Raw genomic sequence first — 72089 nt, forward strand, 5'->3', positions numbered from 1 at the left:
TTTAGGGGCTGGCATGTTCACCTGTGTCACCAGCTACATTGACAGGACAGCCAGGGGGACAGCCTGTTGAGCTGTTCACAGCCTTGGGGCAGGGGAGTTGCAGTAATCCTGGGTAGCATGTGTGGGGCAGTTACTACTGTTGCCCCAAGATCCATTTTATACACAGGGTTGATGGATGAGCTTAGATCACCACCATTATTCTGGTGCTTGACATATCCATGCATTACTGGACAATTCTTTTGGACTCTGATTCATGGCCACTCAATGAGTTTGGACATCAAAAGGACCTGGGAGTCAACGAGCCCACTGGCCAGAACCAGGCCCCTTGAAGCAGCGATGCAGTCAGGTTAATAACTCTGGCTGACTGCACACAGCAGACATGCAGAGTGAAATCAGGTTCAGAAGATCACTTTAAAAAACAGGAGCCTCTAAGAATCTGCCAAAGGATGCCTGTAAATTAGTCTCTGCACTTCTGGAATTATTGACCCACTTCTGTTCATGGCTTAATGGATGAAAAAGTGAGCACAACCTCATACAAAGCAATGACGATGGCCTCTAACAATCTGTCCGACTTGGCCAAAGGAAGCCAACCCATCAGGCTCTGGCTCGTCTGGAATGATGAACCCATTTCATCTCACAGCTTAGCGAATAAAGAAGTGAGAATAACTTCACAAAAGCAATGGAAATGTTCACGTACAAAAATGCTGTGGAAATTCACTTCCATGTGTTAGAAAATAATAGAAAACTAAAACTGAAACACACTACTGTAACCTCAAAAAGTCTGCACTTGGCACCAGTGACTTCCAGGCAGCTACAGGCAAAGACTTTCTTAAAAAGATGCACAACAGACAGCTGCCATGCTTCCCCACTTTCTACTGGGAAATCTCCCTCTCAGTCAAGTATTTCCATTCCTGTTTCAAGATCAAACAACAACCATCCTTTTACTTTTTGAGAAAACCAGAGTTCAGCAACACAAAAAGATATAAACAAAATCTAAGCAAAAAGAACTAAAAGGGAAGAACGCACGCTGGCAGGGATGTTCCTCACCAAGAGAGCAGAACCTTAACAAAGTGCAGACTCCTCCGCGCATCACCATTTTACATTTAATCAAATCTCCTCCTTAAACAAATGTATTAGCACCAATGGAAGGCCAGTACCTCTTGTCATAAATAGCAGACAAATGAAAAAACAAAGCCATTGAAAACATTACCTTATTAAATTCCAGCTCTGCTGCCTGCCAAAGCCTCTCAACTTGAAACTTTTTTAAGGGAGAGGGATAGGGAGAGATAGGGAGGGATAGGGAGAGCCATAAGCTAGAGGTGTTGAAAACCGGCTAACCTTAGGACAGAATGAGAATGGTAGAGGCATTTATTTTCTCCTTTTGGGAATCATTCTGTTTCGTACCATATCCATGTCCCAACTAAAAACATCCCTTCTACTATCTCAAACCACCTTCCCCTTCTGCATTTCCCTAGTGCACCTCTGACCACTGGCTGTCAACATCTCTCTCTCAACACACCTGCAGCTACACCAGTGAATGGCAAAGGAGCACCCAGGGCCACAGTTCCTGCTGTTGAGTAGCCACAGGCACAAGGATTGCATCACCAGGCGCTACCTTCCTTGAATCTGTAGCTGCTGCCAGATCCTGGACTTATTAAGGTGGTTACTGTAAAAAAAAAAAAAAAATCAGAACAGCAAATCCACCTGGCACTGGAAACAGTTGCAACATTTTACCAATTAGGTCCAACACCATAAAAGGGCCCACCTGTTGGGTCTGAAACGGGTCGTTTCACGGTGTTCAACGCACGGCATCAACTTGGGAGCCAGAAACCACATGCAAGACCGACACAGAAAGGCTGAGTGACTCGCCCAGGGTCATACCGCGGGTTAGTGGCAGTGCCAGCATCTGAAACCAGGCTCAACACTCCCACCCTGACCCCCACAAGAATGCAAGTTCTATGAGGGCAGGCGGTCTTGTCCACGGCAATATCCCTTCTCCACGCCCATCACAGGGACTGATGTGCTGGATACATACATGATGAATGAATGCCCCTAACCACCGACGGACCCGGTCTGTGTCTCAAGGCAGTTCTCTAAGGGCAAGCAGGGAAGTGGGCCCTTCCCGGAGGACTGACTAGGCGACGCCTCCACCACCACCATGGGGACTCAGTCACCGCGCCCCCACCCCCCAACCGGGGACCCGGCGCCGCACGCGCTCACCTTGAAGCCGCAGCTGTGCTGTGAGGTGTACTCCAGGGTCCTGAGGGCTTGCATCACCGCTTTTCCCGGTGACCTCGTCCTGGCCCTTTGCACTGCGGCCCGCCGGCTGCTCGGGGTCCGGCTAGGTCTCTGGCAGGTCCGCCTGGAACTGGCCCAGGGCCAGGAACTCAGCCAGCAGCTCGGTGTTGCTCAGGCACTGCCGCGTGGCACTCATGAAGCACGTGTTGCCGTGGCTGCAGAACCCCGCCGCGCCAGCACCGGCTCGGAGGCGCAGGAGGGCTGCTCGGCAGGCCCACGGCGGGAAGCAGCTATGGAGTCCGCCGCGATCCAGCGCGGGTCCCTCGGAGCTAAGGTGCGAAAGCGCGGCTAGCGTCTTGAGGACGCGGCTCAGGAAGCTGCCCACCGAGCGCGCAGAGGAGCGCGCGGCGGAACAAGGGCCCGCAGCGCTGACGCCGCCCGCGCTGCCGCTCCGGAACAGCTGCTTGCTTGAAGGAGCGCTTCTCCTCCCCGCCCGCCGCAGCCGGCGTTCTGGCCCGGGCGCCTTTACCCTGGACACGGCGGTGCCTGCCCACACTCATCCCCGCGTCTGTCTGCCCGGCCTGCGGCCCCGCCACGGCCGCCGCTACACCCCGCTGCGCCGCGCCTCACCTATCCGAGGTGGGGGAGGTGCTCGAAGCCCCACACACCTCACAGCACAGCTGAGCCAGCGAGGGAGCCAGCTGCAGCCTGTGGGCGGGCCCGCGTGTTCAGCACAGCTGGGCCGCTCAGGTGACCGCCTCCTGTCCCCGCCTGGTGGGCGCTGAATCCGCCCTGGCCGGCATTGTTGACTGTGGGAACAAGAGCTTTTCTCCAGCTGGACGCCATGATGCAAGGCTCCAGGTATGGTCCCACTGCGTGAAACCAGAGGGGGGCCATGTCTAGAGTGGGCACGGTCCCGGCTTGAAAGAGAGCAGTGGGCTTGCGCAGGTGTTGGGCTCCCAGGCTGGGTCTCCGTATTTGCAGATCAGATGGCCACCATCTAGGGAACCTGCAGGAATCAGGATGCCGTCACTTACCAGACCTAGAAAGACCTGGTGGACATGGCCCTGACCGGTGCTGCACAAGTCAGCCCTGCCTGGCTCCCTAGGGTATTGCAGACACCTTACTACACGGTGCCACCCCAACACCTTAGCAGAGCCAGACAGTCCAGAGGTCCAGAGTGGGGGGTGGGGAGGGGAGGTGGTTTCTTCTAGACTGCACCTTAATGTCTCCGCAAAATGGTGTTAATCAGAATTACCATTCTTAAACGACCAACTTTTAAAATCTCAAGGAGTTCTCACTTCATTCATTCAATCAGAAATTAACTTGAGCATCCGCTGGGTGCCAGGCACTGTGACAGACGCTGGGGATACATGAAAGAATGAAACTGGAGTTGGTTTCTCTGTTCCTGCAGGTTAAATTCTTAGTGGCTGCTTATAGTAGCTTTCATGTTCCACCTTATGCCAAGCATGAAATATCTTCTTTCATCTTCAATGCCTTTGGGACTGGTGAAGCTCCGGTCTGATCAGAAGTTCTATTTAAAGCCCCCAGACTTGATCTCTAAGCCAAAGGTCACAGATATTATAGGAACCAGATAGGTCATAGCCACGTGTGAAGAATCCTGGTGTTTCAAGCATCATATTGATCTACTAACACTTCAAGTAACCTGGCTCTTGGTGTTGGAGAAATTAAGGAATGATAGGGTCCGTGGTAAGCTGCGAGTTAACATCCTTCTAAAGAGGCGGCTGCCACTCAGCTTCAGTCGGATGTTCCCATGCAGGAATGAGGGCTCAGCATTTCCTGATCATCTGACTTTTTAAAAAGAAGGTGAAATCCTATTTTTAAATGTTGGTTCCATTAAGAAAGAAAAATAGTCTGGGGGTAAGTGCATCTGTGGGCTGCTTTCAGCCCCCAGCCATGGGTGTGTGATTTTTCTGTGTGCTCTCTTGGCTGGCAGGGCTAACCTGGGCCCTGGCTACTGCAGAAGGCAGATGAGGGAAGGAAGTCCTTTGACTTCTCATAACATGAAGGCTTACAACCACATTTCCAAGTCAAAGGATTTTGCCTCTGGCCTCCCACTGCATAGTAAATGGGGCCTTTAGGGTGTCACCACCAGGGCGCTCTGCATGAGCCCAAACCACTTGCCTTCCCGAGTCCCATTTGTCACTGCACCTTGAGGTCCTCTGGACATCAGGAAGGGATTCATACTGAAGTGTGAATGCAGTGGCTCTCAGACTTTGCAGACGTGCTTGCTGCTGCAGGTGGCCTGATCCAGACACAGGGCCTTTGCCGTGAACACCTTTCCTTGAACTTCTTCCCTTAGCTAACTTCTCATCCTTCCATGTCTGTCACCTGAGGACAGCTGCAGGTTGTCTGGCACCTCCTGGTCATATGGCTGACAGCATATTGGAATTCAGCTTATGTCTGTCACCTTGACTACCATGTAGGTTTCAACTCAGCCCAGACCCATCTTACTCAGCATCGTATCCCCAGTAAGGTACCCACCATATTGCAGATTGACTATTTGGCACCTGTATAGCATCATCTGAATTCTTTGGTAGGACATAAAAGAACCCCCTGTCAGAAGTCTAGCTCTTTCTGTTGGGGTTGTTCATCCCCATGGGACCCCAAAGCCATCCAATCCCAGTCTGCCCAAAAAAGGCTTGCAAGAGTCCAATCATATAGAGAATTTTAATTACTTCACACATTCCAATGGATATTTTTTCATAACGGTTTATGTAAAGGAAGACAGCCTTCCCCACTCCAAAATCAGAAGAATCCACAACTGTCTGTATAGTGCTGTTGAGGGAGTTTTCTTTACTTTTCATGTTGTCTCCTTCTGAAATTTACTTTTGTAAGAAAAAGGAGGGAGGGGGCTGGCACCACGGCTCACTAGGCTAATCCTCTGCCTGCAGCGCTGGCACCCCAGTTTCTAGTCCCAGTTGGGGCACCGGATTCTGTCCCCATTGCCCCTCTACCAGTCCAGCTCTCTGTTGTGGCCCAGGAAGGCAGTGGAGGATGGCCCACGTCCTTGGGCCCTGAATCTGCATGGGAGACCAGGAGGAAGCACCTGGCTCCTGGCTTCGGATCAGAGCAGTGCGCCAGTGTAGCGGCCATTTGGGGGGTGAACCAATGGAATGAAGACCTTTCTCTCTGTCTCCCTCTCTCTCACTGTCTAACTCTGCTTGTCAAAAAACAAAGAAAAAGGAGGAAGGGATCTACTGTAATTTAGTACCATTCACCTTGGCAAAAACTCAGGTGTGGCTTGTTCCCCATGAGGCAGGGTTAGGAGATGAGATCAGATGGCAGGTGTTTGGATCATGGGGCAGAGCCTGATTGTGGGCTAATGCCTTTCTCCTGTGAATGCTCACTCTCACAGTGCTGGATTACTTCCCTGGAAGGCAGGTTGTTATAAAGCAAGTTGAGCTTCCTCATCTTGCACTTCCTGTTTCCCTTTCCACTTTCTTTCATCAGTTGAAGGAGTGTGAAGCCGGTTCTGGTTCTCCCTCTCACTGTTTGTAACCCTACCTCTCAAATAAATAAATACAATCTTCTAAAAAAAGTTTATTTGAAAGGCAGAAAGAGAGTGGGAGATGGAGACAGAAATGAGATTTTTGATTTATTGATTTAGTCTCCAAATGACCACAACAGCAGGGAAGCCAGTACATGAACCAGCTCTCAGATATGGGACTGGCACAATGCTGGACCCCCAAATTGATTATCTTTAAAAATTATTGAGGGGCTGGTGCCATGGTGCAATAGGTTAATCTTCTGCCTGTGGTGCCGTCATCCCATATGGGCACCAGTTCTAGTCCCGGCTGCTCCTCTTCCAATCCAGCTCTCTCCTATGTCCTGAGAAAGCAGAAGATGGCCCAAGTCCTTGGGTCCCTGCACCCATGTGAGAGACTGGGAAGAAGCACCTGGCTCCTGGCCTCAGATCAGCGCAGCTCCGGCCATTGTGGCCATTTGGGGAGTGAACTAACTAAAGGAAGACCTTTCTCTTTCTCTCACTGTCTGTAACTCTACCTCTCAAATAAATAAATAAAATTATTGAGTATTAGCAGAATTCTCAGATAATTTTGTAAGAGTCGCTTTAATGCAATATTTAGTAATGTTCATCTTACATAGATGTATTTCTTTGTTTTCTCCATTCATTTCTGGCACACTGTACTTGATTTGTCTTAAGTGTGTAAAATAAATCATTATTTGTCTAAAATAATTTTTAAAGGACATTACATTACATTTGAGATTTGTAACTAAAGACATAAATATGTAGGTTGAAAGTGAACTATATTACAGCATAATAAAATCTAGGTGGGTAGGGTGTTGGATGTAGTGGTTAAGATGCCCATTAGGGGTACTTGCATCTCGAATCAGAGTTCCTGGAGTCAAGTTGCAACTCTGCTCCCAGTTCTAGCATACCTTACGTAGCAGCAGGTACTCATTCAAGTGATTCTGTCCTTACTACCCGTGTGGGAGACCTATATTGAGCTCCTGGCTCCTGGCTTTGGCCTCGCCCAGCCCTGGACATTGCTGGCATTGGGTTGTAAACCAGTGGATGGGAGACCTCCCTTTGTGTATCTGTTTCTGTGTCTCTGTCTCTGACCTCTCTCCTTCCCCATTTCCTTATTCCTTCTCTACTTTCCAATAAAATTTTTTAAAAAATATTTAGTTTGAAGTTATAAATATTACTTCATTGAATCATACCATAAACATAATATATGTGGAAGCTAAAAGAAAAACTTCAATCTGAATATAGAACAGCAATTACCAGAAGCTTGGAGGGGTGGTGGGATTAGAAGGAGGTGGGCTGGGGCTGGCACTGTGGCATAGCAGGTAAGGCTTCTGCCTGCAGTGATGGCATCCCATATGGGCACCGGTTCAAGTCCCAGTTGCTCCACTTCTGATCCAGCTCTCTGCCATGGCCTGAGAAAGCAGTACAAAACTGCCCAAGTCCTTGGGCCTCTGCACCCATGTGGGAGACACAGAAGCTCCTGGCTTCAGATCAGCACAGCTGATTGTCACCATCTGGGGAGTGAACCAGCAGATGGAAGATTCTCTCTCTCTCTCTCTCTCTCTCTCTCTCTCTTTCTCTCTCTCTTTCTGCCTCTGCCTCTGCCTCTTCTGTAACTCTGCCTTTCAAATAAATAAATAAATAAAAAAAATAAGGAGGTGGGCTAATGGCTTCCAAATCAGTATTAGACAGTTCCTAGAGTTACACAGCTGAATGGGGTGATTTTTGTTTACAATAAATATTACATATTTTCTGAGAAAATAGAAGAGGTGCTCCAAGGCTCCAATCATAAAGTAATGATAAAGAACAGGAATCTTAATTACATTGATTTGATCAGCACACATTGTGTACATGTCTTAAAATTTTGCACTGCACTCCATACAATTATTAATGCATTTATCAACATTTCTAAGTAGACACATTTTCTAAAAAGAAAATGACTGAATAAAATTCTATGAAATGGCATGTGGTTAATCATATAGTTGCTTAGGCTATTCCCAGGCACAAGAGGGGAACCTAGAAAACTTTGAGACAGGCACTGTGGAGTGTAAGATTCACACTGCATAGGACTGGGTGAGGGTTTTTTTTTTTTTTCCTCAGATGGATGATATTAATGGTAAGTGCACTAATGAATGAAAGCCATTTAAAAGCAGCACAATGGGGGCCTGGACGGTGGTGTAGTGGTAAAGCTGCCACCTGCAGCGCCAGCATCCCATATGGGTGCCGGTTCAAGCCCCTGGTGCTCCACTTCAGATCCAGCTCTGTGCTATGGCCTGGAAAAGCAGTGGAGGATGGCCCAAGTCCTTGGGCCCTTTCACCCGCATGGGAGACCCAGAGGAGTCTCCTGGCTCCTGGCTTCAGATCATCACAGCTCTGGCAATTCGCAGCCAAATGGGGAGTGAACCTGTGGATGCAAGACCTCTCTTCCTCTCTCTCTCTCTCTCTCTCTGTGTGTGTAACACTTTCAAATAAATATTTAAAAAAATAAAAGTAGCACCATGAATTAAGATTTAATTATAAGAAAAGTTAACCAGTTCATTAATTCACATATTAAATAAACATGAATGACTATTATGTGCCAGATAGTGTTCTGAGAATTTTGGGGAAGGGTATAATAATGCAAGCCTACCCTCTGGGGCTCTGTCACACACTGTGTGCATGTCATGGTTGTATCTGGATAGACATGATTAGAACTTGAGTTATTTAAATTACTGTAGTATTGATATGAACCAGGTTCAATTTGAATCATATTGTTGCTGACTTTGGGTAAATAACTTCATTCTCGGATTCTTAGTTTTGTCATTTGTAAAATGAGCACACCAATCTTACAAGATTTTTAGAATTATTAATTCTGTATGTTTATCATAATTGCATTACATAGAATAGATGCTAAAAATAAAAATGGTAGTTACTGCATTGTTACTGAAATATCTGCTGCTGATAATATCACAAATCCCAAACCCTCCCCCTTCATAATTCTAAAATCCATCACTTTTTAAAATAATTTTTATTAACGGATTTTGGGGAAAGTTTGACAGAATTCATATGAGGATTTATGGAATTTTGGTCCAACCCTGTGTGAATATTCCTATAAAAAGCTACATAAATAGTAATGTATTTATTCATGGTTATTAGCCCTAGTCCCTGTTCTGTTCTGTCATGTGATACATAGGAAGTACATATTTTTTTTAATTCACAAACAAAAAAAAAAAAACAAAAAAAAACAATAAATTGAATTCTGAAACACAACTGGTTCAAAGTTTCTTAAAGAGAAACTATGGTCTAGTCTCTACCCAACTATCTGATTTATACCAAAGCTGTGAGGAAACTTTAAGAAGTTCATTTAAAATTGTGTTAAAAGATCATGTAATATTTTAAAATCCACACATAGTTTTTTCATACTATACACTTTTCATGAGTTTTTGAAGACCACTGTATTGTCTATCTTCTCTGTCACCCAGTATTGAATGCTCAATTAGGATGTGTTGACTTTTGATGAATGTTCAGTTTCTTAAAAATAGACAGTGTAAGTTGTCTATGTAATGGAGAGCAATTATCTCTCCAGAAATATATTGGTGCAAAAGCTTATTCTGTTAGATTTCATTTGCAATTTTGCACACTATGGTTGCTAAATATACATTACAAAATGGAATCTTAGCAAGTTGATATCCTCTGCTCATGTTTTGTTGACTATGACACAGATTTCTTGTGCTGCAAGATATTGGTTGAGAAAGATGACCGTTTTCCTTGTAGTCACTACACTAACATGAGCAGAAATGCAACAGAGAGTGGTGTGAGATCTTGTAAGTAGAAATACCAAAAGTATATTATTGCTCCAGTTTTACAGTTTCAGGCTGTCTATTCAGTATTGGAGGAAAAAAAATCATACATATAATTGGTTGTATTACATCCTGACATGTTATTGTTCTAGAAACAACTGCAACTACCAAGAGTTATAGTCAAGTCATAAATGTAAAGTATCTTCTAAGACCTGAGTTCCTAGGTGGCAAGAGCTATATGGTTTCTTCTTTGATTTCTATCCCTTAGAGACCCTTATGTAATTATACAAGTTATTGATAAGTACACCTTGGTTCAGTCAGTTAATCATTCAGTGCCCTAATTTTTTAGCATATCCTTGTAACCAGAATTTCCAGGGAGATGCAGGCTGCTTACAGTGAGAAAACCCTGCACTTGATGAGAGGCCCAACATGGGATCAATTGCCAGGGCTAGGCCCTCTATTTAGGGGATGGTTGTTGTTTGTAGGTTAGGTAGAATTATATGATGCCAATTTGGGGTGGGGGCAGTGATTCTTGAGAAAACTCAATATGATCTCTGGACAGTAAGATTTCTCCACAGCAACTGTGGAGAAAGCTGTGCAAAAATACAAGAGGCATAATATTCACATTGAGCTCTGCACTGGATGACCTCATTGGAAATGGTGAAGTCTTATAGGGAGTTTCTCTGTCTATTTTGTAGAAGTTAATTTGCATTCCCCCAGTAGGGACTATGTATATCTGAGTTTAGATACTTGTCTAACACCTGCAAATCAGGTTTGTTTTTATATCATTTGTTTTATTCTACTTGTGTTCCACATTGGATTTTTTTTTTTTTTAGAAATTATTTATTTGAAGGGCAGAGTCACAGAGAGGAAGAGAGAGAGATGGTAGGGGGTCTTCCATCCACTGACTTACTCCTCAGATGGCTGAAATACCTGGAGCTGCACCAGTCTGAAGCCAGCATCCAGGAGCTTCCTCCGGGTCTCCCACATGGTTGCAGGGGCCCAAGGACTTGGGCCATCAAGATTCATTTTTAATTATCTTTATATACAGAAGATCAATTTAGCATATATTAAGTAAAGATTTCAACAGTTTGCACCCACACAGAAACACAAAGTATAAAGTACTAATTGAGTAGTAGTTTTACCATTAATTCACATAGTACAACACATTAAGGACAGAGATCCTACATGAGGAGTAAGTGCACAGTGACTCCTGTTGTTGAATGAACAAATTGACACTCTTGTTTATGGCATCAGTAATCACCCTAGGCTCTTTAGAAGCCTTTTGAGTTCATCGACTCCGATCTTATTTAGACAAGGTTATAGTCAAAGTGGAAGTTCTCTCCTCCCTTCAGAGAAAGGTACCTCCTTCTTTGATGGCCCATTCTTTCTACTGGGATCTCACTCGCAGAGATCTTTTATTTAGGTCTTTTCTTTTTTGCCAGAGTGTCTTGGCTTTCCATGCCTAAAATACTCTCATGGGCTCTTCAGCCTGATCTGAATGCCTTAAGGGCTGATTCTGAGGCCAGAGTGCTGTTTAGGACATCTGCCCTTCTATGAGTCTGCTGTGTATCCCTCTTCCCATGTTGGATCATTCTCTCCCTTTTTAATTCTATCAGTTAGTATTAGCAGACACTAGTCTTGTTTATGTGATCCCTTTGGTTCTTAGTCCTATCATTATGATCAATTGTGAACTGAAATTGATTCTTTTGAGGTTTGTGTTCAGGTTGTGTTTCTCAGACTGTCCAAAGGTCTTTAGGAACAAAACAATGATCATGTAGAATATTTTTTGAAGTATGAAAATATATATCAAATGGAAGTAGGTGGTTTTACTTAGTAAGTGGTTATCTTGTTTACTTTCTACACAAGGTACCAGTATGGGCTCTAAACATGTACAAGCAAGACATGTTTCTTTTCCCAAATTGTTCAAAGAATTTTCTGTGTGACAGATATGCCCCTCATTCATTTTTCTCTTTAACATATTTCATTACTTCTAAACTGCTTACTGTTTGGTGCTTGACAATACAAATGACAGAGGTAGTCATTATCTGATGCAACTGGAAACCATTAAACTTAATGAAATAATCTAGTCCCTAAAAGACAAATATAGTAAGTTTTCCCTGATCTGTAGTAACTTACAGAATACAAAAATTTTTAAATATATAAGTGAAATTTAAGTTTTGAGATTTGATTATTGTTTACAGCCTTTGTATCTGCTGTTGTGGAACAGTGTGTTTTTCTTCTTACTTTTTGTTGGATTATTTAATAGTGGAGGGTTAAGATTATGGTTATAAAATATATCATTGTAAAAATTAAAAAGAAGAAAAAGAAAGGAGGAGAGAGAGTAGGAATATGGGCTGGAGGGGAGGATAGGGAAGGAAGTATCACTGTGCTGCTAAATCTGTATATATCAAATACATGGATTTGTTCACCTTATATAAATAAAAAATTACAGAGAAAGATTCAGTTTTTGCATAGACCCTGTCTTAAGAATTGCATATTATTTCTGTAGGCACCCCTCGTAATCTTGAGAAGGAATATTTAAATATTTATTTACTTATTTATTTGAATGGCAGAGAGACAAAGATAGTGAACTCTTCCATCTGTTGGTTCACACCCCAAATGGCCAGTATGCAAAGCCAGTATGCAGGATATTCTTCCAGGTCTCCACCATGACTTTTTTTGACAGGCAGAGTTAGACAGTAAGAGAGAGACAGAGAAAAAGGTCTTCTTTTTCTGTTGGTTCACCCCATAAAGGGCCACCATGGCTGGCGTGCTGTGCCGATCTGAAGCCAGGAGCCAGGTGCTTCCTCCTGGTCTCCCATGCAGGTGCAGGGCCCAAGCACTTGGGCCATCCTCCATTGCACTGCTGGGCCATAGCAGAGAGCTGGACTGGAAGAGGAGCAACCGGGACAGAATCTGGTGCCCCAACCGGAACTAGAAACCAGGGTGCTGGTGCCACAGGTGGAGGATTAGCCTAGTGAGCTACAGTACTGGCCAACAGGTCTCCCACATGAGTGCAGGGGTCTAAGTACTTGGGGTGTCTCCTGCTCCTTTCCCAGGCATATTAGTAGGGAGTTGGATTGGAAGTGGAGGATCTAGGACCAATTTGGCACCCATATGGGATCCCGGCACCACAGGTGGTGGCTTTACCTCCTAAACTACAGCATCAGCCTCAACTTACTTTCTTTTTTTCCCCAGGCAAGAGTTAGAGAGAGAGAGAGAATAAGTTTCATGGACTGAAACAGATTATTTATTCTCTCTCTCTCTCTCCCTCTTTTTCTCTCTCCCTCCCTCTTCTCTCTTTTACATTAATGAATGTTACTTTATTGCCTAACTAGCTAACAAAAAGTTATACAAATGATTCAAAAGACCACAGTCCTTTCCATCTGAAGACATGTTTCTTGGCTCCACCTAAGCCTTGAATGTTAGTAGATTTTTATGTTGAGTGCCTCTGGAGAAATGGGGTTTAACTGGCAAATATCCATAAGTTGAACTAACAGTGTCTGGTATTTGATGCCCCATAATCCCTTCCAGAAAGTATATGAGCAGTACTCTATTCAATAAAGAGTAGATTGTGACCTATGTATCCATAGACAAATGAATGCATTATTCATATGCTCAGAAGTTCATGTAAAGCTAAGAAAGGTTAATGAAGATTTCTATCAGGATCTATCTCCTGACAAACATATGATTGCTTGGATTTAACCTGCAAGGGAAGTGGTAGAAACCTCATCATCTGAGCTATCAAGACTTCATGAACAGCAGGTTAAAAGGCACTCTACGGATCCATTTTTCATGGATCAATTGGGGTAGTGGTTATGGATTTCATGATATAAAATCAGTCATCCAAATCCCTATTTTTTGTTTGCCAGAGGGCAAGACAAGAAAGTGCAGCCAAAGGAAAAACTTTAATCATTTCGACTGGTCTTGTTACATAAATATTCATATGATATGGAATGGGATTAGTAGCCTATGTCAACCTTGATCTTTTGTATCCTACAAAATTTCTGAAAACCTTTGTTACAAAAAAAAAAAAAAACCCTTTGTTACAAAGTGTCACTATGTATGTTTTCCAATTTGGAAATCAGTGGAAAGGAAATAACTTTTAATTATCTTTGAACTGGGCAGCTTAAAAGTTAAACCTAGTATACAGAAAATCCTTTTTTAGTTTTTTGAAAAACTAGGCAGCCCTTTTCCAAGCCAATATAAAACCTTTTTCATTGGAAATTCCTTTCAAATTCAGTGGCGTATGAAGCCTGGGCTCTCCAGAAATGGATGTCAAGCTGAGGTTGTTTTTTTTTTTTTTTTTTTTTTTTTTTTTTTTTTTTTTTAGGATCAACAGGTTAGTTTATCACTGGCTACTGCATAGGTCCCCTAGTGTGCCAAGGTCAACATCTATGCAATATAGTTGTACTGGTTTGGATTTTCTTTATCTCTTTCCATGTAGTCCCAGTCAATTAAGGATTCTATTATTTTCTTAAGATCAACAGGCTTTACTGGGAATTTCAATTGGTTGTACACTTTTGAAACAAGCAAATTGTGACTAAATGTCTTTCTCATCTTCATAATTTGAACAATTGCAGCATCAGTTTGATATTGTCTGTCTTGAAATACTCTTTCTGTAGTACTTGCTTGTTCCTCAACCGTCTCTTTCATCTGGATTTGATTGATCTTTATCCTGAAAAGTTTGTGTTTGAAATCATCATTACAAATGAACTTGTCACCATCTTCTATATCTTTGTCCTTTGGAATTTTTGCCAGGCTTCTCCACAGGCTAATGTCTGCAATGTTCTCCTTAACTCTCCATCCTCGACTCCAGTAGCCTGTTTGATCTTTTCTAAACTGAACTCATCTCCCTCATTAAACATTAGCAGCACCAGTGTTTGAAAGAGAGAGACCTGGAGTTCTTTTTTGCCCTCTTTAAACTCTGCTTTTAGTACACAGTGTCCTAGGGTTGACTGCCACTGAAGTTTCCTGCCACTGTGTTTACCTAAGTAAAATGTCTTAAAAATCTTCTGAAGCTTTACCATCTCTGGTGGTAAATGGACTTCCATAGGTACATATTTTGGCCAATAACCCATTGTCAGAATATTCACAGTTAATTCAATATTTCCAGGTACATTCTGGTTCTGCATATACTGTTTGAACTGAATCATGATGTCTTTAGAAAGCTCCATGTATTTAAACATCCCTTCAAGCTTGCTGGTGAAAGCAGCTCCACATTCACGTTTGTGTTTGGACAGCATTGATTTTTCAGCATCTACAGATGCACTCTTCCCAACTAACAGACGCTTGGCTAAATCTTTCTTATAGAAGGCCTCAAAAACATCCTTGCCATAGATAAATCTGAATGTGATCATAATTTTATCCAACATGTTCTCAAGTTCTTCATCTGTAGCTTCTTTGTTGCCTGCATGAAGCTTTGAATCTACATACTTGGCTATAAGTTCAGCAGGTTTATTTGGTCTCTTGTTAAAGAATGTTTCAAATGCTTTTTTTCATGGCATTGATAAACTTTTCATTCTTCAGAAAGCAGATATTGATTATATGATCAACCTTATCTTTAAAATCTAGCAATTCTTGAACCATGGTTTTATCTTTTTCAGGATTAATCACAATAGTGCTGCCAAATGCCTTGATGTACTCAATCCACTGTTGCAAGAGAACCTGAACCCCACCTCGAACTCTACTGAAGAGCTGGTACAGGAGAGACAAATCTTGAATTCAGTTTTCATCAAGAAGGTTATTAAACCTTTCTGAAGAATTGCTGTTAAGTGTTCCCCTAGAACCAGAGGCATCACAATACCAGATTTCAGGACATACTACAGGGCAGTTGTAATCAAAACAGCATGGTACTGGTACAGAAACAGATGGATAGACCAATGGAACAGAATTGAAACACCAGAAATCAATCCAAACATCTACAGCCAACTTACATTTGATCAAGGATCTAAAACCAATTCCTGGAGAAAAGACAGTCTATTCAAAAATGGTGCTGGGAAAACTGGATTTCCACATGCAGAAGCATGAAGCAAGACCCCTACCTTACACCTTATACAAGAATCCCCTCAACATAGATTAAAAATCTAAATCTACAACCCGATACCATCAAATTATTAGAGAGCATCGGAGAAACCCTACAAGATATAGGCAGAGGCAAAGACTTCTTGGAAAAGACCCCAGAGGTACAGGCAGTCAAAGCCAAAATTAACAGTTTGGATTACATCCAATATAGAAGTTTCTGTATTGCAAAAGAAACAGTCAGGAAAGTGAAGAGGCAACCAACAGAATCAGGAAAAATATTTGCAAACTATGCAACAGATAAAGGGTTAATAACCAGAATCTACAAAGAGATCAGGAAACTCCACAACAACAAAACAAACAACCCACTTAAGTGATGGGCCAAGGACCTCAATAGACATTGTTCAAAAGAGGAAATCCAAATGGCCAACAGGCACATGAAAAAATGTTCAGGATCACTAGCAATCAGGGAAATGCAAATCAAAACCACAATGAGGTTTCACCTCACCCCAGTTAGAATGGCTCACATACATAAATCTACCAACAATAGATGCTGGAAAGGATGTGGGGAAAAAGGGACACTAACCCACTGTTGGTGGGAATGCAAACTGGTAAAGCCACTATGGAAGTCAGTCTGGAGATTCCTCAGAAACCTGAATATAACCCTACCATACAACCCAGCCATCCCACTCCTTAGAATTTACCCAAAGGAAATGAAATTGGCAAATAAGAGAGCAGTCTACACCTCAATGTTTATTGCAGCTCAATTTACAATAGCTAAGACCTAGAATCAACCTAAATGCCCATCAACAGTAGACAGATAAAGAAATTATGGGATATGTACTCTATAGAATACTATACAATCCAGTGCCATGGCTCACTAGGCTAATCCTCTGCCTGCAGCACTGGTACACTGGGTTTTAGTCCCGTTTGGGGTGCCGGGTCTGTCCAGGTTGCTCCTCTTCCACTCCAGCTCTCTGCTGTGGCCTGGGAAGGCAGTGGAGGATGGCCCAAGTGCTTGGGCCCTGCACCTGCATGGGAGACCAGGAAGAAGCACCTGGCTCCTGGCTTCATATAGGCACAGCGTGTCAGCCGTAGCGGCCGTTTGGGGAGTGAGCCAGAGAAGAAAGACCTTTCTCTCTGTCTCTCACTGTCTAAATCCACCTGTCAAAAAAATAATATTATACTGCAGTAAAAAAAAAATCTGGTAATTTGCAACAAAATGGAGGAATATGGAAAACATCATGCTGAGTGAATTAAGCCAGACCCAAAGGGACAAATAGTATATTCTCTCTGATTGGTGACATTAACTGAGCACCTAAAATAAAACTTGAAGTGAAAAGGACACTATGAGAAACAATGACTTGATCAGCCCTTGTCCTGACTGTCGAAGGAGAACTTACTACTTTATTCTTTTAGTATTTTTTGTTCTACTTAATACCATTGGTTGAACTCTTTAATTAACACACAATTGAATTTAACTGAAAAGTGATCCCTGTTAAATATAAGAGTGGGAATAAGAGAGGGAGGAGATGTACAGTTCAGCACATGCTCAATCGGACTTACCCCTAATGGGAGAGTTAGAAACGTGCCAGGGAATTCCAATTCAATTCCATCATGGTGGCATGTACCAATGCCATCTCACTAGTCCAAGTGATCAGTTTCAGTTCAAAATTGATCATAATGATAGTATTAAGAATCAAAGGGATCACATAAATGAGACTAGTGTCTGCTAACATTAACTGAAAGAATTAAAAAGGGGAGAATCATCCAACATGGGAAGTGGGATACACAGCAGACTCAAAGAATGGCAGATGTCCTAAACAGCATTCTAGCCTCAAAATCTGCCCTTAAGGCATTTGGCTAAAGGCATGGGCTAAAAATCCCATGAGAGTATTTCAAGTATGGAAAGCCAAGACACTGTGGCAAAAAAAAAAAAAAATGACCTAAATGAAAGATCACTGCGAGTGAGATCCCAGTGGAAAGAATGGTCCATCAAAGAAGGAGGTACCTTTCTCTGAAGGGAGTAGAGAACTTCCACTTTGACTATGGCCTTGTCTACATATGATCAGAGTTGGTGAACTCAAGAGACTTCCATAGCTTTGGAAGCTCATGACAAAAGCCTTGGGTGATTACTGATGTTATCAATAAAAGTGTCAGTTGTTGAAACAGGAGTCACTGTGCACTGACTCCTCATGTAGGATCTCTGTCCTTAATGTGTTGTACTATGTGAATTAATGGTAAAACTACTACTCAATTAGTACTTTATACTTTGTGTTTCTGTGTGGGTGCAAACTGTTGAAATCTTTACTTAATATATGCTAAATTGATCATCTGTGTATAAAGATAATTGAAAATGAATCTTGCTGTGAATGGGATGGGAGACAGAGTGGGAGATGGGATGGTTGTGGTGGGCAGGAGGTTATGGGGGGAAAAGCCACTATAATTCAAAAATTGTATTTTGGAAATTTAAATTTATTAAATAAAAATTTAAAAACAACAATTTGTTCTCCCCTTATTTTAAAATTAGGATAGATGTATTTTTTAAGAACTGACTTTTAGATTTACTTATGATTCTAATATTTTCTGGGTTCTACTTTATTAAAATTTTTATTTGACTTTTTAAATTTTTCATATTTACTTTTTGTGTTTTAATTGTTGAGTTGTTTCCATAGTAAATTTATGATGAGTTTCTGTATGTAGACATTTGATGCAATGCATTGTTTTTACTAAGTGCTTTAGAAACAATTCGGAGATAATTTTAAGCCATGTTTTCAACTGGTGTTCATGCAGCATGGGCATGTCTGTGCACAAGCACAGTGTTGAAAAAACACAAGCTGGGAGAACTGAATCTAGGCCTGGTTCTGCCTTAGGGAATGGCAGTTTAGTGGGACTCATCTCTGAAACTCTACAGGAAAAGAAGTGTACTGGAAGGTTTAAACATGTGAGTGAATAGTCCAGGGTCTTGTAGAGGAGCCCAGAGCTCATAATTGGAGTGTTCATGCTGGGATCAGGGGCAAGACTGGGGATGGACCCTCCACATTCAGATGGCAGAGCTGGTATGGACAGTGCCAGGCAGTGAATGGGCATTTGGCTAGTGTAATAGCATACCCAAGTACCCTGAGTGGCTCATGGTGTTCAGTGTAAGTCTCTGATCTCTGTCCACCCTGGCTCTAGACCTGTACGTGTGGAGCATTATACAGGCTTGAGTTCTATGCCCAGACTGACACTCCAGGGCACTCGATGATTGCTGGAACACTGGCCCTACCTAACAGAATTCAGCTTCCAGTATTAATCCTCAAGGTCTAGAAAATGAGTACAGGAAAGCTAATTCCCCACAATGTCACGGAGTTGTGATTCCAATGCTTCTAATTGAAGAAGCAGAGGGGAAGGCAGGTGGGTGAGATCATTGGTGTTTAGGACAGCCTGATATCCTTGCAGGAGGAGATATAGTGTCTGGAATGTGTTAATAGACAGATTTGTCCACCTGAATATCATCATTTCAGAATCTGTCACAGACTTGCTGGGGATCCAGGATTCTAAGGACAGGGAGGAAGATGGTGAGCTGGGAGTATTGGCATCTGGGCATCCTACCCAGGGAGTGACTGATGTCTTTGCTGCAGACACCTGGAGGAAGCTGTGACAGAGGACAAGTCCTGTGCTATTTCATACAATGTGGGGAGGAGTTGAGGAGTGTAAGGTGGTGTGGGGCTGGGGAGATCTGGGGTTTGGTGCTCACCATGTCTGTGTTCTTCTAGGAGGATAGGGAGGAAGGCGACAATGAAGAGAAGGAGAAGGGTGGCAATGAGTGTGTACAGTGAGGTAATGGGGGGATTCAAGATGGGGTCTGGAGGGCCCATGCATGAAAGATCTCTCTGTCTCTGTCTGTCTGCCTTTCAAATAGTAAAGGAAAAGCAAAGGTAAAAAGGAAAGCAAAGGTGCACTCACGTGCTCTTCTATGTGGAGACTGCTGTTAGGAGACTTTAAAACACTGGAGAAGGGAGCAGGGAGTTTTGAGTGGGAGAGAGGCCAGCATTTCCCTCTTATGCTGTTTATATTTATTGATTTTTCTCTGATTAACTGGTACCTTTTGGTTAAAAGACTGTTTTTTATTTTGTTTTGTTTAACAAAAACAAAGATCACTTTGATGCAGGGTACTGGGTGGGGCTGTGTGTATGTGTATCACAGGGAGGTTGGTGCAATCCAAGAAAGGGTGAGCAGAAGCTTTAAAAGAGATAGGGACTCAAGGAAGGGGGAAAGGAAACTGACTGAAGAGGTTTTGTAAAACATTCAACCAGATATGGATCTCAGGAGAGACACAGTGAATCAGCCTGTAACAGATGCTGTCATTAGAACCTTTCACTCCAGGAAAGTGTTTGGCACAGTGGTTAGGATGCTGATTTGAATGTGGGCATTGCCTATGGGACACCCTGGGACGGTGTCCTGCTTCTGTTACCCATCCAGCTTCCTGCTAATATGCATTGGGAGGCAGCATGTGATGGGATAGTTAGGTCACTGCCATTCATCTTTTTGCTTTTAGTAAATATTTATTTATTTACTTGAAAGAGTTACACAGAGAGAGAAGGAGAGAGAGAGAGAGAGAGACATCTTGTATCCGCTGGTTCATTCCCCAATTGGCCACAATGGCCAGAGCTGTGCTGATCTGAATCCAGGTGCCAGGTGACCCTTCTGGGTCTCCCACGCGGGTGCAGGGGCCCAAGGACTTGGGCCATCTTCTACTGCCCTCCCAGGCTATAGCAGAGACTTGGATTGGAAGTAAAGCAGCGAGCATTCAAACCGGCACCCATATGGGATGCTGGCAGTGCAGGCAGTGGCTTCACTGGCTATGCCACAGTGCCAGCCCCCCTGCCATTCATCTTTGAAATCTGGATTGAGTTCCAAGTGTGATGAGTTCCCAGGCCCCAGCTTCAGCTTGGCTCATCCTCAGTTGTTGTTGGTATTTGGGGCATGAGCCTACAGATTGGAGTCTCTCTCTCTGTGCGTGTGTGTGTGTCTTTGTATTGTATATGTCTATCTCTATTTCTCTAATAAATTAAATAAGGTTTTTTAAAAAGATGCCATTCTCACTTCCCTTTTCATCATAAGTGCTGGGCCCAACCTCATCCACCCATCCTACTGATTCATGCAAGTTTGGTGTCCACCATGGCCATGAGATCTTGGGGATGTCCCCTAGAATGTGAGGGCAATCTGGATGGTGTGTCCAAGGGCAAGAAAGGAAGACAAAACCCTGATTCCTCTTATTACTCAGGAAATATCCTGTTGATTAGATAGGAGGCTGCAGTCCCTACAGATAAACCTATTATTTAAATACTTATTTATTTGAAAGACAGGAGAGAGAGAGACAAGAGAGAGAGATTGATTAACAGGTCATGAGCAGGAAGCTGGATCAGAAGCCAGGACTCAATTGGTGCTGCTATGTGACGTACCAGCACTGCAAGCAGCAGTTTAGCATCTGCCCCTCCTTATCTCCCTCCCAGAACTTGAAGGCCCTTCTACGGCTTTTCCTAGCTATCACCTCACACTCTGTCATTTTCTAGACCACTCACTCCTGCTTTCCTCTCTGCTTCCCTCACCAGTCTCTTTCCCCAGGCCTCTCCGCCTGCCTCATGTATGGACTCAGGATTCACCAGATCTACCTGATGGCCACAGTACCTGCAGAGGGTGCTTATGAGTCCCAATCTCCTCTGGGGGCCCACCAAGGGGACAAAAGTAGCAGGTGCCTCTGGATGACACTTCTTCTCACAAGAAGTCTGGGTGATAGGTTCCGCTATTGACTCAATGTTTCATGATTGAGATAAAAATGAGGCTCAGGAACTCAGTATGAATCACTGAGGTCAGACACCCAGGGTAGCTGCTCTATCTTTCAGTTTAGTTACTGAAGTCTTAGTTTAATAGTATAGAAGGTGTTGATGTTAATGCAATTATTATGTTTAGCAGTGAGGCTTTTACAGCTTAAATTATCTCAGGAAAATAAAGGGATTGAGAGGGTAGAAGGAAGGATGAAGGAGTAGAAACAAAATCTGTCAGAAAGGAGTCATTTTAAAGGCTGACAAAAAGAGAGAAATCAATTGATGGAGAAGCATATTCATTACTTAACTTTTTTGAACTTTTATTTAATGAATATAAATTTCCAAAGTACAGCTTATGGATTACAATGGCTTCCCCCCCAATAACTTCCCTCCCACCCGCAACCCTTCCCTTTCCCTCTCCCTCCCCCCTTCCATTCACATCAAGATTCATTTTCAATACTTAACTTTTATAATTTGCAGTATATATAAATTTAATTATAATTACTAGGAATAGAAAAGTAATAGTGTGAGCTGTCAAAAATTTAGTGAAATTTCCAAATGTACAAACAAGTTAGTGAAGAAAAGAAAGCTATATTTTTAAGACATATTTTTTACTTGAAAGTCAGAGTTACACAGAGAGAGAAGGAGAGGGAGAGAGAGAGAGAGGTCTTCCATCCCTGGTTCACTACCCAGTTGGCTGCAATGGCTGGAGCTGTGCCTATCTGAGGCCAGAAGCTGGGAGCTTCCTTCAGGTCTTCTCATGCAGGTGCAGGGGCCCAAGGACTTTGGCTATCTTCCACTGCTTTCCCAGGCCACAGCATAGAGCTGGATCAGAAGTGGAGCAGCCAGGACTCGAACCGGCACGCATATGGGAAGCCAGCACTGCATGCGGGAGCTATACCTGTTATACCACAGTGCCGGCCCCTTAAAGCTTTATTTTTTAGACAAAACAGGACAACAATCATATTGTTTTACCACGTTGTTAATGCTGGATCAGTACAATTTCATTCTATGAGAGAAGTATGTCAACACTCACAAAGAATAAAATCCTACTCAATTGTGTGCTGTTAAAATAAAATGCACTCTATTAAAATTAAGACAGTCCAAGAAATGAATGCATGAAAATATCAATATCAAAGAAGAAATCAAGGCTAAAATTAATAACCATGAATAAAAAGGCCATGAGGAAAACTAGCAATGGTGATGTAAAATAAATATCAATAAATACAGAAAGCAAAATTTCTAAGAACCAAATAAATTCCAAACAAGTATAGTAGAGGAACAAAGAAGAAAAAGTAAAACTTTTTAAAGATTTATTTATTTATTTGAAAATTAGAGTTACACAGAGAGAGGAGAGGCAAAGAGAGAGAGAAGTCTTCCATCCGCTGGTTCACTCCCCAACTGGCCACAACAGCCGGAGCTGCACCAATCTGAAGCCAGGAGCCAGGAGCTTCTTCCGGGTCTCCCACATGGGTGCAGGGTCCCAAGGGCTAGGGCCATCTTCTACTACTTTAGCAGGCCATAGCAGAGAGTCGGATGGGAAACGGAGCAGCCAGGAACTAGAACCAGTGCCCATATGGGATGCCAGCACTTCAGTCCAGGGTGTTAACCTGCTGTGCCACAGCGCTGGACCCTAAAACTTTTTATGTTAAAATATTAGCCCTATTTCTACCAGAACAAGTACATCTATCTGGACATGTGGTTCCCCCATCTACTATGTGCTCCTATAAATGCTATCCACCTTGGGATCTCTTGCCAAAGCTGTAGCCATATTCTTCTTAAGTTTTTTTTTTTATTTTTTGTTGAGAGAGAGAGAGAGGGAGAGAGAGAGGTTGACTATGAATATGAATCTGGTCCAGGTCAAAGCCATAACTCCATCCAGATCACCAACTCAGGTAGCACGGGCCCTCCTGAGCTGACCTCCCAGGTGGATTAGCAGCGATTTGTATCAGAAATCATGTAGCAAGGACTTGAATCAGCTCTCCAATATGGATGTCTGCATTGCAAACAGTGGCTTTACCGGGTGTGTCACAATTCCAGTCCCTGAGGTCATCGGTTTTTTTTTTCCTTAAGTGATTTATTTATTTATTTGAAAGGCAGAGTTAGAGAGAGGTACCATTAATAGTTCACTCCCCAAATGGCTATGGTGTCTGGGACTAGGCCAGGTTAAAGCTAGGAGCCTGGAACCCCATCTGGGTTTTCTACGTGGGTGGGAGAGGCTTAAGTACTTCAGCCATCTTCTGCTACTTCTCCAGGTACAGTAGCAAGGAACTAGATTGGAAGTGGAGCAGATGGGACTTGAACTAGTGTTCATATGGGATGCACATATCTCATGTGGCAGCTTAACCAAAAGTACCACAATGGTAACCATGAGGCTATGTTATTTTTTGTAATATTTTTATTGTTTATATAAGATCAACAAACTGCATGTATTTTCTCTACACAGATTTAAAATTAATTATATTTACCATCCTTTCCTCTCTCCCTCCCTGTTTCCCTCCCACGCTCTCTCCTCCTTACATTCTTATTTTATTTTTTTATATTGACATACTTTCAAGTTACTTTATAATCACAAGCCTAACCCACCACTAAAGATTTCAACAAGTAGTAAGTACAAAGAGGCTGTGCTCTTAAACCTCCAGGACTGCCAGCCAAACAAACCTCTTTATATATTACTCACCCTCAGGTACTTTGTTAAAGTGAAATGACTTAACTGAAAAACTACTTTTTAAAATTACTTATCTTCTTTATTGAATTTCCTGTGCTCCTTGGTAAAAAATTGAGCATGTTTGTGCAGGTCTATTTTGAAGTTCTCTGTTCTCTTCTGTTGCTCTGTGTGTCTGTCCTTTTTCCAGTGTCACAGATCATTAATCACTGTGTCTTCCTGGAAAGACTTGATGAATCCTCTCACTTTCTTCTTTCCACTCTCCCAAGATTGTTGTAACTATCCATATGACATTTAGAATATGTTTATCTAGACATACAAAATACATTGCTGAGATTTTCATGGAATTTCATTATATCTATCAATTAATTTGGAGAATCTGGCATCTTTATTATGTTTGTCCTGTGATCTGTGGACCAAGTGTTATTTCCATTTTCTTAGATTTACATTGACCTTTTTTTCAGCTTATGTAATTTACAGTTTATGTTTTGTTACAGTTTATGATAATGTTTTGTTAAGATTATACACATAAGAGTTTCATTTTCGTGGATTAATTGCAAATGTTATTGTTTTTAATTGCAGGTTCTGTATCTCTGCTGTTATTATTCAGAAAGACAATTGAATTTTTATGTCTGTATTTTAGCTTATAAACGGCTTAAGACAGAGTTCTTGAACTTTCTGTATAATCATGTTATCTGCAAAAATAAAAGAAGCAGTTTTATTTTTTCTCTTTAATCTGTGTGCCTCCCCTTTATTTTTTTCTTGCCTTTTTGCAGTGGCTAGATCTTCCAGTATAATATTTACTATCTGAGACAAAGTTTCTTTGTGTTAGCACCTAACTAGTAAACAAAAACTAAGTATTTATCTAGGATTGCACTTTATTTTGGTCCAGTAAGAATCTAGTTTTTTTAAAATGATGAAAAAAATAGCTGCTATTATACTAATACATGTTTACTTATTTTTATTATTTAAAAGTCACTCTAATAATTTTAAATATATCTTTGGATTCAATGAAATTGTTTCATATGTTCTCAAACTTAGAAAATACTAATCCAGATTTTTTTCTTTTTTTCACACAACTCATGATGCAGTAGTCTCTCATTATAACTTAAGGGAAGATGGAAACCTGGTCAGGTGGTGGAATGAAAATGAAGGAAGCCTCAAGGCTGCGTGAAAGACTTCCACTGCATTTCTAAGACTGGGTGTTGGAAGCCTGCCTTAGGAGTGTCCAGGGGTCTGAAGGTTTAAGAGAAATGGACCAGAATGTGGGCCCCACACTGGCCACTCGCCCAGCCACCCCACAGCCCCCAGCAAGCTCTTCCACTTGTGGCCTCTCACTCCCAGTGGGTGAGATCTGGGAAAAGCCAGACCAACAAGGAGGCCACTGCAGAGTCCAGCCCGCGTGCCCAGATTGGCCAACAAGGCGCCAGAAAGCAAGGGTGGTGGGAAGAGGTGGGAAGGAGGCCAGGGCGGTGCTGCTGGCCCAGGCCTCCTGGCACCGGCCTAGCTCTTCCACGCTCCTGAACTTTGAATCTGCAGCTTACACACAGTATCAAGGACTCCAACCCAGAGCGAGGAAAGGTGAGGCTGAGGCTGTTTAGCTCAGTTCCCAGGGATCAGAGAAGGGAAGAGCAGGTCTGCTTCTCTCATTGCTGTGCATAGCCCAGGGCGGCAACCTAACTCCAAGCCCCTTGATGCATCAAGTTCTCAGGCTTACAGCCCAGGGAAGGGGACCACCCATTCCTGCAGACTTTCCATCCAGAGAACTTACTGCTGTCTGCTACTAGTAATAGTTATGTACAGGGAGGTCTTGTTTTCTCATTTACTGTGGCTTCTTAGCACAATGCTTACACCTGGAAGGCTCTATAGAAATAAACTTGGATGTTCTGAGTTGAACAGAATTGAACAAATGTATTTCAAGATTCAATCAAACCTTTCATAACATTGGATAGTATGAAGTAGACTGTGACATTTTATGTAGAAATATCCACAATCATCATACAAGCTAATACCTTTTAGTTGTAGTATTTCCAGGATTTGTCTTTGATTAGCAAACTTAAATGTTAATGTAAACCAATGACTTCTAAATATGTAGCCAAAATATTTTACATATATTGTCAAGCTGAATCCAAAATATATTAATAGTCCATTATGTTTGAGTGGACCTATAGAAAACATTAATTCACCTGTTAATTATTTTGAACAAGGGAAGTTTAAAAATGTGTTGATGAAACACAAGATTATATTACTTGGTAGAAATTACTCCTGGTTATTGATAAAATTTCACTATGGATAATATACTTACTTTCTAGCAGATATATACATCTTCTGTTTACTAGTAAAACACACCAGCTAAAGCATCACTGGTGGAAATATAAATAAAATGTGCTAATTATCACCTTTATCACAAAGTAATGATATGAAGGATTTTTATCATTGCAATAATGACAAAAATCTAGTGGAATTGCTATAAAAGAGGAAATATTTTGTATGTGTAAAATATATTCTACCAAATATGCCCTTGAAATTAATATAAAAATAAGTTATATATAGTCATTGAGATGCTTGAATTATTTTAATGTATTAGAAAATCTTAATTTGTGTTATAGTAAAAGAATAAAATTGTTATAGGTAAAGTAATTATAAGATAACATGAAAAATGTTTGTATACAGTTATAGTGTTAGATTATATATATTTTTAAGCATCTTAGAAAAAAGGATGCAAAATCTAAATTTTAAGTAACATGTATATACTATGTATTCTATATCTATATAAAATATGCATAGCCTTAAGAATATAATGCATTTTATATATTTTTTCATAGGCAAATTTTAAAATCCATATTATCTTAAAGTTATTACTCTACTTGAGTTTGAGGATATTTTGATTGTTTTATATCTTTGGTGTTTCTCATATCCTCTTCATGAACCATGAATTCATTCTCTGTATTAGCAATAGAATTTGATTTCTAAACATAATTATATGAAAGGGTCAATTTTTGTGTGAATGACACATAGTTGTGAAAGTTGATGATACCGAGTTGAAATCATTTTTCTCAGGCTCTGACAAACATAGAGCCTGGGAGTCAGGAGGAGTAGAACTCATGTCTGTCTGTCCAAGAGCCCTAATATCCCATGCACTCTCTACAGGTCCACTTGAAATTTCTTTTCAGTTACATACATCACATGCTTCGCAGCTCTTACCAATCCACCTACAATTCTTTAGGAAAGATTATCGTTAATATTCTTCAATACTATAACAATTTACAGAAGATTTTCTGGACATTATTAATGTCCATCAAGGACACCTCCACTAATGAGCTTAGGCCAATTCTAGCCTTGGGTCTGCAAGAGCTATGAATTTTAGATCTTAGTAGAAAATGCTTTTATCCATTTCAATCATTTTCCATGTGAATCTAATTTCAGTGCATGCATTCAACACTTTAACTTTGAATAGCCAGGGTAAATTTATACAAAATATAAATGTGGGTTAAGCAAAATCTCTTGACTTTATAGGTTTCTAGCATTTCAATAGTAAAATTTCCTGGAACTGAGTTTTTGATAAACTTTATTTAGGAGAGGGAGAGAGAAGCTTCCAACCATTGGTTCAATTCTGTAATGCCTACAATTTCTGAGTCATGTGCACATCCAAAGCCAGTAACTGAAAACTCAATCTAGGTACCTCATGTATGGGATAGGGATCTGATAACTTGAGCCATAACTGCTGCCTCCCAGGGTACACATTTAGCAGGAAGCTGGAATCAGGAATGGAGCTGAGACTTAATTACAGGCACTTTTGATATGACATGCATATTTCCCAATCAGTCTCAACTGCTAGGCCAAATACTCACCCTAGTACTGAATTTTAATAAGTTACTAGAAAAGTACATGTGTTGTGAGTATAGTTATATTTTATTATACTTTTTATTAATTAGAAAGGGGTACTAAAATATACAAATTAAATGCTATGAAAAGTCATATTTGCTTTAAGACACATTCAGGAAAATTGGAAACAAAATAATGTAAAAATAGGGGCTGGCATTGATGTGTATTGGGTAAAACTACTTCTTGTGACACTGGCATCCCATCGGGGTGCCAGTTAATGCCCGACTGCTCCACTTCAGATCCAGTTTCATTCTAATGGCCTGAGAAGGCAGTGAAAAATGGTCAAAGTGCTTGGGCCACTACCACCTACATGGGAGACCCAGCTCCTGGTTTCATGCTGACTCAGCCCTGACCATTGTGACCATTTGGAAAGTGAACTGGTGAATAGAAGGTCTCTCTCTCCTCTCTCTCTGCCTCTGTTTCTGTCTCTCTCTTTCTCTCTCAACATTCAGATAAATGTTTAAAATTAGGACAAAATAAATGTTCTTAAACCCTTCTCGTGAGTACTAGTCTTGTTTTATTACTTAATTGTCTCTACCATTATTAAAGATCCCAAAGCATCTTGAATAACATTTAAGGAAATCACATACATATTTTTATGAAAACTGTATTGTGTGGTTATAATGAAAATCTGCAATTTTATTTCTATATGCTGAAATAATGGATCTTTATAGTTATTATCGGGTCTAGGTGTTATAATTTCTTATAAATGAATAAATGATAGTGCAATATTAGAATAGGACAGAGAACATTCTAATAGTCAGTCCAAGTAAACAGAGGTGCTGTCAAAATATGCTTGAACGACTGTTTCTCTTAGTTTTATTTGAAAAATAATGTTTGTACATTGATATTATTACATTTTTCTACATGTAATGAATTGTGAATTAGAGCAGGGTATATTGTATAATTTAGTATCATTACTTGAAGTTTTACTGCCTGGTAAAATTAGACACATGATTCATATGCATAAGCTTTTATTCTGTTTGTTTGTGTAAGCATTCTAAGCAATGTTCATGTCATGTCTGTTTTATTCCTGCTTTTTTTACTCTTTAATGGTCAAGATTCTAATCTCTCTCACTCTATTTCCTTCTTCTTCTTAGATTAAATAAATAAATAATTTTGAAGAGAAGAAATTATACATAGGGTATAATTTCAGAGTGCCTGAGTTTGGGTCTTGTGTCTGCTCCAGCTTCCTACACTGTGCATTCTTGAAGGCAAAAGATGATTGCTCTGGCACTTGACCTCCTGCCACTAATATGGGATATATGGATATAGTACCTAAATCCTAGACTCAGCTAGGACAGGCCCTGGATCTTGCAGGCAATTGGAAAGTGAACCTGTGGATGGACGCTTTCTTTTGTGTCTACTTCTCTGCCTCTAAAATAAGTAAATATTTTTTTAAAAAAAATAAGTGGAATTGTTTTTCCAAATCTGAGAATTGAGTATTAAAGTAATTGAGTAACATTAATATCTTAACATTTACTCTCTTAAAATTTAAAATATGTTTTATGTGACATAATATTCACACAGTTCAGGTGGACATTACATGGATTTTAGTATATTTACTGAGTTACATAACGATAATCACAGTCTAATTTAGAAGCTGTTCTAAGACAAACTTTAGTGATGTGAATTTTTAAAAATGTTTTTGAAAAAAACTGATTCATGACGTGGGCAGCAATAAGAGCCAGGAAAGTTTACAAAACTGGGCTTTGCTTTATGTGCAGTGGGTGTTTGGCTCAATAAGTTAAGAGTGAGTATCCACATTTTTGGCATAGCCTAAGACTGCTGGTATTTATTGACTGAAACCAAACAATTTGTTACCAAAAAAATAATTCCCAAATTAGTTTTTTCAGTTTGTTTATGGACTGAATCATACTGAAGTTCCTTTTGTGGGTACTGAAGGTTTGAAAACAGCCACTGGCTAATTTTAAGTCAAGGGCATCTTTTCTTTAACCCAACCAAAACTCCATGCTATTAATTTTGTGCATGACACAGGTTCCTCAAGGCTCCTTGGAGTGTCTTTCCTTATCCCTACCCCACCACAGACCATTAGTCTACACTTTTTTTCTTGGATATTTGTCATTTATGGATATTTATTATAATTAAAATCATGTTATGTACATTCTTAGTTTCTTTATGTTATCTTAATATTTTTGAGATTCATTGTTATGGTGCATATCATTATTTAACTTGTTTTGATTACTAAAGAGTTTTATATATAATGAAGTCCTACACATAGCTGTTACAGAGAAAAAGAGACCTGCACAGATATATTTCCCATCTGATGGTTGATAGCACAAATGTTTACAACAGCCAGGGATGGTCCAGGGCCAAAGCCAGGAACTGGGAACTCACTTCACATCTCCCACGTAAGTAGCAGAAACCAAACTATTTGAGCCATCACTGCTGTCTCCAATGGTCTAGAATCATAAGAAGCTGAAGGTATGAGATGGAACTAGAAATTGAGCCCACTCAGATATGAGACCTGGGAGTCCTCACATACATCTTTTTAAAGTTTTAATTACTATAAGACTAACAGATTTCATGTAGTACATAGATACATTTCTAAGAATGTGACACCTGCCTCCCTTTTCCTTCATCTTCCATTTTTTCTTTTTAATTTTTGCAGTAATATATTTTATTACTTTATAATCCTAGGTTAATAGTCCACTAAGTAAAGACTTCAACAAGTAAAAAATAGACCACTGTTCCACCAGTTAATATTCCCACCAACAGTGATTCAGTAAACCTTTTTCTCCATATTCTCTACATCATTTGTTACTTTTGGAATTTTGAATGATCATCATTCTAAATGAGGTGACTTAAAAATTTATCATTGCTTTTAATTGAATTTATCTGATGGTTAGAGATCCCGAGCATTTTTCATGTGTCTGTTGGCCACTTGTATTTCAATGCCTGTTCATGCTCATATTTTAGATCTGGGATCTTGGATTCTTACTTTTTTCTTAACTGCTAGACCAAATTTTGACACATATCTACTTTTTATCAGGTTGTAGAAGTTGCTTTCAATTCTTGTTCCATTTAGTGTTCAAACTTAGGTGGGTGATAGACTTACCCAGATGATTTTTCTGTTAAGGTGATAGCATGAAAAAATTCTTAATTTTATTAACATGATATTTTATGTGCATTGTTTTTTCAGATATTACACATGCTATATACAAACATTCTTCATAAAATTTATGAAAATATAATTAAAATATAAGCGCAGTTTGGTGCAAAGATTTTGAAGTTCATGTCTAGGTTTCTCTTAAGGTAGGTTTCCATGAACTTTTTGAAGATTTTTTCATATACACAATTTCATATTAATTCCAATGAAGGTTTTTAATTAATTTTAATTTTTTTAAAATTTTATTTCATGAATATAAATTCCCAAAGTACAGCTTATGGATTACAAGGGATTTTCTCCCCTCCCCATAACTTCCTTCCCACCTGCAACCCCCTCTCTCCTGCTCCCTCTCCCTTTCCATTCACATCAAGAATCATTTTCAATTCTCTTTATGTACAGAAGATCAGTTTAGCATACATTAAGTAAAGATTTCAACAGTTTGCACCCACACAGAAACATAAAGTGAAAAATACTGTTTGAGTACTAGCTATAGCATTAAATTGCAATGTACAGCACATTAAGGACAGAGATCCTACATGAGGAGTAAGTGCACAGTGACTCCTGTTGTTGACTTAACAATTTGACACTCTTGTTTATGGCATCAGTAATCACCCTAGGCTCTTGTCATGAGATGAAAGGCCATGGAAGCTTTTTGAGTTCACCGACTCTTATCTTACTTAGACAAGGTCATAATAAAATGGAAGTTCTCTCCTCCCTTCAGAGAAAGGCACCTCCTTCTTTGATGACCCGTTCTTTCCACTGGGATGTCACTCTCGGAGATCTTTCATATAGGTAATTTTTTTTCCCCAGAGTGTCTTGGGTTTCCATGCCTGAAATACTGTCAGGGGCTTTTCAGCCAGATCTGAATGCCCTAAGGGTTGATTCTGAGGACAGAGCGCCATTTAGGACATCCGCCATTCCATGAGTGTGCTGTGCATCCTGCTTCCCATGTTGGATCGTTCTCTCCCTATTTTATTCTATCAGCTAGTATTTGCAGACACTAGTCTTGTTTATGTGATCCCTTTGACTCTTAGTCTTATCATTATGATCAGTTGTGAACAGAAATTGATCACATGGACTAGTGAGATGGCATTGGTACATGCCACCTTGATGGGATTGAATTCAAATCCCCCAGTATGTTTATAACTCTACCATTTGGGGCAAGTCCGATTGAACATATCCCAAATTGTACATCTCTTCCCTCTCTTATTCCCACTTTTATATTTAACAGGGATCACTTTTCAGCTAAGTTTCAACACTTAAGAATAACTGTATATTAATTACAGAATTCAACCAATAGTATTAAGTAGAACAACTGAAAAAAAATACTAAAAGGGATAAAGTATTAAGTTGCTCATCAACAGGGCAAGGGCTGATCAAGTCACCATTTCTCATAGTGTCCATCTCACTTTAACAGGTTTCCATTTTGGTGCTCGGTCAGTTGTCACCGATCATGGAGAACATGTGATATTTGTCCCTTTGGGACTGGCTTATTTCACGCAGCATGATGTTTTCCAGATTCCTCCATTTTGTTGCAGATGACCGGATTTCATTGTTTTTGACTGCTGTATAGTATTCTATAGAGTACATATCCCATAATTTCTTTATACAGTCTACTGTTGATGGGCATTTAGGTTCATACTCGGTCTTAGCTATTGTGAATTGAACTGCAATAAACATTAAGGTGCAGACTACTTTTTTGTTTGCCAATTTCATTTCCTTTGGGTAAATTCCAAGGAGTGGTATGGCTGGGTTGAATGGCAGGGTTATATTCAGGTTTCTGAGGAATCTCCAGACTGATTTCCATAGTGGCTTAAACAGTTTGCATTCCCACCAACAGTGGGTTAGTGTCCCTTTTTCCCCACATCCTTGCCAGCATCTGTTGTTGGTAGATTTCTGTATGTTAGCCATTCTAATTGGGGTGAGGTAAAACCTCATTGTGGTTTTGATTTGCATTTCCCTGATTGCTAGTGATCTTGAACATTTTTTCATGTGCCTGTTGGCCATTTGGATTTCCTCTTTTGAACGATGTCTATTGAGGTCCTTGGCCCATCTCTTAAGTGGGATGTTGTTTTGTTGTTGTGTAGTTTCTTGATTTCTTTGTAGATTCTGGTTATTAATCCTTTATCTGTAGCATAGTTTGCAAATATTTTTTCCCATTCTGTCGGTTGCCTCTTCATTTCCTGTTTGTTTTTCAGTACAGAAACTTCTCAATTTGATGAAATCTCAAAAGTTAATTTTGGCTTTGACTGCCTGTGCTTCCGGGGTCTTTTCCAAGAAGTCTGTGGCAGTGCCTATATCTTGAAGGGTTTCTCTAATGTTCTCTAATAATTTGATGGTGTCAGGTTATAGATTTAGGTCTTTAATCCATGTTGAGTGGATTTTTATGTAAGGTGTAAGGTAGGGGTCTTGCTTCATGATTCTGCACGTGGAAATCCAGTTTTCCCAGCACCATTTTTGAATAGACTGTCCTTGCTCCAGGAATTAGTTTTAGATCCTTGACCAAATATAAGTTGGCTGTAGATGTTTAGATTGATTTCTGGTGTTTCAATTCTGTTCCATTGGTCTACCCATCTGTTTCTGTACCAGTACCATGCTGTTTTGATTACAACTTCCCTGTAGTATGTCCTGAAATCTGGTATTGTGATGCCTCCGGCTTTGTTTTTGTTGTACAAAAATTGCTTTAGCTATTCGAGGTCTCCTGTGTCTCCATATGAATTTCAGCATCATTTTTTCTAGATCTGAGAAGAAGGTCTTTGGTATCTTGATTGGAATCGCATTGAATCTGTAAATTGATTTTGGGAGAATGGACATTTTGATGATACTGATTCTTCCAATCCGGGAGCATGGAAGATTTTTCCATTTTTTGGTTTCCTCTTCTGTTTCTTTCTTTTAGATTTTCTAATTCTCATCGTAGAGATCTTTAACTCCTTGGTTAAGCTTATTCCAAGGTATTTGATTGTTTTTGTAGCTATTGTGAATGGGATTGATCTTAGATGTTCTTCCTCAGCTGTGGCATTGCCAGTGTATACAAACACTGTTGATTGTTGTGCATTGATTTTATATCCTGCTACTTTGCCAAACTCTTCTATGAGTTCCAATAGTCTCTTAGTAGAGATCTTTGGATCCTCTAAATAAAAAATCTTATCGTCTGCAACGAGGAATAGTTTGAGTTCTTCCTTCCCAATTTGTATCATTTAATTTCTTTTTCTTTCCTGATGGCTCTAGCTAAAACTTCCAGAACTATGTTGAATAGCAGTGGTAAGAATGGGCATAGATGCCTGGTACCAGATCTCAGTGGAAATGCTTCCGACTTTTCCCCATTCAATAGGATGTTGGCCGTGGGTTTTTCATAAATTGCTTTGATTATATTGAGGAATGTTCTTTCCATATCCAGTATGCTTAGAGTTTTCATTACGAAATGGTGTTGTATTTTATCAAATGCTTTCTCTGCATCTATTGAAGTAACCATATGGTTTTTCTTCTGCAGTCTGTTAATGTGGTGTATCACATTGATTGATTTGCGAATGTTGAATCATCCCTGCATACCAGGGATAAATCCCACTTGGTCTGGGTGGATGATCTTTCTGATGAGTTGTTGCATTCTTTTTTTTAACTTTTATTTAATGAATATAAGTTTCCAAAGTACGATTTATGGATTACAATGGCTTCCCCCCCCATACTGTCCCTCCCACCCACAACCTTCCCCTTTCCCACTCCCTCTCCCCTTCCATTCACATAAAGATTCATTTTCGATTATCTTAATATACAGAAGATCAGCTTAGTATACATTAAGTAAGGATTTCAACAGTTTGCTCCCACACAGAAACATAAAGTGAAAAATAATAGATGATTTTTTTTAAATGATGATGAAATCAGAGCAGACCTATTGTCATGTTTAATCCCAGTGAGAGTCAAGTTGGGAGTTGATAATTTCTTTTTTTTTTTTTACAGAGGATCAGTTTAGTATGCATTAAGTAAAGATTTCAACAGTTTGCACCCCCATAGAAACACAAAGTGAAATATATTGTTTGATTACTCGTTATAGCATTAAATCTCAATGCACAGCACATTAAGGACAGAGATCCTACATGAGGAGTAAGTGCACAGTGACTCCTGTTGTTGACTTTACCAATTGACACTCCTGTCTATGGCATCAGTAATCTCCCTATGCTCCAGTCATGAGTTTCCAAGGCTATGGAAGCCCTCTGAGTTCTCCGACTCTTATCTTGTTTACACAAGGTCATAGTCAAAGTGGAGGTTCTCTCCTCCCTTCAGAGAAAGGTACCTCCTTCTTTGAAGACCTGTTCTTTCCACTGGGATCTCACTCACAGAGATCTTTTGCCAGAGTGTCTTGGCTTTCCATGCCTGAAATACTCTCATGGGCTTTTCAGCCAGATCCGAATGGCTTTAGGGCTGATTCTGAGGCCAGAGTGCTATTTAGGACATCTGCCATTCTATGAGTCTGCTGAGTATCTCACTTCCCATGTTGGATCACTCTCCCCTTTATTTATTCTATCGGTTAGTGTTAGCAGGTACTAGACTTGTTTATGTGCTCCCTTTGACTCTTAGTCCTTTCATTATGATCAATTGTGAACTGAAATTGATACCGAAGACCTTATTCTCAGATCTGGAAAAAATGGTGTTGAAATATATATGGAGGCACAAGAGACCTCGAATAGCTAAAGCAATCTTGTACAACAAAAACAAAGCCGGAGGCATCACAATACCAGATTTCAGGACATACTACAGGGAAGTTGTAATCAAAACAGCATGGTACTGGTACAGAAACAGATGGGTAGACCAATGGAACAGAATTGAAACACCAGAAATCAACCCAAACATCTACAGCCAACTTATATTTGATCAAGGATCTAAAACTAATTCCTGGAGCAAGGACAGTCTATTCAATAAATGGTGCCGGGAAAACTGGATTTCCACGTGCAGAATCATGAAGCAAGACCCCTACCTTACACCTTACACAAAAATCCACTCAACATGGATTAAAGACGTAAATCTACGACCTGACACCATCAAGTTACTAGAGAACATTGGAGAAACCCTTCAAGATATTGGCACAGGCAAAGAGTTTCTGGAAAACACCTGGGAGGCACAGGCAGTCAAAGCCAAAATCAACTATTGGGATTGCATCAAATTGAGAAGTTTCTGTACTGCAAAAGAAACAGTCAGGAGAGTGAAGAGACAACCGACAGAATGGGAAAAAATATTTGCAAACTATGCGACAGATAAAGGGTTAATAACCAGAATCTACAAAGAGATCAAGAAACTCCACAAAAACAAAACCAACAACCCACTTAAGAGATGGGCTAAGGACCTCAATAGACATTTTTCAAAAGAGGAAATCCAAATGGCCAACAGGCACATGAAAAAAATGTTCAAGGTCGCTAGCAATCAGGGAAATGCATATCAAAACCACAATGAGGTTTCACCTCACCCCGGTTAGAATGGCTCACATACAGAAATCTACCAACAACAGATGCTGGTGAGGATGTGGGGAAAAAGGGACACTAACCCACTGTTGGTGGGAATGCAAACTGGTCAAGCCACTATGGAAACCAGTCTGGAGATTCCTCAGAAACCTGAATATAACCCTACCGTTCGACCCAGCCATCCCACTCCTTGGAATTTACCCAAAGGAGTTTAAATTGGCAAACAAAGAAGCGGTCTGCACCCTAATATTTATCGCAGCTCAATTCACAATAGCCAAGACCTGGAACCAACCTACATGCCCACCAACGGTAGACTGGATAAAGAAATTATGGGATATGTACTCTTTAGAATACTATACCGCAGTAAGAAACAACGAAATCCAGTCATTTGCAACAAAATGGAGTAATCTGGAACACATCATGCTGAGTGAAATAAGCCAGTCCCAAAGGGACAAATACCATATGTTCTCCCTGATCGGTGACAACTGACTGAACCCCAAAAAGGAAACCTGTTGAAGTGAAATGGACACTATGGGAAACAGTGACTTGATCAGCATAGCCCTGACTGTTAATGAACAACTTAATACATTATCCCTCTTAGTAGTTTTTTTGTCTGTTCTACTTAATATGACTGGTTTAATTCTGTAATTAATACACAGTTATTCTTAAGTGTTGAAAATTAACTGAAATGTGATCCCTGTTAAACATAGGAGTGGGAATAAGAGAGGGAAGAGATGTATAATTTGGGACATGCTCAAGCCGACTTGCCCCAAATGGTAGAGTTAGAAACATACCAGGGGATTCCAATTCAATCCCATCGAGGTGGCATGTACCAATGCCATCTCACTATTCCAAGTGATCAATTTCAGTTCACAATTGAGTTGTTGCATTCTATTGGCTAGAATTTTATTGAGGATTTTTGCATCTATGTTCATCAGGATATTGGTCTGTAATTCTCTTTCAATGCTGCATCATTTTCCAGCTTAGGAATTAAGGTGATGCTGGCTTCATAGAAAGAATTTGGGAGGATTCCCTCTTTTTCGATTGTTCTGAATAGTTTGAGAAGAATTGGAGTCAGATCTTCTTTAAATGTCTGGTAGAATTCATCAGTGAATCCATCTGATCCTGGGCTTTTTTTGTTGGGAGAGCCTTGATTACTGTATCAATTTCTGTCTCAGTTATGTGTCTGTTTACGTTTTCTATGTCTTCCTGGTTCAATTTAGGTAGGTTGTATGTGTCCAGGAATCTGTCCATATCTGATAGGTTTCCCTGTTTGCTGGCATACAGGTCCTTGTAGTAATTTCTGATGATTCTTTTTATTTCTGTGGTGTCTGTTGTTACATTTCCTTTTTCATCTCTGATTTTATTAATTTGGGTCTTTTCTCTTCTTTTTTTAGTTAGTTGGGCCAATGTGGTGTCAATTTCCTTTATTTTTTCAAAAAACCAGCTCCTCGTTTGAATGATTTTTTTGTAATTTTTTTTATTCAATATGTTGATTTCTTCTCTGATTTTAATTATTTATCTTCTCCTACTAGATTTGGTTCTGGTTTGCTGCAGATTTTCTAGATCCTTGAGATGCAGTGAAAGCTCATCTATTTGGTGCCTTTCCAATTTCTTGATGTAGGCACCTATTGATATAAACTTTCCTCTTAACACTGCTTTTGCTGCATCCCGTAAGTTTTGGTATGTTGTGCTGTTATCCTCATTTACTTCCAGAAAATTTTTGATTTCTCTTTTAATTTCTTCTATGACCCATTGTTCATTCAGGAGCATGTTGTTCAATCTCCATGTGTTTGTGTATGCTCTAGGGATTCCTGAGTTGCTAATTTCCAACTTCATTCCTTTATGGTCTGAGAAGCTGCATGGTATGATTCTAATTGTTTTGAATTTGCTGAGACTTGCTTTATGGCCTAGTATGTGGTCAATCCTAGAGAAGGTTCCATGTACTGCTGAGAAGAATGTAAATGCTTTCTGTGTAGGATGTAAAGTTCTGAAGATATCTGTTAGATCCATTTGGGCTATAGTGTCGTTTAAATCTACTGTCTCCTTGTTGATCTTCTGTTCTGTTGATCTATTTCTGAGAGTGGGGTATTGGAGTCCCCCAGTACTATTGTATTGGGGTCTAAGTCTCCCTTTAAGTCCCTTAACAAATCTTTTAAATAAACCGGTGCCCTGTAATTAGGTGCATATACATTGATAATTGTTATATCTTCCTGTTGAATTGATCCCTTAATCATTATATAGTGCCCCTCTTTGTCTCTCCTAACAGTTTTTGTGGTAAAGTTTATGTTGTCCGATATTAAGATGGCTACGCCTGCTCCTTTTTCATTTCTGTTGGCATGGTATATCTTTTTCCAGCCTTTCACTTTCAGTCTGTATGGATCTTTCTTGGAAAGATGCGTTTCTTGTAAGCAGCAAATAGATGGGTTTTGTTTCTTAATGCATTCAGCCAATCAGTGTCTTTTAACTGGACAGTTCAGGCCATTAACATTCAATGTGACTATTGATAAGTAGTAGCTTTGCCCTGCCATTTGCCAAAGATAAGTTCTAATATATGCTTTGAATTCCCTGTGATCTTTTGCTGTGATGTTTCCTTCCTTTACCTTCTTTCATATTGATGACTGTGTTTCTGTGTGTAACACATCTTTAAGCATCTTTTGCAGGGCTGGACGGGTGGCGACAAATTCTTTAAATTTCTGTTTGTTGTGAAAGGTCTTTATTTCACCTTCATTCACAAATGAGAGCTTAGCAGGATATAATATTCTGGGCTGGCAGTTTTTCTCTCTTAGTACCTGGGCTATATCTCGCCATTCCCTCCTAGCTTGTAGGGTTTCTGATGAGAAGTCAGCTGTGAGTCTGATTGGAGATCCTCTGAGAGTAATCTGACGTTTCTCTCTTGCACATTTTAGGATCTTTTCTTTATGTTTCACTGTGGTGAGTTTAAGTACAATGTGTCGTGGTGTGGATCTCTTTTGGTCATGTTTATTAGGGGTTCTGTGAGCTTCCTGTACTAGGATGTCTCTGTCCTTCTCCAAACCTGGGAAATTTTCTGCTAATATCTCACTGAAAGGCCTTCTAATCCTTTCTCCCTCTCCATGCCTTCAGGAACTCCTAGAACCTGAATGTTGGGTTTTTTAATAGTATCCTGAAGATTCCCGACAATATTTTTTAGATTTTTAATTTCCTCTTCTTTTCTTTGGTTTGATTGTATATTTTCCTGTGCTCTGTCTTCTAAGTCTGATATTCTCTCTTCTGCTTCACCCATTCTGTTTTTAAGGCTCTCTAATGTGTTTGTCATTTGATCTATTGAATTCTTCACTTCATTATGATTTCTCATCACTATCACAGTTTCATTTTCTACTAGTTGTTTCATTTCATTTTGATTCCTCCTTAATATTTCATTTTCATGAGAGAGATTTTCTATCTTGTCCATTAAGGATTTCTGTCGTTCGAGAATTTGTTTTTGAGAACTTTTTAATGTTCTTATCAATTTTTTGAAATCTGCTTGTTGCATTTCTTCTATCTCATCATCTTCATAATCTTGAATTGGTGTGTCTATTTCATTTGGGGGTGTCAGTGTCTTTCTTGTTCTTGTTACCTCGGCTTTTGCATTTGTTTGTCATATTGGAGATTATCTTTTGTTTTTTTTTCTCATTATACTGTGACTCTAGATTAAGAGGACTGTCTGCTTTTGATGGATCCTTAGAGGCTGTGATGGGTTTGGCCAGAGAGCTCTGGTTCTACAGGGTTAAGGGTGTGCCAAAGGTGATTCACCCTGATTGTTCTCTTGCTCGCTCTCACTCTTGCTCTCTCTCTCTCTCTCTTTTTTTTTTTTTGACTCAGTTAGGAAGAAATTCCACACAGCTGAATGGAATTGAGAGTAGTTGATGTGTGAAATCTGGCCCCTGTGGGTATTCATTTGCTTACCAGAGTCAGGTTTTTCTGCTTGGCTAATGAGAGACACCTGCTTTACATATGCAAAATGGCACACACCGCTTTACTTACGTAAAATGGCGCCTGCCCTTTGTCTTGCTTGGCTTTGTAAGGTGAGTGGAGAGAGAGGCTAAATGTCTGTGCAGGTTCCCTTTATTTATTCGATTTTTCTCTCTCCTCCAGCCAGCCTGGTGAACTTTCCCCAATGGGGTTTCAGGCCTCATTCTCTGCAGGCTTTTTCTGCCTTTCCCCGCCAATGTCTTGGGTTACGGAGAGGTTTTTAGCTCACCTCCCCTTCCAGCACTGGCATGCAGACTCTGCGGCTCTGGCGGGTCTGGCAGGTCCGGCGGCCCTGGCAGCTCCCACGGCTCAGCTTCCACGCAGTGGGCAACCTTGCTCTCCTCTTAGGTCCTCCGAGTCACAGCCACTAGATCTGGAAGAGTTTTCTCTGCAGTTTTTCCCTGATCCTTTTCCTGAGGCTACTGTAACTCCACTTTTATTAAACTATCTTTTCCCGGACTGTCGGTGCGCGCCCTCACTATTCCGCCATCTTGGCTTCGCCTCTCTGTGGTATCTGAAATTTACATGAATTCTGATCATACTTATTGAGTACTTATAAGGCCCAGCACATTTTTCAGTTGTGTCTGCAGAGAGGAAGGAGATGGGGAACTGAGAGAGGCAAGGACCCACTAGAATCCAGCAGCACCTCTTCATGCATACCTCTCCACTTCTAGCCCGGCCGTGGGTTTTTCATAAATGGCTTTGATTGTATTGATGAATGTTCCTTCCATAGCCAGTTTGCCTAGAGTTTTAATCATGAAAGGGTGTTGTATTTTATTGAATGCTTTCTCTGCATCTATTGAGTTAATCACGTGGTTTTTCTTCTGCAGTTTGTTAATGTGGTGTATCACATTGATTGATTTGCGAATGTTGAACCATCCCTGCATACCAGGGATGAATCCCACTTGGTCTGAGTGGATGATTTTTCTGATGTGTTATTGTATTCTGTTGGCGAGAATTTTGTTGAGGATTTTTGTGTCTATGTTCATCAGGGATATTGGTCTGTAATTTTTCTTTCAATGCTGCATCTTTCTCTGGCTTAGTGATTAAGGTGATGCTGGCTTCATAGAAAGAATTTGGGAGGATTACCTCTTTTTCAATTGTTCTGAATAGTTTGAGAAGCAGTGGAGTTAATTCTTCTTTAAATGTGTCGTAGAATTCAGCAGTGAATCCATCTGGTCCTGGGCTTTTCTTTGTTGGGAGGGCCTTTATTACTCTTTCAATTTCTGTCTCAGTTATGCATCTATTTAGGTTTTCTGTGTCTTCCTGGTTCAATTTAGGTAGATTGCATGTGTCCAGGAATCTATCCATTTCTGATAGATTTCCCTGTTTGCTGACTTACAACTCTTTGTAGTAATTTCTGATTATTCTTTTTATTTCTGTGGTGTCTGTTGTTACGTTTCCTTTTTCATCTCTGATTTTATTGATTTGGGTCTTTTCTTTTTTTAGTTAGTTGAGCCAATGGTGTGTCAATTTTATTTATTTATTTATTTTTTTCAAAAAACCAGCTCTTCTCTTGGCTGATATTTTTGTAATTTTTTTTATTCAATCCTGTTGATTTCTTCTCTGATTTTAATTTTTTCTCTTCCCCTACTATATTTGGTTCTGGTTTATATCTTTCTATATTACATGTCCATTAGTAGATTTCTTCATAGTACATTTTGATTTTTTATAATTATAGATTTTTTAGTAATTTGTATTTTGCCATGCCTTTAAATTATCATGGAAGCTGTAGTATTAAAAATAATGTGAAAGAATGAGGCATCAGGCAATTTTTGAATACCATCTTTTCAGTCTACTCTGATGTAGGAAGGAGCAGATAAATATGCCTTCTATACAATGCTATTCAGACTTGTTGCATGAAACAAATGAGAAATTCTGTGTAAGGTAAATAATAAATTATGTCATCTAACTTTGGTTTTTATCAAGATATAAAACTGAGCCTACATTATATTTTTTGTCAAAATTACATAATGAAATTTCTAATAAGAAAAAATAAAATGTAACACTGTAACTGAATAACAATATGACTATATGACAATTTCATGACAGGCTGCTTAATACTAATTTATCAGATACAGTGCAACATTTGCATGTATATTTTATATACCTGTTTTTAATATATAACATGAAAGATTATATATGACAGCACAGTGGGGTAAGTCACCAGTTGGGATACTGGCATCCCATACTAGAATACCTAGGATGACGTGCTGCCTTGGCTTTTGATCCACATTCCTAATGCACACCATAGGATGTAGCAAGTGGGATACCTTGGTGGGGTTCCTGATCACTATCCTGAGCCTGGCCCAACCCCAGTTGTTTTGCATATTTGAACCAGCAGATGAAAGGTGTCCCCCAGCCCTTTTTCAACTAAATAAACTTTAAGAATGTTAAAACAATCAAAATATGTCTAACAGGAAGAATCGTGAAAACAATAGGTTAGAACATTTAGAATAGTATATAACATAAAATCATAATAAAACTTAATGTATTTGTATATAATAAATGCATAAACAAAATGAATGATATATAAATTTCATTTAAAAATTGACAGGTTAGTATGGTAGATATTTGGACAACATTTTGATCAGCAAACAGAAAGTGAGCATTACTTCAAGTGCTAGAATGTAACTTTGAGTATCTCAAATTTAGACTTCAATAATGTCATAAGAGCATAAGCCTACAAATTATATTATCTATCAAGTGTGAAATGACAGTAGAACTACCACTTAAGAATACCTGAGAAATTATTTAGACTCATGCAAATTTTATTTATCTTATCTAATAATTGTATCTGGAAAAACATGCCCATACAAATTATTTTGAGAAAAAAAAAGTTACAAAAATCCTCAAAACGTCCACCAGAGGCAAGAGGAACATGGGAGAAGTTTTGAATAACAAGCATAAAACAACAGACAGAATGAAAGAAAAAAAATTAACTGAGAAACACGTGCTTCCCCTAGGACACTTGCTTGCCACTTGTGCCTCAAATCTGTGAGTGATTTACAACACTCCCTCTGATCAACTGGAAGAAACAAGGAAATCTGCCAACTAGAGGCTTTCCAAGGACTGAAGGACATCAAATGAGATAATCAAATTGAAAATAATGAAGCATACAAGAAAGGAAGACTTCAGAATGAAAGTTATCAGAAAATCAATATAGGAATCGTGTTTCAAAAAGTTAAAGTAGAAAATGAAAATCATTAATAATGAGAATGAGAATGAGAAATCGTGAGTAAAGAAAAATGAACTTCATTAGCTATATTGGGAAAATAACAAAAAATAAATATATTAATATGTAACAAATGCATAGTTTAAACATTGAATTAAACTTGGTTGATTAGAGTGTTAATGAACTGAAAGACTGAACTTCAAATTTGCCTTAAAGAATGACCATGAAATAGAAAAATCCAAATGTAGTCATGTGGGAACCAGAAAGAAAGAATCAACACATTCATTTGGATCATAAGATTAGAGAATTTATAAAACTATGAAAGATGTAATCTGTTAAAACAGTTTATAAATGCCCAACATAATATATCAAACATAAGATACTCAATACACAATTTCATTATAATAAAAAATTTAAAAAGTAAAATTGCTCAAAGAGAAATCAGAATCAAATTCAGTAAAACTGAGTAGAAGTCAAATTTAAGAATACGTGGAGGAAAATACTTGAAACTTAAAAACAATGACAGTGAAATCTCCACACCCTTTATTAAAAAAAAACACAAAAAAGAGAAATATAAAAATACCATTGATGACAAAATTAATGTCCAAGCTAGGATTGAATGCTTATCTATTTTTATTTTATAAAAGTGATTTTTTTTTCAAAATAACAATCATGAAATATTTGATTTTCAGCAAGTACTTCTACAGTGATTACTTAAAGAAGAAATAAAAGTTTTCTTATGTGGAAGTCTGAAATCAAAATGAAAGAACAAGTAATGGTAAACATATTCAAATACTTAACCATGTTGCTTGTTAGCTGAAAGAAAATGTTTTACACAACAATATAGATTACAAAGTACTTAGATATAAATTATAATTCCATAAGGATTTATTGAATCCCATAGGAACATATCCCATTAGAATAATTTTCATAATGTGTGAAATATCTATTTAAGGCAATTATCATAAAAATTTATATTACTAATTTTTACTTTATTTGAAAAGGATAGGGTGATAGGAGAGAGAGAGAAAAAGAGAGAGATATCACTCATCTGGTTTTATCTTCAAAGGCTGGCAACAGCAGCATACAGAAGGCTAAATCCAGAATTCTAGATCTTCATATATTTCTCCTACAAACTTAAGAAACCTACAAACTTAAACCAGCAAGCACTGCCTTCCAGGATATGCATTTTTACAAAGCAGAACCAGAAGCAGAGGTGGTATGCAAACCCAGGACTATGATATGGGATGTGTGCATCTGAAGCAGCATCCTCTGTGCTGCATACTCACCCAAAGACCACCCTTTTTAAAGCTCAGTTTGTTAAAATTCAAAGCTTTTCCATGGTATACTTTGCAAGATATTAATTATCCTTTTATTTTAACTGATTAGCACCAATGGACTGACAGTGGCATAGGCATTGACCACAACACCCTGTACACCCAAGATAACTGAGTCATATGTCCGCAGTATCATTGAGGAGAATGGGTTGATGAAATCCACCCAGTACATGACCACAAAGAAACTCACCAGCAGCAGGATGGTCTGGGTGGCCCTCTTCTCTGAGGAGGAGAGAGGCTGGTGCTGTGAAGGTGCAGGGACCTCCTCTGATGCCTGAGCAATAGGATCACCATGTACACACTTGAGAGCAGCATGACTCCCACAAGGAAGACATCCCTGGATGTTGTCAGTGTGAACATCAAACTCCTGATGCTAGGGCTTATTGGGGGAAATGAACAATATTTAGTGAGAACCATCAGATTGGTTTGGGTCACAAAGGAAGATGCTTTAGTGTGGATGATTGTGCTAGTTCTGAAACACAGAGAAACCATAATAAGAAGAATAATAGAAGATGAACTGTGTGGAGCTATGTTTAAACTTTGCCAGCCAGGAGTTGCTGGGATTAATGGTGATGGCCTGGATAATGTTCAAGAGGCAGGTGGTGCAGATGGAGAGGCCCCTCATCACCCTAATTATGTAGAACAAAGCCTTACACTTGAAGTCACTGAAAAATTTCAGAGACTCAGACATGTCCAGAGACCTCAAAACAACACAGTGAGAAGCATCACTGTGTGTACAAGGGCCAGATGACAGGTGATCAGATCAGCAAGCTTTGGCTTGTGATACTGCAGGAGGGTGAAGATGTGGAAGAGGAGGATGTTGTTGGATGAGATTCCAATACCAGCTTGGCAGAGAATATATTTATCTATATGAATATATATAATATATAAGATATATATATGCAGAAAGTGTGCTCATCTTAATAACAGGAAGGAAATATATGCATGCCTGCAAAGCTAACAAATACAGTAGATCTCTCATCATCAACAGGCATTACTCTGCATACCATAAATCTAATTTGTGTGTTAGCTTCCCATCTTCAGAATTGTGTCAGATTTCTGTTATTTTCAGTTTCCATACCAAAAATTCCTCATATGAACTCATCAATTCAGTAGGGTACTGTGAAATTATTGCTTTCAATTAGCAAGAGAAAAACAAATAGGAACAGTATAAGTTGATGCTAAATTTTCATCATGATCAACACATAGTGATTTTTTATTGCTAACAAAATTGTGGAATAATCTTCCATGCTTTAAAAAAACTCTTAGATCCTCAATAGTTGAGATTATTCTTTTTAAGCCTTATTAAACATATTTTACAATGTTAAAATTTCGCTATTACATCATCATGCTATTAAACGAAATATAATAAAATCAATGTTATCTGATTAATTTAATCTGGGTGTTTCATTCCATGTCATGTAACTATAACAGAAAAATTATATAACATAAATGTAATTTCACACAGTTCTAGAGATTGGAAATTTCACGATGGAAGGTCTTTCATTTGATGTGTGTTTTCTTGCTGTGTTTTCCCATAGCAAAAGATTAAGCAAGAGAGTACACATGCCTTTTTAAAATTGCACCAACTATACCCACAAAGGTGTGACCTTTGTGGCCCTGATCTCTGAATTATCTCATCTCTTAATACTGCATAAATGGCAGTTAAATATCAACATGCATCTCAGAGGGGACATTTTACCCATAGCAATGTGACAAATGTGTGATGCTGAGAAAACTGAAAATTACCACATTCTCTCCATTTCCTAAGGCCAATGAGTGTGTGATTGTTTTCAATACCACTCGTATCAATATAGGAATATTAATATAAGTACTCAGGTATGTTGGGGAGTTTTGTCCTTGGTTCATATTTAGAGATTCATAGTTGAATTAGAAAAAAACTATAATTCCAATTGAAATCCCTGTGTTTATAATGTTGAAACCATAGAGTCTGTTATACGTTTGATACTCTTTTTCCAAAAGCTTCACTTACTAAAATATTTGTGTATGTGAACTGCCAGAGTCAAACAACCTGTTGCTACCACTAGTAAGTTGTGCATTCTCAGCAAACTTGGTTTTGCTCTCAGGTTAAACCAGGAGAAGCACCAATATCATGTTGACTTAAAGGCACAATCATAATCTTTCCCAGATTTTAATAGTTCCTCTTAAGTATTAGTGAAAAATAAATAGGTCATAGATACAAATACTTGCTTATGTTGCTAGAATATACCTAAACCATTTTATAAATGAAATGCATTTTGAGCCATAAAACAAGGAGACAATCAGATAAAATATTGCAGAAAATAATTTTAGTATTTCTTCTGTGACCCAAAGTTATATCTACCTCACTCTCTTGGATGCAATCCTATCACATCTGCAAGTGTTCACCTATGGGAGGGCAACGCAGTACTTCAGCAAGGCTCTGAGGACATTGATGCTGATGCTAGACTGCAGAAAATTATGGTTCCCAAGAAGAGAAGTTAGTAGATAAAAACAGGAACTGCATTAAACATATTTTAGGTAAATGATTTAAACAAAAGTTTATCCCAATTTCATGCTATTGCAAACTAATAGACACATATTGCATATTTTTACTAAAGATCATTTATTAATTTCCTGTAATTTAAACTTAATTGAGGACCCTGTGTTTGAATTTGCTGAATTTGTAAACCCTGACATGGAAACAGTTAAAGGGTTTTGAATAATACAGTACAGACAATAGGAGAAAGAAAATAGAAGGTATATATAGAGATCAAATCCGTTCGTGTCAGGTAACAGTTGATCATAGTGTAAAGAAAAATGGATTCCAATTGATTTATTTAAAAATACACAAATGTGAATGCTTATCATAGAATTCACCATGAAAAAATGATACTCAGTTACCATTTTCTGCTGGGGATAAGGATGAACCTTGTGAAATCAGAAGATGAACAATGAAGATGTATTTCGTAATCATTTTTCTGATTTTTATTTTAGTGTCAATATTTTAAGCTCCAAAGTACATAGGTAATTGTGAATTACAGTGGGGCAAATAGCTCTTTATAACATACTAAGAACAAAGGAATTACCACAAAATCTATGAACTTACATCAAAAGCAAAGAGGAGTGAAATTCAGAGAATTATATGTAGATTTTTGTACTCTGCCTATCTCAGATGTAGCTATGTAATCTGTATTACCAAATAGTACCTTAGGCTTTAATGTTGAATTCTATAAATCAAAATATTTTTCTAATTAATTGACTATATTTTGTGTAACGTTGTAAAACCTGTGACTGGTTATCCACAGCACAAAGAAATTTCTGAAAATCTTACAGATATGATAGGTTTGCAAATGTCTTACCATGTGCCTATACATCATAAACATGAGAGGGTGAGAGTCACAACAGCGTTCTAAGGTAGGGAATTTGGAAGGAAATTGAAAACCCATTCCCTCTGTTGCAGGTGTCCTAATAGGGGTGACTGGAGGCTCCTTATCTCAGAGTGCCCATGCTCAAATACAAGAAATGAATAATAGCTTCTGAAACAAAATTAACTATCACCAGAGTCCACATAGAAAGTATTGAGTTCTACAGCTTGTTTCTTGAGGCATAACTAATTCTCATCATTACTTTGTCATTTATTTCAAGTACACAATTTGTTGATTCTATCTTTGTTATTTCACATTACTTCAGCAAATCAGAAGCATGCTTATTTATGGGTTACAATGAGATTATAGGATACACATATACCTCAGATAATGATTCAGTTGTTAATTCACCTGTTGATTAGTTGCAAACTTACTTTTCCTTTGTGAAGAGAACATTTAAAATCTCTATTAGAAATAATGAAATACACAGTACATTAACAATAAGAGTCATAATTCTGTGCAACAGAGGACTAGAGTGTGTTTCTGTTTTTAAACTGACATTCTACACTTTGCCTTTTGGAATTTAAAGGCAAATAGTCAGGTGGCCTGCTGAATTCAGGCATTATCATGTAACTAATGATAACTAAATAATGATGTTGTAATCAACTGATCATTTAAAACATATTTTAAATATGAAATTGAAACTTTTAAGGTAAACAGCAGGAGTAATAAAACTAGAGGATTCTGTTGTTTAAAGGAGATCTTAGTTCTTGAAATTTGAAATTTTTCTCTCTAATAGAAATATATATATACTTTTATTGACATGCTAATATTCAAATATTATGAAAATTTTAAAAGCTTCAAAATATTTAAAACTTACCCTTAAAATTAAAATAACTCAAAGCAAAAAGAAAGCATTCCATCTTTTACCTTAGTGCTTTTGAGACTGCTTCTCTTAGTATCACATATCACCATTTGATTTATTTTGATTATTAAGGAGTTTTCTAAAATAAAGACGTGCTGTATATTTCTTTTCATTCATTGGTAGGTATTTGAATTATTTTCATATTTAGCTCTGTGGTTAGTGCTGCAATGAGCCTTTATGAGGATCCATGTTTTCATGTATTTTGGTACGTAAGTGGAACTGCAGTTGCTGGGTCATATAATTCACTTTATGAACATTTATTGATTGATTTGAAAGTCAGATAAAGAGACAGAAACAGAGGCAAAGACATCCAGAGAGAGAGAGAGAGAGAGAGAGAGAGAGAGAGCAAGCGCCTATTCACTGGTTTATTTTCCCAAGTATCTATAGTAGTCTTGATTAGGCCGTGTTGAAGCCAGCGTTTGGGAACTCAATCCAGGCCTCTCAACTGGTTTTTATGGATCCAAATTCTTTTTTAAAATGGCAGAAATTTATTTCCCCATGTCTGAGATCAGTGTGTGCACAGTTTCAACTCTTTGAAGCCCCTCTCTTCATTACATGGATAATCATATTCTCCCTGTAGCCCCACATTGTCTTCCCTCTGTATGTATTTGTGTTCTAAATTCTTTTTTTAACTTTTATTTAATAAACATAAATTTCCAAATTACAACTTTTGAATTATAATTGTTTTCCCCCGATAACCTCCCTCCCACCTGCAACCATCCCATCTCCCACTCCCTCTCCCATCCCATTCTTCTTCAAGATTCATTTTCAATTATCTTTATATACAGAAAATCAACTTAGTATTTACTAAATAAAGATTTAAACAGACTGCACCCACACAGACACACAAAGTATAGAGTACTGTTTGAGTAGGAGTTTTACTGTTAATTCACATAGTACAACACATTAAGGACAGAGGCCCAACATGGGGAGCAGGTGCACAGTGAATCCTGTTGTTGATTTAACAATTGACACTCTTATTTATGATGTCAGTAATCACCCGAGGCTCTTGTCATGAGCTGCCAAGGCTATGGAAGCCTCTTGAGTTCACCAACTCTGATCTTGTTTAGACAAGCTCATAGTTAAAGTAGAAGTTCTCTCCTCGCTTCAGAGAAAGATATTGCCTTCTTTGATGGCCCATTCTTTCCGCTGGAATCTCACTCACAGAGATCTTTCATTTAGGTCATTTTTTGCCAGAGTGTCTTGGCTTTCCATGCCTGAAATACTCTCATGGGCTTTGTAGCCAGATCCGAATGCCTTATGGCCTGGTTCTGAGGCCAAAGGGCTGTTTAGGGCATTTGCCATTCTATGAATCTGCTCTGAATCCTGCTTCCCATGTAGGATCCAAATTCTTGAGCCATCATCTACTCCCTCCCAAGGGTGAATTAGCAGGAAGCCAGAATTGAAAGCAGTCACAGCACTCTACCTCAGTAATTTCTATGTGGAATGCTAGTTTCTCAAAGCAGCACATTAACTGCTGCACCACATGCCAGCCACACATGATCATTCTGTTAGGACATTTTAAAAAGCTGACAAGTTGTTTTCAGCATAGCTGCACTATGATATCTTCCTGTCACTAATATTTGAGGGTTAAATATTCTCCATATTTCTGACAATATTTGATGTATGGCATGTTAAGTGTGTGGTTTTCTTGAAATTCTTACTTGCTATTCTGAGAGAAATAATGTTATTGAGGATATTTTACACAGTTATTGCAATTTTTCTTTATCTTTTGGGAAAATTTTTATGGCAAAATATCTATGTAGATGATCACTGATTTCAAAAGTTCTTTTCTGTTGTCTCAATTTTATATGGTAGAGTTCACTGTAAAATTGGAGCCATGTTTTTCTTAAATTTCCAAGAAGACAACCACAATTCACTTACTTCCTTGTTCCCCCAGCCATGCTTCCTCCTTCCACTCTCTTTATCAGTTTTTGAAAAGCCATAATTTTAATCAACTCTATATTCAAAAGCTTAATCATAGTATTCAAGAAGTAAAAAGTATGAAAACCACGGTTCTCCAGGAGTATAAACAAGGACTATATATGACAATCATAGCCCCAAATGAATATTACATTCTTACACATTTTTCATGTTCTATATTAACTACTACACATCAGAGAATATGTATTATGTTTATTTGAGACCTCATCTGCTGCTTTGTAAGTAAGACAGAACTGAAAGCAGTCACAGGAATATAACTCAGGTATTCCATTAAGTGGTGCTGGTTTCTCAACCCAGCCCATAAACTACTTCATCAAAAGCCACTCCCATATGATAATTATATTATGGCATTTACAAAGCTTCCAAGTCATATTTACAGTGGTTGTCCTATTTTATCTTCCCATCAGCAATATTTGAGAATTCCATATTCCTCATATTTGCTGACAACATTAGTTTTTCATTGTTGCTTTAGAGCCATTGTATAGTAAGTGAAGTGTGTTTTTTTGGGGGAAGATTTTATTTATTTTTCTTAGACAAATAATGCTATTGAGGATAATTTAAACAGTTGTTAACATTTGTAGGGTTCGTTTGGGCAAATTGTCTATACAAATCATTACTGATTTTGAAAGCTATTTTCTATTGTTTTAATTGTTTAAATTTGTGTTGATATTTATTTTGAGGAATATAATCTGTAGGTAATCTATTGATTGCAATTGATGAAAAGTGAAGTTCCATTTTTTATATTGGATAGAAATATGAAAGTAAAAACAATAACGTGTGTCAATAATTTATCAATGACATGATAAATCTTTTTGCTAAATTGGATTAGAATATTTCCTCAAATTTCGTGATTTTAGCAAGGTGAAAACTACAGAATTACAAAAATATTAATTTGCTTTTCTTAAGCTTTTTCTGAGATATGTATTAAATTTGTTGCTATTTTGGAATAATATAATTTCCTTTTTAAAGCATGCTTATTTAATTTAAAGGCAGAGTGGTAGAAAAAGAGGGTTAGAAAAAGAGAAAGGGAAGAAGGGAAGGGGAAAGGGTTTAAACCCCAAATATCGACAACAGTTGGGCTTGGCCAGGCCAAAGCCAGGAGCTGGATCTTCATTTGTGTCCCCCATGTGGCTGTCAAGAATCCAGTTATCTGGGCTATCATCTGTTGCCTCCCAGGCACATTAGTGGAACACTCAGTTCCCGGCACTGCAACAAAGAATGTGGACATCCCAAGTACAGATTTACCCCTGCACAATGCCCAGCCCTGAATGGTATCACATCCTTAAATATCTTTTTAGAGTGTTCAATACAAGCTTATAGAAATATAATTGATTCTCATATATTGACCTCACATAGTGCAATCCTGATGAGCTTATGAATTGTAACAGACTCTCAGTGAATTATTCAGGATTATTTTATACGTAGGATTATATATTTGTCATAAAAATCGAGTTTTACTTCTTGTGTTGTAGTCCAGAGTCCTTTTACTTGTTTTTATCATATTACTTTTGGTTATTTGAGGTCTAGGGTGGTTCCTGAGACATATTAGGATTTTTTCTATTTCTGTCAGTGAGAATTTGATATTCATTTCATCAAAGCTGTGGATTGCTCTTGGCTGTGTTAACCTTTAAAAAAAATTTAGTCTTCTTAATACTGCTAAATATCTTCAAAGTTGTTTGTGTTCTTTATGAGTTCTTTCATCATTTTGATAGCTTTAAGTGTTTATGTCTTTCATCTCTTTATGGTCATGTTTCATTATTTCATTAATGTGTAATTAGGCAATTCTTTCCAGCATTTCTCATACTCTGAGCTTTACTTTCTGTGCTTCCATTTTATTTGCTGTCATACAGTCTAGCCTACATATTGCAAATTGCCTGAAACTTACATGTGGAGCCTTGTTTATACTCATCTTAAATCTTTCATCAATAATATGTCAGGCATGGTCTGTATCCCTTATTGTATGGCCTATTTGATGTCACCATGTGGACTCTAGTAGAGAATGAGGCAGCTCTTGTGGATGTGTGTGATCAGGCTATTTTATCAAAGGGAAAACACGTGTTCCCCACTGACTTTTGAGTCTGGTTGCGAGGGTTGACTGAGGCTAAACACAATCTTAGGACTGTGAGGTATCCCCCATACCGTCAACATATTATAGGCTCCAGAGTTCAAACAGCCAAGTCAGAGCACCCTTAGGCAGCTTGCTTTGGGAGCATTTCTACATTTTCTCTCTCAGTGACATACTTGTAGAGCTTAGCAGATTCTGTCCACCTCATGACTTTGGAAGCTTTGCGTGCTGTGACTGTGGGAATTCTGTGACTGTATGATAGGGTACAGGGTGTAGCTGGGTCTCTGGGCAATCACTGTGTCTGATGTCACGGCTCAGAACTCCCTGATAGCCTGAGGTTGGCCACTGTAAAGGGTTCTTAGCTCACACTGAAGACCAAAGAGCTCCTTTGTGTGGTTTATGCATCAGCATGGGTGGAAGTTGTACTCACTGTCCGTCATTGATCACCTTGGAAGAGAGGAGGTGAAGTTGTGATTAGGCCAACAGGTATGATTATACACTTTTCCTCTGATGACAATGGAAGAGATCTACCATATACAAATCGGGTGTCACCCTACATTCTCATTTCACCTAGGGACACTGACCAGAGCTCCCTGGCCATATGCAGCATTTCCAGAAATATCTAAAAATAAAAGCAAAATTTCAAGAAAAGGAAGACAGCATGGCTTCCTAAAGTACACAACAATACTTCAGTATCAGTCTGTGATGATGAACAGATTGATGGAATGCCTGAAATGAAATTCAAAAAAGTACATAGGATTAGACAGAAGCAACAATAAGCAAATTAATGTGTTAAAGAAATCCATACATGACATGGGGGAAAATTTTGAAGTAGAATCAAATTAAAATATTAGAAATGAAAAATTCAACATATCAAAGAAAATTACAGTGGACAACTTTTTTTTTTAAACTTTTATTTAATGCATATAAATTTCCAAAGTACGACTTATGGATTACAATGGCTTCCCCCACATACCGTCCCTCACACCCACAACCCTCCCCTTTCCCACTCCCTCTCCCCTTCCATTCACATCAAGATTCATTTTCGATTATCTTAATATACAGAAGATCAGCTTAGTATACATTAAGTATGGATTTCAACAGTTTGCTCCCACACAGAAACATAAAGTGAAAAATAATAGATGATTTTGTTTAAATGATGATGAAATCAGATCAGACCTATTGTCATGTTTAATCCCAGTGAGAGTCAAGTTGGGAATTGATAATTTCTTTTTTTTTTTTTTTTTACAGAGGATCAGTTTAGTATGCATTAAGTAAGGATTTCAACAGTTTGCACCCCCATAGAAACACAAAGTGAAATATATTGTTTGATTACTCGTTATAGCATTAAATCTCAATGTACAGCACATTAAGGATAGAGATCCTACATGAGGAGTAAGTGCACAGTGACTCCTGTTGTTGACTTTACCAATTGACACTCCTGTCTATGGCATCAGTAATCTCCCTATGCTCCAGTCATGAGTTTCCAAGGCTATGGAAGCCCTCTGAGTTCTCCGACTCTTATCTTGTTTAGACAAGGTCATAGTCAAAGTGGAGGTTCTCTCCTCCCTTCAGAGAAAGGTACCTCCTTCTTTGAAGACCTGTTCTTTCCACTGGGATCTCACTCGCAGAGATCTTTTGCCAGAGTGTCTTGGCTTTCCATGCCTGAAATACTCTCATGAGCTTTTCAGCCAGCTCTGAATGCCTTTAGGGCTGATTCTGAGGCCAGAGTGTATTTAGGACATCTGCCATTCTATGAGTCTGCTGAGTATCTCACTTCCCATGTTGGATCACTCTCCCCTTTATTTACTCCATCAGTTAGCGTTAGCAGGTTACAGTGGACAACTTTAACAACAGACTTAGTGAAGCAGAAAAAAGAATATATAAACTAGAAGATTATCTTTGAAAATTTCTGTCAGGCCAAAAAAAAAAGAAGAAATAGGAAGAATTAAACACAATGTTTAAGATTTATGGGGTATTATCAATTGACACAACATATGTATGTTAGAATTTCCTGAAGGTATAGAAAGAGAGAATAGATTACAAGACCTGTTCAGTGAAATAATTATAAGAAACTTCTCTAATTTGGAGAAAGAGAGGGCTGTTAAACTACATGCAGCAAATAAACTTCTAGTAGACATGACCAGAAAAGATCTTCATCAGACACACTGAGGTCAAACTGTCAACTGTAAAACATTTTAAAAAAATATAAAAATGCACAAAGAAATTCCATATTATTTTCAAAGGATCCCCAAAGAGATTCAAGCTGATTTCTCTTCAGAAATTCTGCATGTTGGGAGAGAATGGAGAGACATAGTCCAAGTCTTAAAAGAAAACCAAAAACCTGTCAACCTAGATTAATACACTCTGCAAAGCTCACATTTATAAATGAAGGTGAAATAAGATCTTTTGTAACAGAAACAAATAATTTGTTACCACTCATCCAGCCTTGCAAAGGATGCTTAAAGATGTGCTACATACATAAACACACAAATATAGTCATAACTATGAAAGAATATGAAGGCAGAATATCTGTCAGTAAAAATACAAAGGAAATCCAAATCAAACAATAAGAATATTTATGGAAAATGATAGGGCCAAGTTGTTCCTTATCAATATTAACCTTGAATGTATATGTCCTAAATACTCCAACTAAAAGACACAGAATGGCCGAATGGATTAAATAACAAGACCCGTTATATTTGCCAACAAGAAACACAATACACCTCACCAACAAAGATACAGACTGAAAGTGAAAGGATGGAAAAAGGTATTCCAATGTAAATAGAAAGCAAAAATGAGCAGGTGTAGCCACCCTAATATCAGAAAAATAATCTTTTACACAAAAACTGATAAAAAAGACAAAGGCATTATGTAATAATTAAGGGATCAAGGGACTGGCACTGTGGTACAGTGGGTTAACTCCCTGGCCTGAAGCGCCAGAATCCCATATGAGCGCTGGTTCTAGTTGTGGCTGCTCCACTTCCAATCCAGCTCTCTGCTATAGCCTGGGATAGCAGTAGAAGATGGCCCAAGTAATTGGGCCCCTGCACCTTGTGTTGGAGACCTATAAGAAACTCTGGCTCCTGGCTTTGGATCAGCGCAGTTTCAGTCATTGCGACCAACTGGGGAGTGAACCATCAGACGGAAGACCTCTCTCTCTCTGCCTCTCCTCTCCCTGTGTAACTCTGACTCTCAGGTAAAAAATAAATAAATATATCTTACAAAAATGATTAAGGGATCAATTAATCAGAAATATGTGACTATAATAAATGTATATGTGCCCACGCCAGGGTGCATGGATATTCAAAACAATGTCAATGAATCTAAAGAGTGACATAGACTCCAATAGTAAAAGGGGACCTCATTATCCCACTTTCGTCAATGGACAGAACAACTAAACAGAAAATGAGAAAAAGAAACAACAGATTTAATATACACTATGGAGCAAATCCAATATACAGAATATCTCATTCCATGCTTGGAAAATACACATTCTTTTCATCTGTGCATGAAACTTTCTAAAGAATAGACTATATGCTATGCATTTATTGTTTTAGCAAATTCAAATATTTGAAGTCATACTATGTTTCATTCCTGACCACAATGGGATAGAGTTGAAAATTAAAATTCATGAATTTCTAGATCTTTAGCAAATGGGAAAACAGTCGGAGACTGAACAACATGCTCCACAATGCACAGTGGGTCATAGAATAAATAAAAATGGAAATCAAAAATCTTGGAAATGAATGAATATGAAATGCAACATATCAAAACTTATGAAAATAGTAAGATCAGTTTTAAGATGGAAGTTTATTGCAACTGGTGTCAACATCTAGAAATTGCAAAGGCAACAATTAAATGAACTATCAATGCATCTCCTGGACATAGAAAAACAATAAAAATCCAAATCCAAAATAAGTAGAAGAGAAAAAATTAAAATTAGATAAGAAAAAAAAAAGAAAATGAAAACATCAAAACAAACTAACCAATGCAAAGGATCAATAAAATGTGAGATTGTTTAAAAAATTGATACACAATTGTCTCAACTAAAAATAAATGGGGCATAATATCAAAATTAATAAAATTGGAAATGTAACAAGAGATACTACAGAAATAAAAAAGAATCATCAGTAATTCCATCAAAGAGCTATATGCCAACAAATTGAAAAATGTAGAAGGAATGCACAGATTCTTGGACAAAACAATCTACCAAACTGAGTAATAGAGCCATAAAAACCTAAACAGATCAATAAGAGTGATGAAGATTGAAATATTATTCAAGAAACACATAAGAAAAAAAGCCTAGGACTAGATGGCTTCATTGCTGAATTTGACCAGATTTTTAAAAAATTAAAAGATTAAAGAGGTAACTACAATTCTTCTCTATGGATTCAAAACAATTCAAAAGGAAGGAACATCCCAAACTCCTTATATGAGGCCAGTATCACCTTAATTCAAAATCTTATATGAGGCCAGTATCATGTTAATTCAAAAACACCTTAATTCAAAGAAGTATACAAAAATAAAGAACCCTGTATCACCATCACTGATGAAAATAATGCAAAAGTCTTGAACAAAATATTAGCTATTCAAATTGAGCAATGCAGCACAAATACCATCCACCAAGACCAAGTTGGATTTATCCCTGGTACACAAGGATTGTTCAACATACACGAATACATCACATTAATAAATTGAAGAAGAAAACCGTATGATTATCTCAATAGATGAAAACATTTGATAAAATATTACATCCTTTCATGATAAAAACATTAAGCATTTTGGGTATAGAATGAACATTCCTCAATACACTCAAAGCAATATATGACAAACCAACAGCCAGCATTTTATTGGATGGGGGAAAAGTTGAAAGTACTTCCATTAAGATCAAGGAGCAGACAAGAATGCCCACTTTCATAATTCCTATTCAATATAGACCTGAAAGTTTTAGCCAAAGACATTAATCAATAAAAGGGACTCAAAGGGATACAAATTAGAAATGAGGAAGTCAAATAATTTGTTTGCACATGACATTTTATATATAATATATAACACTATATATATTATATATATATATGTGTATCAGATACTCCACTAAGAGGCTTTTCGACCTCTTAAGGGAGTTTGGTAAAGTTTCAGGATATAAAATTAACACAAAAAAATCAATAACCTTTGAATACACAGATAATGGCATGGCTGAGAAAAATTAAAATTAATCTATTTCACAATAGTTCCAAAAAGAATTAAATATTTTGAACAATTGTAATCAAGGATGTCAAAATCTCTATGAGGAAATTATAATACATTGAAGAAAGAAATTGAAGAAGATATCAAATAAATGAAAAAATCTTGCATATTCAACAATTGGAAGAATCAATATCATACAAATGCCCATACTACCAAAAAAATTTACAAATTGAAAGAGTTCCCAATCAAAATAATAAAAAAGACATTCTTCTCATGTCTAGAAAAAACAATGCTGAAACTCAAATGGAAACACAAAAGGCCATGGTTAGCTAAAGCACTCTTAAACAACAACCAAAAAAAAAAAAAAAAAACCAGAGGCATCACAATACCAGATTTCAAGATGTATTACAGGGCAACGACAATTGAAACAACTTGGTACCTGCAAAGAAAAAAACATGTAAACCAGTGGAACATCTTAAAATATCCAGAAGTCAATTCACACATTTATAACAAGCTACTTTTTCACAAAGGAGCTAAAATCAATCCCTGGAGCAAGTACAGTCTCTTCAACAAATGGTTTTCAGAAAACTGGATCTCTGGGGGCAAAAATATGAAACAAGACTACTACCTTACACCTTATAGAAAAATAAACTCAAAATGGTTCAAAGACCAAAAAATATGAACTGATACTATTAAATTACTAGAGAACACTGGAAAAACTCGGAAAAATATTTGCATAGGTAATGACTTATTGCAGAAGACTCCAGAAGTCTTTCAAAGACTCCAGAAGTCTTTCAGAAGCAATCAAAACTAAAATTGACAAATGAGATTAACATCATGTCGAGAAGCCTCTGAACTGGGAAAGAAACACTCAACAAAGTGAACAGATAAACAGCAGATGGGAGAAAATATTTGCAAACTATGCAACTGATAAAGATTTAATATCCAGAATCTATAAAGATTTTAAGACACTCAGCAGCAACAAAACAACAAACCTGTTATGAAATGGACAAAGGATTGGAATAGGTATTTTTCAAAAGGCAAAATTCAAGTGGCCAACCAACACTTGATGATGCTCAGGATCATCAACCATCAGGGAAATGCAAGTAAAAATCACCATGAGGTTTCACTTCACTCCAATTGGAATGGTTCTTGTACAGAAAGCAACAATATATGCTAGTGAGGCAGTGTTGTTGGTGGGACTATAAACCTGTGAACCACCTGTGGAAGATGATATGGATGTACATCATAAAATCTGAAAATACATCTACTATATTACCTAGTCATCCCACTCATGGGAATTTAGCAAACAAGATGAAATCAACCTTTGAAAGAGTTATCTCTTCATATGTTCCTTTCATATTCATTGCAGATCAATTCATGATAGCTAAGATATAGAATCAACCCAGGTATCCATGAGCTGAGAACTGGATAAAGAAATTATTATATTTTAATATTATTGAATACTCCTCAGCAATAAAAAATGAAATCTTGTGTTTTGCAACTAAGTGGATGCAATTGGAAATAATTATATTTAGTGGAATAACCAGTATGATAAAGACAGATATCGTATGTTTTCCCTGATCTGTGGTAACTAATATTTTAACTAAAATGTAGTGCACTGGAGTGAAATTGGCATTTTGAGATTCAATTAATTTTATAGCCCTTGTCTCTATTGTTGCGGAACAGTGTTTTTCTTCATACTATTTGTTGAACTCTTTACTTAGTATAGGGTTAATCTCATGAATATAAAGTAAATTGAAAACAGATCTTTGTAAAATTAAGAGTGGAAATAATTCTGTCTTCCACATTGTCTGTACTAGTTTACATTCTCACAAACATTTTCTCTACAATCTCAGAAGCATTACTGTTAGATTTTTGGTTTACAGCAACTCTAACTGCTGTGAAATGAAAACTTACTAAGGTTTTTATTTGCATATCACTGGTGGCTAGTGATCCTGAGAATATGGTTGCTGGACATTTGAATTCCATATTTTGAAAAAAAACGCTTGTTCATGTGATTTGCCCATTTCTTGAATGGATTGTTTTGTTGTTATTGAGTTTAATGAGCTCTTTATAGATCCTGGATATTAATCTTTTATCAGCTACACAGTCTGCAAATATTTTGTCCCACTCTGTTTATTGCCTCTGCACTTTTCAGTGCAGAAGCCTCTTAGCTTGGTATAATCCCATTTGTCTACTTTTGCTTTTATTGTCTGTGCTTCGGGGGCTTTTCCAATGTCTTGACTTTTCTCTTGCAGATTGACCCCAAAGTTTTTCTCTAGTAATTTAATGGTTTCAGGCTATAGCTTTAGTTCCTTGTTCCATTTTGAATTGATTTTTTGAAAGGTGTAAAGTAGGGGTCTTATTTCATACTTCTGCATGTGTAGATAAAGATTTGCCTGGCACCATTTGTTGAAGAGACAGTCCTTTCTCCAGGGATTGATTTTTCAGCTCATCTGTTAAAGATTAATTGGTTATACATGTGAGGATTAATTTCTGGGGTTTTTATTCTGTTCTGTAGGTCTACATGTCTATCTTTGTTCAGTACCAGGCTGCTTTGATTATAGTTGCCCTATAGTATGTCTTGAAATATGGTATTATGATGCCTCAGGCTTTGTTTTTGTTACTTAGATTGCTCTATCTAATCAGGGTCTCTTGTGTTTCCATATGGATTTTAACATCATTTTGTTCTAAATTTGAGGAGTATGCCCTTGGTGTTTTGATAGGAATTGCATTCAATCTGTAAACCGAATTTGGTAGTAGAGACATTTTGATAGTTTTAACTCTTTCAATCTATGAACATGGTAAATTTTTTCCATTTAGTGTCTTCTTCTTTTTTTTGTTAATGTACTCTAAATTTCATTGTAAAAATGTTTCAGAGTATTCATTAATTTTGTTCCAAGTATTTATTTTTTTTCTGAATGATACTGATCTTCCAAGTTCTTTCTCTGCCATGGCATTGTTTGTGTATACAAAGTCGATTGATTATCATTTGCTGATTTTATAACCAGCAAGTTTCCCAAACTCACTTCACAGTTCCAACAGTCTCATCTAGGAGTCTTTGGCTCTCCTATATATAGGATCATGTCATCTATAAACAGAAATAATTTGACTTCCTCATTTATAACTTGTACCCCTTATACCTCTTTTTCTTGCCTAAAGGCTATAGCTAAAACTTCCAGAACTCTATTTAATAGCAATAATGAAGGTGGCATCCTTGTCTTGTTCTGGATCTACTGAGAGTGCTTCCCATTTTTCTGTATTTTATATGGTGCTGGATGACGGTTTGTCATATATTGCCTTGAATGTGTTTAGGAATGTTCCTTCTATACTCAATTTGCTTAAGATTTTAATTATGAAAGAATGTTGTATTTTATCAAATGATTTCTCTGAATATACTGAGATAATCATATGCTCTTTATTCTTTAACTTATTAGTGTGATTTATCACATTTATTGATTTTTGTATGTTGAAACATCTCTGCATACCAAGGATAAATAGCACTTGATCTGGGAGAATAATCCCTCTGATGTGTTATTGCATTTCATTAACAAGTATTTTGTTGAGGATGTTTGCATCTATTTTCGTCATATTATTCTTTTTTTTTTTTGACAGGCAGAGTGGACAGTGAGAGAGAGAGAGAGAGACAGAGAGAAAGGTCTTCCTTTTGCCGTTGGTTCACCCTCCAATGGCCGCTGCGGTCGGCACCCTGTGGCCGGCGCACCGCGCTGATCTGAAGGCAGGAGCCAGGTACTTCTCCTGGTCTCCCATGGGGTGCAGGGCCCAACTACTTGGGCCATCCTCCACTGCACTCCTGGGCCACAGCAGAGAGCTGGCCTGGAAGAGGGGCAACCGGGATAGAATCCGGCGCCCCAACCGGGACTAGAACCCGGTGTGCCGGCGCCACAAGGCAGAGGGTTAGCCTAGTGAGCCGCGGCGCCGGCCCAGAGATATTATTCTATAGTTTCTTTCTTGGTTGTATGCTTTTCAGGTTTTGGAATTAAGGTAATGCTAGCCTCATAGAAGGAGTATGGGAGAATTCCCTCTCTCAATTGTTTTGGATAGTTTAGGAATTATTTGAATTAGTTCTTTAAAACTTTGAAAGAATTGAGCAATAAAGCCATCCAGGCTTGGGGTTTTCTTTCTTTGTTCAGCTTTAATACTGATTTAGAAATACACTGGAATAGGCTGGCACCACAGCTCACTTGGCTAATCCTCCACCTGCAGCACTGGCACCCCGGGTTCTAGTCCTGGCTGGGATGCCGGATTCTGTCCCACTTGCTCCTCTTCCAGTCCAGCTCTCTGCTGTGGCCCGAGAGTGCAGTGGAGGATGGCCCAGGTGCTTGGGCCCTGCACCTGCATGGGAGACCAGGAGGAAGCACCTGGCTCCTGGCTTTGGATCAGAGCAGCGCGCTGTCCGCAACGCGCCAGCCAGAGCGGCCACTTGGAAGGTGAACCAACGGAAAAAGGAAGACCTCTCTCTCTCTCTCTCTCTAACTCTGCCTGTCAATAAAATAAAATAAAAATAAATAAAAATAAATGCACTTGAATAAAGCAAGTACTTCTCTGTGGTTCCCAAAAAACTTTGTCAAATGATAATAATTAAAAATCTGTCCAGAAATTAGTATAAGGCATTTGACAAGGAAATTGGTTTATATCTATGCCATAAAACATTTTAAAAATAATAAAAACTTATGACTCAGCACTATAGCCAGACATATGCCATTTTCAGGGGTTGTATGCAATTTTTGGACACTCATTTTAACAACATGTGAAAACTTGGAATGACTGAAACATCAAGATGGATCCTAAGTAATCAATTAAGCTTGAACTTCAAGTGGTATCCAAGAAGACTTTGCTGATTGCAGTTACACATGCTTATTGAGTTATTTGAAAGGCAGAGTTACAAAGAGGCAGAGAGAGAGAGAAAGAAAGGTCTTCAATTCATTGGTTCACTCCCCAAATGGCTGTAATGGCTGGAGCTGGGCCAATCCAAAGCCAGGAACCAGGATCTTCTTCCAGGTCTCCCACATAGGAGCAGGGGCCCAAGAACTTGGGCTGTCTTCCACTGCTTCCCTAGACCATAGCAGCGAGCTGAATCAGAAGTGGAGCAGAGGGGACTCAACCTGGTGCCCACATATGATGCCGGCACTGCTGGTGGTGGCTTTACCCACTATGCCAGGCGCCAGCCCCATGCGATGTTTTTTCATAAGCACCCTAATGAGGGTGCTGAACTTATTGCTGTAATGTAACTTGATTGTAGCAAATTGGGGAAAAGGAAGGAGCCCATTAAATAATTGACAAACTCAGCTTGGAGAATTTTCTAAGGTATAATGTCATTCTTCAGCAGTTTCATGAGTAATGGATTGGGTTAGAAGCTCTATGGCATTTCTGTTTTGGGATTCAGCACTCCTGATGAGAAAAGTTTGTGAATCCTGAGTCTGAAAAAGTATTTTATGGCAATACAGAAAGGACCTAAAGCAAAAAAAAAAAAAGAAAGAAAAAAACCCACGTCATTTTAGATGAATTGTGTGCCTTACTTTGGTGAGCATTACAAAAAAATTAAATATATTATCTGGATTCCATAAGTAGTTCTAAGTTATTACATCATATAAACAAACATTAAAAAAACCTCCAAGCTGCAGCAGATTCAGTTATGAGGATAATACTACCTCATATTTTCCTTGGAGGAACAAATTACCTATGGTTTGTTATAGGACCTTGCTAGTTTTTAAGTACAAATGCTTTCTGTATTCCAGATTGTTATTTTTGTCATTGTTACTCTGCTTCAAAAATCCCATATAAGGTGTTCCCCCCAACTTTTTATACAGATTTCTTTTTCTTATTGTGATTAGAGAAATTTCTGAACAACTTTTTGGTGATATAATGTATATATATTCAAAAGTATGTAATATATAGATAAAAATGATCAGTTAAACTGAAAAAATACTCCTCATTCCTCATATCTTAACTATTTGCAAACAGAGTTGCTTTCCATATTGCTTATAGTACTTATAATTACCACTGATTAATTTGAACTTTTGAATCTTAGTAAGTTTAATTTGTAGTGACAACTAAAAAGCAAGCAATCATGAATTTTAATACAATTGTTTAATTCATTTTCATTTGATTTGAAAAGCATAGACAAAGGTAGACAGGGAACTTCCCTCTGTTAGTTCACTTTCCAAATATTCACAAAATTAGGGTGACACCAGGCTGAAGCCAGGAGATCAGAACTCCATCCCTGTCTCCAATATGAGTATGAGGGATTCAGGTAGTCAAGCAATAATCTGTTTTAGTTGAGACACAAGTGGAGACACTATGCCCAATTTCCAGGATAGACACTTTTCCTATAGCATTTGTATATTGGGTCTTGGGTGCCACCTACAAGTTCCTGATCCAGTGGTTAAATAGGTGAGTGATTGCATTGTGCAAATGGCAATGGTAAAATTGCTACACATGTGCTGTGAGTTGGAAACCTCACTGAAGCTCCCTAAGCTAAGAAACTGTTCTCCTTTCGGTAAAGGAGGCTTGAGATCTCACCTAGGAGCTCCTCATCCTTGATGTAGACAGAAAATAGTAACTAGGCAGCATTATATGGGCCCCAGAAACACTTACATTTTTTGAAGGTTCTGGTGGAAGTTTATTGATTAAACAAATACTGTTCACATACTATGTGCAGCTTCTTTTCCAGACACTTGGCAAAATTCAATGAACAGAAACAACAGCAAAACCTGGGTTTTGATTGTACTCAGGGAGTCAGACTCTCCTGGTAGATCTTCAAAGCAGGCCACATCCACAGAATGTCAATTTGAAACCCTGGTCTCCTCAAGATAGGGATGCATAGTCTGACATATGTGATGAACCTGAAGACAACTAAAAACTTGGTGGAATTCGGTTTCAGGAGGGGGCTTCTTGAGGTGGATGCTAAGATGTAATAGGTAGCTTGTAGCATTGTTATCCTATATGGGCACTGGTTCAAGGTCCAACTGTTCCGCATCCAATTCACCTTCCTGATAACTCAACTGAGAAAGCAGTGAAAGATGGCCCAAGTCCTTGGGCCCCTGCACTTATGTGGGAGACCTGGAAGAAGCTCCTGGCTCCTGGCTTTAAACTGGCTAAATTCTAGCCAACATGGCCCTTTGAAGAGTGAACCAGTGAATTGAAGACTTCTTTCTCTCTGCCTTGCCTCTCCCTCTCTGTAATTCCACTTTCCAATAAATAAATAAACCTTAAAAAGGGAGGGGTGCTCCTATGCCCCTGAAAGAATGTAACAAGGTTATGGTATTGGCTCAAGGCATGGGATTTATCTTTTCTTGCTTGAGCAGTGAGAGTCCCAGTGTCCCAAACCCACCCACATGACTGTGTTTTCCCTTGCATATGCTCAGAACAATTACATAAATATTGTTCACATGGATAGACCCATAACAAGAATGGTGTCCTTTCCTAGGACCTGAGGAATTCAAAGTGTTCAGGGCATTCAGTTTCTCCTGATGGCTGTGAATAATTATAGCCTCAGCTCAAGGAGAAATGGAATCTGGTTCCTGGCCATGGAGTGAGGACAGGGGCAGAGTCTCTGGTGTCCAGTGGCAAAAATCAACATCCATAGCTCCGTGGTCAGCAACACTCCCCACTGCATGGTGACTGCTGGGGCCCTAGAACTCCAGCTGCTAGTTAAGTCATGGAGGAAGGCCTGAGGTTACACATGACCAGGAAGTAAGGGTTAGCCCCTAACATTGTATATGCCCTCCCATGGAAATACCCTATAAAGGACTGGGAGAACATTTGCTGTTTAGCAATTCCAAATCCCAGTTATTTTAAGATTTAAGCTTTTTATCCAGTGAGAGAAATGCATAGAAGAGTGATAGCCCTAAGAGAGAGAAACCTGGATTCAACCAAGCACAGGGAGCCAGCCATGTGGAGGAGCATGCAGACCAGGAAGCATGGGAGTGGCCTAAGGCCTCATCCCCAAAGGCGTGGGACAGCAAGGGCCTACAATGGCAAAAAGAGGCAAGGAGGCCAAAACAGTTGGTCCCAGGCCTTTAATCTACTTCCAAAGGGGAGTGGTTAATTATCCTGATTGGCAGATGGGCATACAGGTGTGGCCAGGTAGGGGCATGAGATCACACAGGGGCGTGGTGAATGTGTGGTCTTCCAGCTCACAAACCTAACCAATTTTATAAACTATGAGAAACAGTGACTTGATCAGCTCTTGTCCTGATGGTTGATGTACAATGTAATACTTTATCCATTTTACTATTTTTTTGTTCTAATACTATCGGATGAACTCTGTAATTAACACACAGTTATTCTTAGGTGTTTAAATTTTAACTGAAAAGTGATCCCTGTTAGAAATTTGGAAAACATTATGCTGAGTGAAATAAGCCAGTCCCAAAGGGACAAATATCATATGTTTTCCCTGATCAGTGACAACTAACCGAGCACCAAAAAGGAAACCTGTTAAAGTGAAATGAACACTATGAGAAACAGTGACTTGATCAGCCCTTGCCCTGAATGTTGATGAACAACTTAAAACGTTACCTCTCTTAGTATTCTTTTTGTTCTACTTAATACTTTTGGTTGAATACTGTAATCAATACACAGTTATTCTTAAGTGTTGAAACTTAACTGAAAAGTGATCACTTTTAAATATAAGAGTGGGAATAAGAGAGGAAGGAGATGTACAATTTGGGACATGCTCAATAGGACTTGCCCCAAACAGTAGAGTTAGAAACATACCAAGGGATTCCAATTCAATCCCATCAAGGTGGTATGTACCAAGGCCAACTCACTAGTCCAAGTGATCAATTTCTGTTCACAATTGATCATAATGATAGAACTTAGAGCCAAAGGGATCACATAAAGACTAGTGTCTGCAAACAATAACTGATAGAATAAAAAAGGGAGAGAACAATCCAACATGGGAAGCGAGATACGCAGCAGACCCATAGAATGGCAAATGTCCTAAACAGCACTCTGGCCTCAGAATCAGCCCTTAAGGCGTGCGGATCCAGCTGAAAAGCCCATGAGAGTATTACAGGCATGGAAAGCCAAGGCACTCTGGCAAAAAAAAAAATGACCTAAATGAAAGATCTCCACGAGTGAGATCCCAGTGGAAAGAACAGGTCATCAAAGAAGGAGGTACTGGCTGGTGCTGCGGCTCACTAGGCTAATCCTCCACCTTGTGGCGCCGGCACACTGGGTTCCAGTCCTGGTCTGGGTGCCGGATTCTGTTCCTGTTGCCCCTCTTCCAGGCCAGCTCTCTGCTGTGGCCAGGGAGTGCAGTGGAGGATGGCCCAAGTCCTTGGCCCTGCACCCCATGGAAGACCAGGAGAAGCATCTGGCTCCTGCCATCGGATCAGCATGGTGTGCCGGCCGCAGGGTGCCGGCCACGGCGGCCATTGGAGGGTGAACCAACAGCAAAGGAAGATCTTTCTGTCTCTCTCTCTCTCACACTGTCCACTCTGCCTGTCAAAAAAAAAAAAAAAGAAGGAGGTACCTTTCTATGAAGGGAGGAGAGAACTTCCACTCTGACTACGACCTTGTCTAAATATGATCAGAGTCGGTGAACTCAAAAGGCTTCCATAGCCTTGGCAACTCATGACAAGAGCCTAGGGTGATTACTGATGCTATAAATAAGAGTGTCAAATTGTTAAGTCAACAACAGGAGTCACTGTGCACTTACTCCTCATGTAGGATCTCTGTCCTTAATGTGCTATACATTGTGATTTCATGCTATAACTAGTACTCAAACAGTATTGTTCACTTTGTGTTTCTGTGTGGGTGCAAACTGTTGAAATCTTTACTTAATATATGCTAAACTGATCTTCTGTATATAAAGAGAATTGAAAATGAATCTTGATGTGAATGGAAGGGGAGAGGGAGCGGGAAAGGGGAGGGTTGCAGGTGGGAGGGACGTTATGGGGGGGAAGCCATTGTAATCCATAAGCTGTACTTTGGAAATTTATATTCATTAAATAAAAGTTAAAAAAAATTATTCTGTATGCCTGCCTACAACATTCACCTCTCAGACTCCATTCCCTTAATCTTAAGGGATATTGAAGGGCATAGATTTATCACATCTTCTATAGATGCTTCCTGGTTATGAGGGGTGTAGTGCAGGCCCTGCCTGTCCTGTGTCTGGAAGTTTCTATCTTATCTAACAAATTCGTTTTGTGAGCTGAAGTAGTCTCGGTCACCTCCATTGTCTTTTTTAAATTAGCAAACAAAAATTGTATATCTTCATGTGTACATTTTTGACATACAAAATAGTAACCAGTTTTTAAGCATTTGGAGGAAAATGACTTTTAAGTTTGATAAAATGTGCTTCATCAAATTTTCTGTTCTTGGTTGTGCTTTTGATTTAATAGCTAAGAATTGTTTCCCTTAGTCCAAGAGCAGAAAAATTTATTCCATTAATTCCCCTAAGATTTTTTTAGATGTAGAAATCATTTTTATGTGTCTAATCAATTTTGAGAATTCAAAGTCATTCTTTTGCAATTGGATATGTATTTTTCCCCAGGATCATTTGCTAAAGACTTTTCTTTTTATATTAAATTATTTCATACCTTTGTCAAAATCAATTTGCCATCAATGTTTCTATTGAATATGAAAATCTGTTGCACTGTTCTACATAAATTTATCTTTAATGCTAGTATCTCACATATGATAAGTGATATTTTATAATAATTTATATCAATCTGAGTTAATCACAATATTTTATTATGCCTTTTAAAGATTACTTTGTATTTTTTGTTTCTGTTGCAAATCCATATGGGTTTCATGCAAGTTTTTCAAGTTCTAAAACTACATATGGAGTTGGAAGGGGTTGCACTGAATTTTCAGATCGACTTGTGGGGTTGTTGTATCCTTAACAGTAGTTAATATCACGGTCCTGGAACATCAGAGGGCTTTCAATTCATGCATTGACTATTTGATTTCTTCTATCACATTTAAAGCAGTTTTCAATCTAAAGTCTTTATGATTTTTTACTGAATTTGTTTCTGAAAATTTCTTGTAATCATTTTATGAATGGATTTATTTTCTTAATTTAATTTTCAGATTGTTAATTACTGGTCTATAAAAGAATTTAATTCTGGTCTATAAAAGAATTTAATTCTTGGTGTTCATCTTTTGTCTTATGATACTGAGAAATTATTATAATGAGTTTTTATATATTCTTTACAGTTTTAATGCATGTCAATAAACATTCAACATATGACAAATAAGCCAGTTCTTTTATATTCTAAATAATTTAATTTTCTTGAATATTTTCCCCAGTTAATATCTCGGTATAGTATTAACAAGGTTGGAAAAAGTGGAAACTATATTTGTGTTCTAAAACTTATAGTTTCTCACTATTGCATATGATGTTGCCTGTGGGCTTTCATGGAAGATTATCAGGAGATCTCACAAGGTCCCTCCTATTAGTATTTTCTTGGAGGATTATCACTAATGGGTACTGAATTTTTCTAATTTTTTTGACAATTAAAATTATCATTTTGCTCCTTCACATAAGTGATATTGTGCATTACTTCAGCTTACTTTTTGATATCTTCCTAACTTGAAATTTAAAAAACAAAACCAAACACTAGATCATCACAGTATATAAAATTTTTGTATTTTACTGGATCCAGTATTTTTATAGATACCTGTGTTTGTGTCATGCGGAATAACATTCTGTTGTCTCCTTAATTAGTACTGCTTTTTAAAAAGTATTTAATTATTTATCTGAGAGGCAGGGGAGAGTCAGAGAAATAGATCATGTATCTACTGGTTCACTCCCCAGTGGCTGCAATGATTGTACTGGGCCAGGCCAAAGTGAGGAGCTTGGAATTCCTTTCATGTTTCCCATGTGGGTTGCAGGGGCCATTAGGAATTATGCTTGCGGCATCATTCACTACCTTGTGGGTTCATTAGTAAGGATCTTGATCAGAATCAGAGCAGTCTAAACTGAAGCCAGAACTCTGAATTAGGATCCAGGTATCACAGGCAACAACTTAAAAGACCACGCAAAAAGCTGCATTGCTATGCTATTGTCATGCTTTGGTATCATGGTAATATTGAGCTAATAGAATAAATTAGGAAGTCTAAGCTTTTCTATTCTGGGGAACATTTTTTGTAAAGTTGACTATTAATTTTTCATTTTTCATGAAGTGTTAAAAATCACCAATTAAAACGTTTACCTTTGGAATTTTGTTTCGTGAAATATTTAAATTAATATTTATATTTAATTGTTAATTGAAAAAATATTTTCTGCCCATACAAGTTTCTTGGTAGATTTTATTTCTTAAAAAATAAAAACCAAAAAATATTTTTCACATTTGTTTTAGAGCCAGAGAGTGAGAGTGAGGGGCAATCTCCAATCTGTTGTTCACTCCTCAAATCCCTGTGAAGCCTGAGCTAAGAACACAATCCAAGTAAACTCAACAACTTGAGCCATAACTGAGGAGTTGGGAGCTGGACTTAGGATCAAATCCAGGTGCCTCAATGCAGGACATGGGCAATCCGTGTGTACTCTTTTTTTTTTTTTATTTTTTTTTTTTTTGACAGGCAGAGTGGACAGTGAGAGAGAGAGACAGAGAGAAAGGTCTTCCTTTGCCGATGGTTCACCCTCCAATGGCCGCCGCGGCCGGCGCGCTGCAGCCCGCGCACCGCGCTGATCCGATGGCAGGAGCCAGGAGCCAGGTGCTTTTCCTGGTCTCCCATGGGGTGCAGGGCCCAAGCACCTGGGCCATCCTCCACTGCACTCCCTGGCCACAGCAGAGAGCTGGCCTGGAAGAGGGGCAACCGGGACAGAATCCGGCGCCCCGACCGGGACTAGAACCCGGTGTGCCGGCGCCGCTAGGCGGAGGATTAGCCTAGTGAGCCGCGGCGCCGGCCCCGTGTGTACTCTTACTTGCTAGGCTAAATGCCTCCTCACCCCCACACATTCATTTTCTTGAGTTTACTTTAGTAATTTGTGTCAATCACAATATTTTTTCCTAATAGGTAACATTCAATGATAATGTATTTTCTAGGAAGTTGAACTGTAGAAACTGGGAACCTTAATAAAACATGAGGCTGTGGCCCACTGAAGAGTGACTCAAAATTTTCTGTGGCAGGATAGAGACTATGCCTATTACTGAGGTTATTAATATTCTTATTTATTGTGCAAGCCAAGTGAGTTGAAAATAAATTAAAGTGCCACAGCTGCTATTTGCATTTGTGCTTAATATAGAGGCTACTATGTTTATATCCTGTTTTCAATAATATTTAAATAAGACATAAAAGGTACTGTAATGGCAGGAAATACAAAATACTAGTGTACATGAATACTATTATGAAGGAAATATGATGAATCAGTGTGTTTATAACACAGCACACATAATGTGTTCAACACAGCTCCATGCCATGACACAGTAGTAAACATAATTTCTAAGTGTTTAAAGAATCCAATAATTCACGGAAAGTAAGTTGACACATTTTTAATCATAATATGCGTCATTACATGGCAATAACACAAGCATTTTTGACACACAGTAAATAAATGGATATAGGAAACACATTCTATTTTATGGAGTGAAGACATATACATTTCTAGAATCATAAAACAGAGTAAATTATTTTTAAATGA

At 38.6% G+C, this 72089-nt stretch overlaps 2 pseudogenes; both read right to left on the bottom strand.

Annotated features, from left to right (window-relative positions):
- Positions 1-13846: 13846 nt before the first annotated feature.
- LOC138846866 (cullin-4B pseudogene) lies at positions 13847-15511 on the bottom strand (annotated as a pseudogene).
- A 29361-nt stretch (positions 15512-44872) lies between these two features.
- Positions 44873-53721, bottom strand: LOC138847084 (vomeronasal type-1 receptor 94-like; annotated as a pseudogene).
- Between the last annotated feature and the right edge of the window lie 18368 nt (positions 53722-72089).

This window comes from Oryctolagus cuniculus, chromosome 19 (genome assembly GCF_964237555.1).
Source record: "Oryctolagus cuniculus chromosome 19, mOryCun1.1, whole genome shotgun sequence".
Classification (NCBI taxonomy): Eukaryota; Metazoa; Chordata; class Mammalia; order Lagomorpha; family Leporidae; genus Oryctolagus; species Oryctolagus cuniculus.